The 72,089-nt window shown below is 46.5% G+C and overlaps 1 protein-coding gene and 1 long non-coding RNA gene across 7 annotated transcripts; both read right to left on the bottom strand.

Annotated features, from left to right (window-relative positions):
- Positions 1 to 2,374: 2,374 nt before the first annotated feature.
- LOC139830472 (uncharacterized) lies at positions 2,375 to 2,942 on the bottom strand. Its single transcript, XR_011742472.1, has 4 exons — positions 2,835 to 2,942; positions 2,636 to 2,746; positions 2,478 to 2,547; positions 2,375 to 2,397 (listed from the first exon to the last, which is right to left on the bottom strand). It is a non-coding gene; the product is annotated as an uncharacterized lncRNA (long non-coding RNA).
- Positions 2,943 to 27,466: 24,524 nt separating this feature from the next.
- Positions 27,467 to 61,378, bottom strand: LOC127293758 (protein ALP1-like). 6 transcript variants are annotated; one of them, XM_051323433.1, is made up of 5 exons: positions 60,800 to 61,378; positions 30,094 to 30,427; positions 29,250 to 30,003; positions 29,085 to 29,163; positions 28,777 to 28,912 (listed from the first exon to the last, which is right to left on the bottom strand). In XM_051323433.1, exons 1-4 carry the CDS (start codon positions 60,853 to 60,855, stop codon positions 29,123 to 29,125), a joined length of 1,185 nt encoding a protein of 394 aa, XP_051179393.1. In that variant the 5' UTR covers positions 60,856 to 61,378; the 3' UTR covers positions 28,777 to 28,912; positions 29,085 to 29,122. The 6 variants fall into 6 exon arrangements, with proteins under 6 accessions (XP_051179362.1, XP_051179370.1, XP_051179393.1 ...); XM_051323442.2 differs by having other exon boundaries at positions 28,815 to 28,907; XM_051323418.2 differs by lacking the exon at positions 28,777 to 28,912 and having other exon boundaries at positions 28,919 to 29,163; positions 60,800 to 61,377.
- Between the last annotated feature and the right edge of the window lie 10,711 nt (positions 61,379 to 72,089).

The following is a 72,089-nucleotide window of genomic DNA, read 5'->3' as shown; positions in this document are numbered from 1 at the left end:
GTCATCTGGGACCAAACTACCCCTGAATCGTTGTGTAAAGAGTCGTGCCTCCTCAATGTTTGCATCTGGCGTATCGTCCGTGTTGATTTTTATTAGAGCACTACTCTCATGATATATCCTACTTGCATGCAAAATCGAAATGAGATTTTTTGTTATGCTCTACACAAAACCAACAAAATCTGATATTTTGTGGAGATTCAAAAATATGATACTCAGATCCACATTTTTCCATTTTTGTGTAGTTCAAAATACACATCATTTTCAATAGCTAGTTTCGATGTTTGTGGTATACATCACTGGCTACATCCTGATTTTTTCCAATTTTTTGGAAATGCAGAAATACAATATTTATTTTTTAAAAAGAAGGGGATAACTGGTGCCCATGTATCAAATCTCCACTCTAATTATTCCAAAATATTTATAGTGTTCTTCCAATAAGGTGGACGGACGCGGCAACGCTCACAATTATGGTCTAGTTCCTATTTGATACTACCTCCATTCTAAGGCTTAAGGTCTATTTTTTTAGAAAGTTAAATAAAAGTTTGACGAAAATTTTAGAAGAACTTAGAGCATCTCCAGCCGCGTTTCCCAAAGCGTCCCCCAAACCGCGCCGGATTGAGCGTTTGGGGGACGTGTTTTATTCATGCCGCGTTTGGGGGACGTCGCTCCCCAGCCGCGTCCCCCAAACGCCGCCCCCAAACATTTAAAATACTTTTTTTAAACACAGAACCATTTATCAAATATAGCATATGAATAAAAATGTTTGCGAGGATTGTTTTCAAATTAAATTACAACAAACAATAAAACAAGTAAACACGTATAATAAATAGGGCTAGATGCTAGATCAAGGTGCCACAGTATTTCCTTTGATCCTCCACAAATGCTCAACGAGATCAGCTTGAACTTGTTCATGAACATTGCTGTCACGGATCTCTGCGTGTATGGAGAGAAAATCAGCAAAATCTGTAGGCAACTCATGATCAACCTCCGCAAGAGGGCCCTGACACTCATAGGGACCAACATGTGTCCTGGCATGATTCTTGCGGTCATCCTCGATGATCATGTTGTGCATGATCACACAAGCCTGCATCACCTCACATTTGGTCGTGAGACCAGCTTAGAGCAGGGTACCGGACAATGGCAAATTGTGCCCGCTCGACATCCTTCCTGCAAGCCTCCTGTCGCGTAGCAAAGCGGGAATTCTTCAGACCTGATGGATTCGATATTGTTTTGACAAAAGTGGCCCATGTTGGATATATACCATCGGCTAGATAATAGCCTTTGGTATATTGGTGGCCATTGATCTCATAGTTGCATGGTGGAGAATGCTCTTCCACTAGTCTGCCGAACACCGGAGACTGCTGCAACACGTTGATATCATTGTGTGATCCCGCCATGCCAAAGAAAGAATGCCAAATCCACATGTTATAATCTGCCACAGCTTCAAGCACCACACTGCAATATCCATGACGCCCTTTGTATATACCTTGCCAAGCAAACGGGCAGTTCTTCCATGCCACTAGTAGAAAAACGGTCATCTATACCGGTTCCAGAGGGCCATTCGTACCGGTTTTGCAACCGGTACAAATTATTCGGCACTAAAGCCCCCCCCCCTTTCGTACCGGTTGCTTACGAACCGGTATAAAACGGGCCTCCACGTGGGCCACCAGGAGAGCTCAGGGCTGAGGATCTTTGGTACCGGTTGGTAATACGAACCGGTACCAAAGGTTCCCCCCGCGGCAGGGAATTTTCCCAAATCTCTGCCGCGGCAGAGAATTGGCTTTTTAGGGTTTTGGAGAGGTTTAGGGATATCGGTTTGATTCATATCGCGTCGATGCACCAGAAACGCGTTTGGGTTTAGGTAGTACATGAAGATCAAGATGATGCATAGCAAGTTGGTGCATATAATATAACACACATGTTATTGCATGAGATCGCAAATTAAGTAGCACTATGCATGAAGATCGATCTTCATGCATAGTGGTGCTCTCCGAGGCGTACTCTATATATGTCTATTACATGTAGCATAGTGGTACTCTTCGAGTCAACGATATATGTAACATGTACATCTTCATTCATTGTGGTGCTCTGCGAGTGGTGGTATGACGTCCCGAAGGAAAAATCCCGCCAATTCCTCGCCTATTGCTATGAAGCGGTCATCGATTGAGAGCTTGTTCCGCTTTCTTGCCAACTATAAAAGAATAAGATACAAATGAATACATGAAACAACTATTACTGAAACTCGGCACAACTTATGATAACAAAACAAATTTGTGAAGATTGTTTTTGTACCTCTTTATTTCTCTCATTATTCGTTCTCTCGTTGACAATTCTGCGGATGAACTCGCAAACGAAGAATCCACGAGAGATCGGTCCCGGAGGTTGTTGCGGGCATTTCTTTACAAGAATATAATTCAATCAAACAATAGTCAAGTATGATAATTGAAAGGTGTGTGGACCTAGGTAGTACTACTTACTTTCGCACGCCATCGCAGCTTCGGTGGCCATTCACGGGACGTATCTTCCTTGATGAAAGTTTGCCATACGCTGCTCGACAAAAGAAAATGCATAAAAGAGTCATCAATTAGTTCAAAGCAGGAAATTAACGAAACAAACCGATAAGAATTCAAATTACCTTCTGAGCATTAAAAAACAAGACACGTATAGATCCTTTTCTTTGGTTAGTGAGTCCAAGACTTCAACTTCTCCAATTTCCAAATTGATGACGAGAAGAATAAAGTGAAACCTACGCACGTTTCAATATGTAGTCATTAGTTAAAATTTTGACATACGGTGAGCAAAATATAATGTGTTATAAGACAAGTAAGACTCACTCGAAGTTGTAAGGCCAAAGTATTAGCTTTTTGTCACGTTGTCGCTTCAAAAACCTTAGCAAAGTCTGCGGTGTATCCTTGTTATAGAGGGGATCATCTATGGTTTTGACATGCATTGTGTTCGGGTCAATGAACCCAATGTACGTGATATCGTCCCTTTTGCATTCGAGCATCTTCGATCTGCATAATATAGCGCACAAAAGATTATAATCTGCAGACAATGAACGACTTCTCAAATTAAATAAATAAATCACTTACGAGACAATAGCAAGCGATGATTGATTTGTCGAGGGCCCGGAGATTGTATAAGCTGAAAGAGTTCGGCGAAGTCAACGTTCACACGGTACTCCTGGAAGTAGTGCTCTTCCCTAACTCGCACCATGATAGTCTCGATCCCTTCCTTTGAGGCCTTAAGGTACCACGAATGCAAGTTACGCATACATGTTGGTACCTTCCTGAGATTCTCGACCAAATCTTTCCCTTGAACAAACTGATATGCTCGTTCAGCTAAGGCGTAATCAGTTGCGTCTTGTCGAGAACTTTGAACGGTCTTCCCGTCAAACACCTTGAGAGGGGCGACCGATTGAACGGGTTGTTGTCCGAGCTGGTAGACACTGTGTATCCCTTTTATCTCCCTGATACCCGATTTAACGGGTTTTGTCGCCTCGATCATCTTGTCATACGACCTTTCAATAGAACGCGCATAGTCGGATGGCGGCGATGGTACAGGGTCATATAGATTGTCAACGGTACGCACAACTTTCTCCCGATCTAGTGTCTTCTCGAAAGGTATCTCTCGGCACTTTCGGTGCAAAAATTTCTTCACCTCGGCCTTAACGGCCTCCGCGTTTTCCTGCGGAGTTTTTCCCAAGGTAACTTCTCGGGAGGCGGCAGTTGTTTCTCCTTTCTAGCTTTCTTCCTAGGCGGCGTACCGTTCCGCTTAACGGACGCTGTCTTACGCGGAGGATCTCGAGATGGTGGACTCACGGCGGGGTCCCTCTCGGGTAGGTGTGGACTTGGCTGCTCACCAGGACTGCCACCGGGAGGAGTCGATGGCATTTGCTGCTCATGTGTAGGAGTCGGTGGCCTTTGCAAAAGGACGACGTACTTCTTCGGCCATAGGGCGAAACCGTGCTTGACATCGCCCGGTGTCCTCTCATCTTCACCTCTAGGAATATCAAGCTCCACTTTTTCAAACCCCGAAACAACTTCATCCACCCCGACACGAACACAACCAGGTGGAATGGGCATATGATGGTGCATTGCTCCATCTTCACTTGGGTACACATAGCCGACCGCCACCTTAACGAGACGCGGTCCTGATTAACATATGTAGCTCGCAATCTGTCTTCTCCGTGACATAATCCACGGGGTAGCTTCCTCCACATCCGTCAAGATGCGAGGAACCGACACTGCTTCTTCGCTGAGATGGGGCAGCATCGGCTTGTGGATCCTGTAGAAACAGCGGCTGCTCCGGTGCCCTCTGATTTCTCTCAAGAGCCTCCACCCTAGATAACAACTCCGTTACAATGTCGGCGTCCTTCTTCTTCTTTCGCGAACGGCTTCTATAAGTGTCAGCGCTGTCCGGCCACGCTTCCTTCATGGTGAGACCTGGGCGAGCTCGTACCCGTCCAACATGTTCGGGGTTCCCCGGAGCGAGTGTCGGCTCGTCATTCTCTCGATCGGGAATGTACTCTCCCTTTCGACCTTTTCAATTGCATCTACAAGCTTCGGTACAATTGCCTCAATTTTTTCCTTCCATTTTCCCTTCGCAACGATCAACCCTGTCTTTGGGTCCAACCCTGCCCCATGAGCGAACAACCAGAACTTGGACCGTTCGGGCCAGTCCCATGTCTGTGGAGTGATTCCATGATCCATCAGTTTATTCTCAAACGCTGTCCACTTCGGAATGGCACTCTTGTAGCCACGACCCCAAATGATGCGGAAGTTTCTTCTTTGCAGCATTTTCGGTATTTTTCTTCGATCGGGACACAAACTTAGACGATTTCTTATACTCCTTAAATGCGGCCCGGTGATCTTTTATCTTCACTAGATTATCATCGAATCTTTGGATCTTCATTCTTATATTTGTCCCATAAATTTTTCTTGAAGCTACGGAATTGTATGGCCATCTTCTTCCATGTCCATTCCTTGACTTTATCCTTCGGCCTTCCGTCATGTCTTCCGGTAGGCTGAACTTTGTCGATGGCGTTTCCCAAAGAAATTTTTTCATGCTTTGTCGTTGACATAAGTAGCACCACTCTCCGGGTTCTTCGGCTTATGCCACTCTTGAATGCTGATCGGTACATGGTCCCTAACAATAACTCCGGATTGACTTGTAAATTTGCGGCAAAACTCCTTGGGCTCCACTGGTTCACCATTAGCCTTGAATGCCGTGAGGGCTAACCTGCCCTCGCCCTTTAGCACCAGCGTCGGGCCTCGTTTTGTTCTAACAGACTTGCTCGATGATCCGAAGGCTAAAAGAAAAAATTATTCGTTAATAAGTGCAATACAAATAAATGAATGCATCTAGGGATGAACACAGACTAATTGATACATAGATATACACCTCGCCGGAGTTTGTGATGGACACTTCATTGTCTTTTCTAACTTGTTCAGACTCAAGTCCCTCGCCAAAATCATTCAGAAAGTCGGCGTACTCGTTGTCATCTCCATCGTCGGGTTAGGACCACGGGCACTCTCATAGATCAATCGCTGCACCGCTTCTTCCCCCTCCTCATCTCGGACGAAGGTGCCGTCCTCCATACCTCAATGTCACTGCAAAATTAAGAAAGCAATTGTATTTCATTCATCATGTAATGATCATATAACAGATTGCTAGATGGATAACAATTGAAATGAAGAAAGCAAAAAAACCCTAACCCTAACACTCGGCGCTCCTCCTCTGGCTCTTCTCTCTTTTTCTCGACCCTAACCCTAACACTCGGCGCTCTTCCTCTCGCTCTTCTCTCTTTTCTCGACCCTAACCCTAACACTCGGCGCTCTTCCTCTCGCTCTTCTCTCTTTTCTCGACCCTAACCCTAACACTCGCCGCTCTTCCTCTCGCTCTTCTCTCTTTTTCTCGACCCTAACCCTAACACTCGCGCTCCGCCTCACGCTCTTCTCTCTTTTTCTCGACCCTAACCCTAACACTCGGCGCTCTTCCTCTCGCTCTTCTCTCTATTGATGCATAAAAGGGAAAGCTTCAAAGTTACCCATTGAAAACTTGATTTTTTCTCCGCCTAAAATTTTAAAATATGATTAATAATCAAAATCCCTATTTGAAATTTGAACTTCATCAAAATTGGAAAGTAAGCTGTGTCATTGTGTCATTCTTTCTATGCAAAATTGGAAACAAAATTCGAATGCCTGGCTCTCCTTCACGGCCGGCCCGGCGCCACAGCACACCCTCACCGCCGTCGGCTGCTCGGCACACGGCGCACACCGCGGGCGCCGCGCTCACGGCCATCTTCCGGGGCCGCCATCGGGCCGGACTTGTACTGCCTCGCCTCCAAGGCCGACGCCAAGGCCGTCGCCAAGGCCGTCGCCAAGACCGGGCCGGCTGCGGCTTGGCGACCGGCTCTTGCTGCTGGTCGTCGAGGTGAAGGGCGGGGTGGCCTGGCCGGCGCCTACCCTCCGCACGGCAGCGCGGCATTTCGTCGAACATGCCGCAGGCGTGCGTGAGGAGGCCGGCACGAGCTCACCGCGGCGATCGTCGCGCGTGCGCGGGCTCCTCCCGCGAAGCGCGGCGGCTAGGGAGGCGACGTGAGGAGGCGGGGTGAGGGAGGCAAGGCGAGGAGGGAGAGGGAGGTCCTCACCTCGGTTGCCGGCGCGGGGAAAGGGTGGAGCGGCGGGCGTCGATGCGCGGCGACGACGGCGACCCGGCTGCTGCTGCGGCTTGGCGGACCGGCTGCTGCTGCGGGCTACGGCGGCGACGGCGGCGGCGCGTGGAGCTTCGGGCGATGGCGACGGCGGCGGCGCGTGGAGCTGCGGGCTACGGCGACGGCGGCGGCGCGTGGGCTCCTGTGTGCGCGCGTCGGTGTGTGCTGTTTTTTGGCCAAGTTTGGCCACGCCTAAGTGTTATACGGAGGAGTACCCTTTGGTACCGGTTGGTACCACCCACCGGTATGTAAGTCCTTTCGTACCGGTTGGTGGTACCATCCGGTACCAACGGGGTTTTGTTTTGTTTTCTTTTTGTTTTTCTTGTTTTCTTTTCTTTTCTTTGTTTCTTTTCTATTTCTTTTTATTTTCTGTTTTTCTTTCTTTTCTGTTTCTTTTTCTTTTCTCTTTGTGTTTCTTTTCTTTTCTTTTTATTTTTCTATTTCTTTTCTTTTGTATTTGTTTTCTATTTCTTTTTCTATTTCCGTTTGTTTTATTTTCTATTTCTTTTCTATATCCTTTTTTATATTTCTTTTATATTTCTTTTCTATTTATTTTGTTTTCTGTTTCTTCTTTCTTTTCTTTTCTTTTCTGTTTTTTTCTTTTCTTTTGTGTTTCTTTTCTTTTCTTTTTATTTTCTATTTCTTTTCTTTTCTATTTCTTTTCTATTTCTTTTCTATTTCTTTTTCTATTTCCGTTTGTTTTCTTTTCTATTTGTTTTCTATATCCTTTTTTATATTTTTTTTCTATTTTTTTTCTAATTCTTTTCTATATATTATCTATTTCTATTCTTTACTCTTGCCACGACGCGGTCCGCGCGGGAAACTTTCCCGCCACGTACGACGGAAAAAGGCGGGAAAGAAAGGGCGGGAATAAAATTTTATTACGATTGAACTCGAATTAAAAGTACATAGCTTAACTGAAAATTAAAGATAGATGGCCAAATTCTACTGTTGGAGTCATTCTTCAGTCATACTCCTGCCTAGCCCTGTAGTAGTCGCCACTGTAGTCGTCGTAGTCGCCGTCATCATCGTCGCTGGCATCGGGGTCGCGGTACTCTCCGGTCGGCGGGTGAGCACGCGTGGGCTGGGACGAGGGTAGCGCGAGCGGGGGCCACGGTAGGCCATGACGCCCTGGAGAGTCCGGCCGCGCCACCACGGCCCGACGGCCGGCCTCGTTGAAGTTCGAAGGAGGCGGACCGCCCTCCTCATGCCTGGAAAGCGCCCTCTCACGCCGATTGATGAAGAAGCTTTCCCAAGTCGGGCTGTAGTCGGGATGCCACTGGGGATGTTTTCTTTTTTCTTTTACTGTTTTCTTTTCTTTTGCTGTTTCTTTTTTCTTTTACTATTTTCTTCTTTCTTTTCTGTTTCTTTTTCCTTTTATTTTGTGTTTCTTTTCTTTTCTTCTCATTTTCTATTTCTTTTCATTTTCATTTTCTATTTCTTTTCTTTTCATTTTCTATTTCTTTTCATTTTCTATTTCTTTTCTTTTCATTTTCGTTCCCCTTTCTTTTGTGTTTCTTTTCTTTTATATTTCTTTTCTATTTATTTTGTTTTCTGTTTCTTCTTTCTTTTCTTTTATGTTTTTTTTCTTTTCTTTTGTGTTTCTTTTCTTTTCTTTTTATTTTCTGTTTCTTTTCTTCTCTATTTCTTTTCTATTTCTTTTTCTATTTCCGTTTGTTTTCTTTTCTATTTGTTTTCTATATCCTTTTTTATATTTCTTTTCTATATATTTTCTAATTCTTTTCTATATATTATCTATTTCTATTCTTTACTCTTGCCACGACGCCGTCCGCGCGGGAAACTTTCCCGCCACGTACGACGGAAAAAGGCGGGAAAGAAAGGGCGGGAATGAAATTTTATTACGATTGAACTCGAATTAAAAGTACATAGCTTAACTGAAAATTAAAGATACATGACCAAATTCTACTGGGGAGTCATTCAGTCATACTCCTGCCTAGCCCTGTAGTACTCGCCACTGTAGTCGTCGTAGTCGCCGTCATCATCGTCGCTGGCATCGGGGTCGCGGTACTCGAACGTCGGCGGGTGAGCACGCGTGGGCTGGGACTGAGGGTAGCGCAGGCGGGGGCCACGGTAGGCCATGACGCCCTGGAGAGTCCGGCCGCGCCACCACAGCCGACGGCCGGCCTCGTTGAAGTTCGGAGGAGGCGGGCCGCCCTCCTCGTGCACAGCAGCGCCCTCTCACGCCGATTGATGAAGAAGCTTTCCCAAGTCGGGCTGTAGTCGGGATGCCACCGGGGATTCCTCCGCTGCTCGGCGTGAGCTCGAAGTAGTAGTGGATCGTGATGGCCAACACGCGCGCCACACCTATAGGGACAGGAGCGACCGCTACGCCTCCGACGCTTAGAAACCAGCCGGTCGGGACGCGGTAGCCCGGCGGGCGAGGGGTAGTTCGAGGCGCAAAGCGCCTCCGCCTCCCGGGGGTTAGAGATGCGATGGAAGCCATGGGAGAGAATGATGAGGTTTGCAGATATGAGTCTAGATGTGATATGTAAATGGTGGCCAAGCCTACATATATATAGTGAAAAAATGGCGGGAAGACAGAGGCGGGAACCGGTGGAAAGCGCGGGAAGAAAATAGGCGGGAAGACAGATCGAGGCAAACCTTTAGTACCGGTTGGTGGGTGCAACCGGTACTAAAGCTGTCGGCGGGATAAGGACGCCCTGCTCGATGAGATAAAGTATGTAGCGCACGACGCCCTGTCGGTGGGATAAGGACGCGTGGGTAACCTTTAGTACCGGTTGGTGGGTGCAACCGGTACTAAAGCTGTCGGCAAGATAAGGACGCGTGGGTAACCTTTAGTACCGGTTGGTGGGTGCAACCGGTACTAAAGCTGTCGGCGGGATAAGGACGCCCTGCTCGATGAGATAAAGTATGTAGCGCACGACGCTCTGTCGGTGGGATAAGGACGCGTGGGTAACCTTTAGTACCGGTTCGTGTCTACAACCGGTACTAAAGCTGTCGGCAGGATAAGGACGCTCTGCCTATAAAAGGAGCATCGATACACCATGGGAAGCAGCTCAACAAGCCAACATGGATGGAGAGTTTCATCACCATGGATGGAGGAAAGGGTTGGGAAATCTCCCGTGGCGGAACTTGTCGAAGATGCCCTTGGTGCACACGCCCTATGGCATCTTCGGAAGTTCCGCCTCGGAAAAATTTCCCTGCAAGCCCGTGGAAGACTCCATCTCCTCTAACAAATGTTGGGGAAAGGGTTGGGAAATCTCCCGTGGCGGAACTTGTCGAAGATGCCCTTGGTGCACACGCCCTATGGCATCTTCGGAAGTTCCGCCTCGAATTTTTCCTGCAAGCCCGTGGAAGACTCCATCTCCTCTAACAATGTTGCGGAAAGGGTTGGGAAATCTCCCGTGGCGGAACTTCTCGAATATGCCCTTGGTGCACATGCCCTATATATGGCATATTCGGAAGTTCCGCCTCGGAATTATTTCCCTCTGCAAGCCCGTGGAAGACTCCATCTCCTCTAACAATGTTGCGGAAAGGGTTGGGAAATCTCCCGTGGCGGAACTTCTCGAATATGCCCTTGGTGCACATGCCCTATATATGGCATATTCGGAAGTTCCGCCTCGGAAAAATTTCCCTGCAAGCCCGCGTGACTTAACTAGTAAAACAAGCCAACCATCTCCATTGTTAATATCTTACATACAGTAACATCATTACACAAAAGTGATTTCCATATTGAGATACACAAGTTATGATCCCTATATGTAGCTAGCTAGTCTTCTGAGTTTTCTTCGCTCGTTTCCCTTTCTTCTTACTGCGACGCAACCATGGACAATCTTCATTGTTTAAGATGATGCTTGGGTCAATTTTTACCTTGAAGGGTGGAATATCGTCAAACTTATTATAATCTTCGACATGTCTGTCTTGTCCTCTACTCCCACGATGTTTCTTTTTCTGAAAGAACTATGTGCCGCTTTGGCTCATCGTATGATGTGTCCTCTTGCCTTTCTTTCCTTTTTTTCGGTTTGCTAGACATATCCTTCACATAAAAAACCTGAGCCACTTCACCGGCTAGGACGAATGGTTCGGTGTCGTACCCAAGATTCTTGAAATCCACTTTGTAGTCATTCCGTCTTTGCGGGTCTACCTGTACCCCGTCTTTCAGGTTGAACCATTTACACCGGAACAAAGGGACCTTGAAATTAGGTCCATAGTCAAGTTCCCATATCTCCTCTATGTACCCATAATATGTGACCTTGTTCCCATTGCCATCTTCTGCATCAAAGCGGACACCACTGTTTTGGTTGGTGCTCTTTTTGTCTTGGGCGAAAGTGTAAAATGTGTTCCCATTAATCTCGTACCCTTGAAAAGTCGATATAGTAGAAGATGGTTGCTTGGCCAACAAGTACAGCTGCTCGTCATCGGTGACATTCATGAGACGTGTTTGCAACCAACCGCCGAAAGTCTTCATGTGTTCTCCATCAATCCAATCTTCACGTTGCTCCGGGTATTTAGAGCGTAAGATCTCCTTGTGTTCCTCTTTGTACGGAGCCACCAAGATGGAATTAAGTAGAACTGTGTAGTGTGCTTGAGTGAAAGAATGTCCGTCCATACACGTTGCTGATTTCTTTCCTAGCGTGCCTTTTCCACGCAGTCTCCCCTCATAGCGCGATTCAGGAACACCGATCGGCTTAAGGTCAGGAATAAAGTCAACACAAAACTCAATGACCTCCTCTGTTCCATAGCCCTTGGAGATGCTTCCTTCTGGCCTAGCACGGTTATGAACGTACTTCTTTAAGACTCCCATGAATCTCTCAAAGGGGAACATGTTGTGTAGAAATACAGGACCGAGAACGCCAATCTCTTCGACCGGGTGAACTAGGAGATGTGTCATAATATTGAAGAAGGATGGTGGTAACACAAACTCGAAGATGACTAGACATTGTACCACATCCTTCAGTAAATTTTGTAGAGTAAGTGGATTGATCACCTTCGAGAAATTGCATTGAGGAACGCACATAGCTTCACAATGGGTACTCGAACATTTTCCGGCGAGAAGCCCCCTCAATGCAACCGGAAGTAATTGTGTCATAATCACGTGGCAGTCATGAGACTTTAGGTTTTGAAACTTTTTCTCCGACATGTTTATTATTCCCTTTATATTCGACGAGAAGCCGAGACGGGACCTTGATGCTACTCGGGACTTCAAAAAAGATCTCCTTCTCCTCTTTGGTAAGAGCATAGCTGGCAGGACCTTGATACTTCTCTGGATTCAGGTTGTTTCCTTCGTGGATACTTTGCTGGTCCTGCCGTGCATCCGGTGTATCTTTTGTCTTCCCATACACGCCCAAGAAGTTTAGCGAGTTCACGCAAAGATTTTTCGTCACGTGCATCACGTCGATTGCGAGTGAACCTCTAAGAATTTCCAGTAGGGTAGCTCCCAAAATATCGACTTCTTCTTCCACATGGGTACGTGTCCGTCAACATCATGCGGAGCAGATTGTCCGCCAGGCCCCTGTCCAAAGATCACTTATCAATCCTTGACCATATCAGATATAACTTCCCCCGTAGGGCGGGTAGGCTTGGTTCGGTTATCTGCACTCACCTCCGAAATGCTTTCCTCTCTTTCTTACGTGATGTTGTTTTGGAAGAAATCGACGATGCCCAGTACACATTCTTGTTTCCCAAATAAATACTATCAGTCTCACCTAAACAGTGTGTGCATGCATTGTATCCCTTGTTTGACTGCCCTGAAATGTTACCAAGAGCAGGCCAATCATTGATGGTTACAAATAACAACGCTCGTAGGTTAAATTCCTTTTGTTCGTGCTCATCCCACACAGGTACACCTTCGTCACGCCACAACTCTAAAAGTTCTTCAACCAATGGCCTCGGGTACACATCAATGTCGTTGCCGGGTTGCTTCGGGCCCTGGATGAGCACGGCATCATAATGAACTTCCGCTTCATGCACAACCAAGGAGGAAGGTTATAGATACATAGAGTCACCGGCAGTGCTATGGCTGGAGCTACTGCTCCCGAAAGGATTAAAGCCATCTGTACTTAGACCAAATCTTAAGTTCCTTGCGTCATCTGAAAATGACTTGAACTCTCTGTCGATTTTTCTCCACTGCGACCCGTCAGCGGGGTGTCTCAGCATCACATCTTTCTTACGGTCCTCTTTGTGCCATCGCAACAACTTGGCATGCTCTTTGTTCTGGAACAAACGTTTCAACCGTGGTATTATAGGAGCATACCACATCACCTTCGCAGAACCCTCTTCACAGGGGTGGACTCACCCTCAACATCGCCGGGGTCATCTCGCTTTGATCTTATACCTCAATGCACTACATACCGGGCATGCATTCAAATTCTCGTACTCCCGCGGTAGAGGATGCGGTCATTGATGCATGCATGTATCTTTTGCACCTCTAATCCTAGAGGGCAGACAACCTTCTTTGCTTCGTACGTGCTAGAGGGCAACACGTTCTCCCCTGGAAGCATCTTCTTTATTATTTTCAGCAACTTTTCAAATCCCTTGTCAGAAGTACCATTCTCTGCCTTCCACTGCAGCAATTCCAGCGTGGTACCCAGCTTTTTCTGACCATTTTCGCAATTTGGGTACAACAGTTTGTTGTGATCCTCTAACATTTTCTCCAACTTCAACCTCTCCTTTTCATTTCCGCAGTTCATCTTCGCATCAAGAATGGCCCGACCCAAATCGTCATCCGGGTCATCAAAAATCGGCTCATCGAAAATGAGCTCTTCTTCAGCTTCATCTTCCCCCATTCTACTACCACCGTCTTCAGTGAATAAGCTGGGATAGTTGTCACTATCCTCTTCTTCTTCGTTGTCTTCCAATATAACTCCTCTTTCTCCGTGCTTGGTCCAACAATTATAGCTGGGCATGAAACCATTCTCCAGCAGGTGGACGTGAAGGGTCTTCGAGGTAGAGTAATCCTTCATATTCTTACAGGAACTACATGGACAATACATGAAACCATTCGACTGCCTGTTTGCCTCAGCCACGTTGAGAAAATAATGCATGCCAGTAATGAACTCGGGATGGCACCGGTCACCGTACATCCATTGTCGACTCATCTGCATTTTATATGTATATCAAAAATCATTAAGTACACAACATCATGGATATATGAGTGACCAACTTAATTAATATTCAAGTTCATCACATAAAACTAAGTTATTTTTATAAAAAAGAAGAGGGGCTCACCGAGGTGGTACCGTGCCGGCTAGGGGACGACGCTGGCGATCGACGGCGGTAAGGACGGGGATGATACTAATTAAAACCTACAAAACATACCATAATTTCAGCTCAAATTGCATATAAAAAATAAAATCACTAACTTAGGCATTTCATCGAACACCTTGCTTGCACTAGAAAAATAGTACGAGTTAAAACTACCAAAGAAATGAGCTAAATTAGAAACGCCGGAAGGAAGGATGATATTGCTAACCCTGGATAGATGTATGCCGTTAATCTTGTTAAAATGGTGGAGAAAAATGAAAATTATTGGAGTGTGAGAGGTGCAAAATATTTGGAAATGTGAGAGAGGATGAGAAGGAAATGAGATATGCAGGGAGGTCGGGCGCGCTGCCGCGCGCTGATATAGGGCATGGACCCTTTAGTACCGGTTCCTTACATGAACCGGTACTAAAGGTGCAGCCTTGGCCCCACCACCGCCTGGAAACTGGGCAGAAACCCTTTAATACCGGTTCGTAACACGAACCGGTATTAAAGGTCCGTTACAAACCGGTATAGATGTCCCACCCCTGGAACCGGTATTAATAAAGCCTTTCGTACCGGTTCGTAAGGGAACCGGTACTAAAGGCTTAGACGGATGAGAGGTTTTCTACTAGTGTGCCTAGTGCATGCAATCGATACTTCCAAGCATTCCGGGGAATCCTCTGGCAGCATTTTGTGCCATGATCCTTGCAGTCTCTTCCTCAGTTGGCCGTCTCAAGTAGTATTTGCCAAACTTTCCCACCACAGCTCGGCAAAACTTGTACATGCACTCAATGACAGTAGACTCACTCATGCAAAGGTAGTCGTCCTGTGTATCGGCAGGTGCTCTGTATGCAAGCATCCTTATGGTGGCGGTTCACTTCTGAATGGACGAGAACCCGACAACGCCTACAGCGTCGAGCTTGAGCTTGAAGTAGGGGTCGAACTCTCGAACGCCGTGGAGGATATTCATGAACAGGCCCTTGGTCATCCTCTACCGGCGCCGAAAATTGTCTTCATGTGTTGCACCGTCTGCAAAGTAGTCGTTGTGCAGCATGGTATGCCCCTCCATCCTCTGCCGGGGCTTGGACTTCCTTCTCCCCCGCCTTGATCCTCCGCGACGTGGCCTCTTCATCTTCTCCGCCTCAGCGTCAACCATGTCCTGGAGGGACGCGATGATCAGCAAATGCTCCCGCATGTCGTCGTCAAAGGCTTGCTCGTCCTCCAGCAGCAGGGCAAGCATCTCATCGTCGCTGTCCATGGCTAAAGCAAAATCCATGGTTAAAATTGCGCCGAGGCAGACGACGCAACGAATAGCGGCCAATCGCGCCTACCTGGCAAGTCGTCGAGCACCTTGTGTGCGCGGAGGTGGGGCGGATTTGATGACGCGTTCTGGGACGCGCTGTCGAAGCGGCAGCGGCGGCACGACCGGCGGGAGCCCGAGCCGCGACGACGGTGCCAACTCTCAGCAGAGATTAGACGCCCAAACGGCCGGGAAATCCAGCGGCGGCGGAGGGGTGGGAGGCGCGGGAAGGAAGGAGCGACGAGAAAAGAGGTGCGAACCAACGGTTTATGCAAATAGTCGCCGACATGTGGGAGCCCGCCTCGCTTTTCGTTGTGTCTGGCGTGCCCGGAGCGTCCCCTGTGGGACGGGGACGGGCTCGGGGCGCCGGACACCGTATCGGGCCGCGCCGGAAAAAAATTGGCTTTGGGGTACGCGGCTGGAACGGTTTTTTGGTCCGGCGCGCCCCAAATTGCTTTGGGGGACGCGGTTGGAGATGCTCTTATGAATAAATATGATATTTTGTAGGTACCATATGAAAATATATTTCATTATCTATCTAATGATATTGATTTTGTACTTTTCATGTTAATGATTTTTGATAAAAACTTAGTTAAACTTAACATAGTTTGACTTTCTGAAAAAATATAGGCCTTAAGAGCATCTCCAGTCGCGACCCCCAAAGGGCGCCGGATCGAGCGTTTGGGGGACGTGTTTTGTTCGTGCCGCGTTTGAGGGATGTCGCTCCCCAGCTGCGTCCCCCTAAACGTCGTCCCCAGTCAGAAATTCAAATAGTTTGCATTCAAAAGAGATCGTTCCCGCCGAAGTCGTCGCGATCAGAGTAGCGGCGATCAAAGTACTGGACGCGCGATCATATTACATGCCGATGTAAAAATTAGAAGAAGGGTTTGGGCGATGCCGATGCCAACGGCGCATCCTGAGTCGATGCAGGCCCGTCGATCACGTCGACCTCGTCGTGATCAGTCTGGTGTGCATGCTCGCTCGCCAACACATAGGCCGACGCAGGTGTACTAGCAGATGCTGTCGCAAAGGCGTCTGCCGGCTCTTGCTCTGGGGTTGGGGTTGATGCCACTGCCTGGGCCGCTGCCATTTTGGCTTCGATGTCATCGAGGATCTGACCTTTGAAGAAGTTGTGTGTTGTCCACGTCCGGGGAGACATTCCTTCTATCGGCGCTCTCAGGAGGGACATGTCGTCCTTGCGTTTCTTGAGCTCCATCTTATCCTCTTGCTTCTTGAGCAGCACCGCTCAACTTTCATCGGCCTTTTTGTCGCGGGAGAACAAGGTCGAGGAGACCTCGACGAGGCATTGCGTGATCAACGCCCGCGTCTTCTCGGACGACGCAGCGTCGGCCAAGACGGCCTTGGCAGCCTTGTTGCTAATAGTACGCCCTGCCGATGTTGCTAGCGGCGCATCCAGATCAATGGCGTCTTTCCCCTTCGACAAGGAAATGCGCGTCAACTGCCATTTGTGGTTCTTCTTGAGCTTGCTATAGAATTGCATCAGCGCGAATGACTTATTCCCTTGCGAGAACTTCCGGTACATATCCATGGCCTTGTTGAACTAACCAAAGGAAACACAATCATTTCATCGAACAAAATGTAGGCGCCACAGATTATCTAAGAAGAGTCGTACTATTTGGCTGACGTCGATGCCGCTGTCACCTCTAGTCTCGATCTCGTGATGTAACCCATGGAACATGTTCACCGACGCCTGGATGATGGCCCATCGCGTCGATATTGTCTTTTGGCTCCTCTTCATTGTCACTTTATTTTAGTCGCTGTTGATTAGCTTGCGCTCATCGAACTCGGCCTTGATCCTCTCCCAATACTTCTCGTACTTTTGGTTGGCGCCGATAATGGATTCATTGCTCACTCATGTGCCCGACGCCTTCTTCTTCTTCTTCCCACACCGGCCGCGTCAACCGCCACGAGATCATCGACATCCTCACCGGCACCCTCGTCATCCTCTTTGTCGCTGCCCACTTCGTCCTCGTCGTCTTCCTCGTCCTCCACCCCCTCCCCTCCTCCTCCTCCTCCTCCTCCTCCTCCCCCTCCTCCTCCTCAGCACCGGCGCCGTTGAATTCGAGCGGGCCCCTGCGGCCAGTGAACGGGGCGCCGTTCGCACCGGGTCCTGGCTCGCGCTGGGACGCTTGCTTGTACGCCGGGGAGTAGAAGACGGAGTTGGGGTTGAAGCCGCCATGCGGCAGCGTATCCTGGTAGTGCGGCGACAAGTTTGGCGTCACGCACCCGGGAGTGGCGGAGGGGCCGTCGTTGTAGAACCTGGATATCGACGGAGAGACCACTCCTAGAATGTACACCGGCATCGACGTACTCCATGGGCTCGCGTTGGTGGCAGAGATACACCCGGCCAGTGCGTGCTGGTGCGCGCGCGCGCCGCCAACGCCTTCTTCTCCAGCTGCGCCGCCCTCCGTCCCTTCCACTCCGTCGTCGACATCTTCCGGCGCAGACAGTCTTATTGCCACTGATCATCGGTCCAGCCTTCCGGCTTCTTCTTCGGAGCCGGTGCCTTCCGCGGCTTCGCGAAGGGCGCCTTCGCCCCTTTCGTCTCATTGCCCGACGGCTTCTTGGCCGCTTTCTTGGTCATTTTTTGGGGGCTGTCGGCGGCGTCATGGATGGGGAGAGGGTAGCGGCGATGGGAGGAACAGAGTAGCGACGGCGGGAGGGAGCAATAAATCGGTATGATAGGAGGTCAAATGTATTGGGAGGGCAGAAATGCGCGGCGGGAGAGGCGCGATTTTGTGGGAGAGGGGACAAATTTTTCATGTCCCACTGACGCGTCGGGCTCGCGCCTCCTCGCCTCGCTTTTCGTTGCGTCCGGCGTGCCCGGAGTGTCCCTTGTGTAGCGGTGATGGACTCGAGGCGCCGGACACCGTATTGAGCGACGCAGGATAAAAAGAGGCTTTGGGAAACACAACTGAAAACGTTTTTTGTCCTACGCGCCCAAATCCCTCAGGGGACGGTTTGAGAACCCAACTAAATATGCTCTGAGCCTTGGGATGAAGTAGTAATATACTAGAAGAAGACACGTGGTTTGTTCCGTTGCATCGTCTCAATTATCTTAGCGAGCTAGTTTTATTTTTATCTATCCACTATGAGAAACGATAAGATTTTGGTCAAACCTCATATATGCACGCATCAACGTGCGCTGGATTGCGGGGTCCAAACTGTTGACAATAGCAACATCCTCACATGCGCTTGAAGGTGTGGCAGCGATGAGAAGCTTGCGTGCACACGGCTTTGAATCATGTCCAGGTTGAGTGCCTATAAATAGAAGACACAACAGATTCATCCACACACCCCACATCTTGAAAGCAGGCCAGTGCTTAGAGACGATTAATTACATACAGAAACATCGAGCTGGTGGTAAGTACCATCTCATTCCTTCATCTCAATTCTTTTTGGAAATTCTTGTCAATTTTTTGTTCTTCGGTTTAGCATATCTCATAATTTCATATTGTTCTGTTTTTATGCTATGAGATACATAGGTTACAAATTAAAACTAGAAACCTGAAAATAAGTTACAGAACAGCTGTTGGGTCGACTTCAAGCCTGTGGCTAAAACAGGAGCATGGTCAAATGTTATTACTACTACCTGCAGGTGTTTTTCAAGCATTTCGTCGATATTGACCATGATGCTCTACTGCTACCCTGCAGGTGTTTTTCAAGTCCATTTCCAACATGAGCAAGTCATGCGACGCACCCAAGACGGAGTGGCCTGAGCTAGTAGGGCGTACGATCAAGGAGGCGGAGGAAAAGATCAAAGCGGATCGACCGGACCTCGATGTCCAGGTTGTCACGGTGGGAACAATTGTGCCAGCCGACTTCAATGAGAAGCGCGTCCGCATCTGGGTCGACACGGTGGCAAAAACTCCCAAGATTGGCTAAGCTATAGTCCCTATAATTAGCCAAAGCCCAAAGGCAATAAAGTCCCATGCAAGTCTCCATACTGTTCAGTACAGTCTAAATAATCATGGGTGAAATAAAAATATGTGGATGTCCTATGCCATGTTGTTTTTGTTAAGGCAATATACTTGTTGTATTACCAGGGGGCCAAAGGCCACAATATATAGTACATGTACAGGTGCAAATATGCAGGAAGCCCCCTAACATATGGGGAAACTACAATATACAGATATATACTCTAACACCCCTCCTCAAACTCATGGTGGATCCACAACACTGAGTTTGGAGAGGAAAAAGTCATGCTGCGCTCGAGTTTGTGCCTTTGTAAAGAAATCCGCCAACTGCAAATCTGAAGGCACATAATGAACCGCAACAACCTCATCCTGCACCTGAGCACGTGTATAAAAAGCATCAACACCAATATGTTTGGTCAGCTCATGCTTGACCGGATCACGTGCAATACTGATAGCACCTGTACTGTCAGACAAAAGTGGAGAGGGTGTCGTAACAGAGACCCCAAAATCTGCAAGCAACCACCGTAACCAGGTCACCTCGGCAATCAACAAAGCCATAACCCGCAGCTCAGCCTCAACACTCGAACGAGAAACCGCTACCTGTTTCTTCGTCTTCCAAGCAACAAGCGAACCACCAAGAAACACACAGTAAGCAGAAAGTGAACGACGATCCGTAGGATCACTCGCCCACGTAGCATCCGAGTAACCTTTGGAGCTGGAGAGAGCTAGAACGAGGAAAGAAAAGGCGACGAGTGATCGTGCCACGAAGGTAACGAAGAACACGGAGGAGATGAGCGTAGTGAACAGTGGTAGGAGCTGAGACAAACTGACTCAGAATATGAACAGGATAAGAAATATCAGGACGAGTGACAGCAAGATAAACAAGACTCCCAACAAGATGGCGATAACGTGTGGGATCAGGAAGAGGATCACCATCAGTAGGACGAAGCTTAACATTAAGCTCCATAGGAGTATCAACCGTGCGCTCATCCCCAAGAGCAGCACGAGCAAGAAGATCCTGAATATACTTCTCCTGAGAGATAGAAAAGTCATCAGAAGTGGAGGAAACCTCAATCCCAAGAAAATAGCGAAGAGGACCAAGATCAGTCATGAGAAACTGATCACGAAGACGAGCCTTGACAAAGGCAATATACTCAGGATCATCACCAGTAATGATCATATCATCAACATAGAGAAGGAGAAGGGTGCGTCCACGAGGAGAAGTGTGAACGAAAAGTGCTGGATCATGAAGACTAGGAGAGAAACCAGCAGCAGTCACCACAGAGGCAAAGCGCTCAAACCAGGCACGAGGGGCCTGTTTGAGACCATAGAGAGAACGTCGAAGACGACAAACCATCCCATCGGGAACAGAATACCCAGGAGGAGGCTGCATGTAAACCTCCTCACTCAACTCGCCATTAAGAAAAGCATTACGAACATCAAGGTGGGAGACAGACCAGCGGCGAACGAAGCAACAACAACAAGAAGGGTACGCACAGTAGTCATATGAGCCACAGGGGCAAAAGTCTCATCATAGTCACGGCCGTGCTCCTGCTGAAAACCACGAGCCACAAGACGCGCTTTATAGCGCTCAAGAGATCCATCAGAGCGAGTCTTAATCTTATAGACCCACTTACACGTGATGGGACGAACACCAGAAGGTAGAGAAACAAGATCCCAAGTGCCAGTGCGCTCAAGCGCAGCGATCTCCTCTGCCATGGCAAGCTGCCATTCAGGATGACGCTCGGCATCCCGATAAGAAGTCGGCTCGGAAACGACAGAGAGACCATACTGACTAGGAGAGTAACGAAGTGGAGCACGACGCTGACGAACAGGCCGTGAAGGGGGAGGCTCATCTGCAGAAGACAAGTCATCAGAAGAAGAGGAAGAAGGGACAGCATCGGAAGGAGCCGAGGCCGGAGAACGAGGAGTACTAGGTGGACTAGAGGAACAAGAGGATGGCGCCGAAGGGGGCGCATCAGAAGTAGGAGGGAGGGGAGGAGGGACAGCAGGGGGTGCATCTGGAAAAAGAAGAAAAGAGATATCATCCACCGGGTAGGTACCCGAGGTGGGGCGAGGATAGAAGGGACGCGTCTCATCAAATGTGATGTCACGAGAGATGCGCATCCGACGACGAACGGGGTCCCAACAGCGATAGCCCTTATGCTCATCACTATATCCGAGAAAAACACACTCAACAGACTGAGCGGTCAGTTTGGTGCGTTCGCGAGGAGGCAAAAGGACATAGCAGACGCAACCAAAAGAACGGAGAGTCGAGTAGTCTGGAGAAACACCAGAGAGACGCTCGAGAGGAATGCCACCCTGTAGAGCAGCGGAAGGCTGAATGTTAATGAGGTGGGCCGACGTAGCGACAGCCTCAGCCCAGAAATGTGGCGGAAGAGAAGAGGCAATCATCATAGCACGGGTGGTCTCAAGAAGATGACGATGCTTATGCTCGGCGACGCCATTTTGAGCATGTGCGCCGGGACAAGAAAACTGAGTGAGGGTGCCCTCCTCAGCAAGGACACCACGAAGGTGCTGAGAGATATACTCACCAGCAGAATCAGCACGGAACACACGAATGGGTGAGGAATACTGAGTGCGGACCATGGCCGCAAACCGCTGATAAATAGAGAGCACCTCGCTGCGAGAGCGCATGAAAAACACCCAGGTGTACCGTGAAAAATCATCAATGAATAAGATATAGTATCGATGGCCCCCTTTCGAATCGAAGGGAGCCGGACCCCAAACATCTGAATGGACTAAATCGAACGGTCGCTGAGAGACAGACACACTAGTAGGATAGGGAAGCTGAATCTGTTTGCCTAACCTACAACCCTGACAGTGTAACGACCCATCTCCAGAGACAGACCCCAGAAGGCCACGATGAACCAAAGACGACAGGCGAGAGTCACAAAGGTGACCAAGACGATGATGCCACTGCTGAAAAGAGCCGGTGATAGAGGCAACAACCGGAGGAGAACTGGCAGATGAAGTGGCAGCGGAAGGAACACGAAGCCAGTCTAACTACCAAAGCCCCGGAGACTGACGGCTACGAGGGCCAGCTCCAACCAGGACCTGTGTGCGACGATCCTGAACCGCACAAGACTCAGCGTCAAGAATGACGCGACAACCAGAATCGGTGAGCTGGCTAGCAGAGAAAAGGTTCATCTGAAGGCGAGGAACATGAGAAACATCAGGGACAGAGAAAGAGGGAGTAGAAAGGGTGCCTGTACTAGAAACAGGAATAGAGGTACCATCAGCCGTGACAACACGGACAGGAGAAATAAGAGACCGAAGAGCAGACAGAATAGAAGATGGGCGATCTGGCCGGATCGAAGCAGCAGACGGGCGAGCGATCCGGAGAAGCAGCAGACGGGCGAGCGGGCCAGAGAAGCGGAGGCGATCTCACGCGGGCGAGCGGCCGGATCGAAGCAGACGGGCGGGCGCCTGGAGATCGAACCAGCAGACGGGCGCGTGGAGATCGAGGCGTCGGGGAAGGCGTCGAAGCAGCAGACCAGGCAGATCGAGCGGAGGAAACAGCAGATCAATTACGAGCGACGGACGGGCGACGGAACAAGCAACGTCGGCCGGGGAAATTAGAGGATCGATTTTCGCTCTGATACCATGTTAAGGCAATATACTTGTTGTATTACCAGGGGGCCAAAGGCCACAATATATAGTACATGTACAGGTGCAAATATGCAGGAAGCCCCCTAACATATGGGGAAACTACAATATACAGATATATACTCTAACAGTTTTATTGTACTAAGTACTAGAGAGGTTTTGAGCATCAATAATATCGTCCTACAACTGTCTCTTGTTAAGGAAAAAAACACCCTAGCCACTCTAACATATTTTTTTTGCGAGAAATCCACTGATCTTTTAATAATCATCAACAGTAGTACAAATAACCCAAAAAGTAATTTTTTTTACAAATTAGTACTCGAACCACCTAGCGACGGCTATAAACACTAGCACGAGCCGAAGGCGCGCCGCTGTCCTCGCCCCTCGATCCATCGCCGAAGTCAGGCAAAGCTTGTCGTAGTAGACAGACGGGAAATCGTCGTGCTAAGGTCCCAACGGACCAGCGCACCAGAGCAGCAACCATCGTCCATGATGATAACCGTAGATCGGAAGAGAATATCGTGAACCCACACCAAGAAACACGAAAACCGACCGGATCCCAAGAGATCCGACGGGCTCACAACTCCACGTGCCCTCCGTTAACGCTAGATGCACCACCGGAACGAGGATAGGGCGGGGAGGACCTTATTCTAACTTCAGGATGTAGCCGCCGCCTCATCATTCCAAAAAAAAGACTGAAAAAAAAGAACAGAAACTCCCCGCCGGCGAGGGACCGTGGTCCACCACACTTCCAAGGCCCCAAGGCCACCGAAGGCGGAGCGGACCGACGGTATTGCCGGCTAGGAGGACGGAACCCTAGATGGGTTGTGCCTTTTTTCCGCCGCCTCCTGGGTTGCCTTCGTACGTACTGGTTTGTATAGCTAACCAATCACTCCGACATATTCGGTGGGATCTGATGTACATTACTCTTGCACCGGCTACAAAAGGGTGCAAATATGCCACTTACTAATCAGAAGATACAAGGTTGGATGATAAACCATTGCATAAACCACCTTCGGTTTGGGGCGAAACTATCTATTCATGGATCATTTCATGTTAAGGATCACAGTGCCATCATGAGGATAGACTTGCGGGATGAAGACGGGCCTCCGATCTTAACTACATGTCAAATCAAAGATTTTTTTTGATAAAAGGCATTTCATTACTTAAAATATTTTAATCATTACATCCGGCCAGCATAACTGAGGTGCACACAGTCGTTCCAATCTAAGCATGAACAGGAAAAAAAGGTATCATGCGATCTCAGGAAAAGCATAGCGCCTATGGCTATGAAGCGTCAATCCATAGATTACGCTGCCAACCATGTTAGATAAAAATATCCCTCGCCGTATCCTCCAAACATGTAGACACCTCCATAAACAGGTCGCGATTCTCGACACGTTGTAGAGACGACCACGAACGGAGCATAGCTGTGCACCGGTAGATAACCTGCATAAGGGAAAAAAATTTTATCATAAAAAAACCTTATCATTTCTACATAGCCATAATGTCCAAATAACGGAAAGCGCTCCCACCCTAATAAGTATTTTAAATCTATGATTCACACCATTTAGCCAATTGCCGAATATATTCGCAACGCTACGTGGCGAATATAAAGTAGAACCTATTTGGATGACTAACCATATAGATCTTGCAGATTTGCATCCAAAAGATAAGTGTTTTATAATCTCATCATGATGATAGAAGACACACTTTTTTACTTACATGCTAATTGTATTTTATTGTCTTTAGTAAGCATTAGGGCACATACAATGGGGTGACGTCAGCCTTCCTTAGCGGTGCCACATCAGATTTTTGCTTAGTTAGAGAAGAGAAAATAAATGGAGAGAAGGTTGTCTTCCCTTAGCTAAGAGATGATCTCTTAGAAAATAAGGGAAGACATTTTCTCCATTGTACGATATGTCTTTCCTTAGCAACATAATTTCCTACCAATTTTAATTGATTAACATTAATTGTTAGGGAAGACTATACGAGATAATACATTGTATGACTTGTATCTATTGTTATCTCTAGATGATGTGGCAGTACAAGAGAAGTGCCTTCTCTACCATTGTACATGCCCTTACCCTTTTACGAAGATACCACACAAATACCTCTTAGACTTCAGTGGGATCTTCATTTTCCATTTTTGTTTTTGTTTTTATCAACCGGCATGTCGAATCATAGATGATTAAAAGCACCCATCGAGGTGGAGTTGAATGCGTGCACGGAAGGTAGGAGCGTTAAATCTGGTTTCTGCAATCAGGAATTTATATAATCAAGGTAGAGAAGGCCTTTTTTGTGGAAGTGGAGCGAAAGTTAGGGTTAGTCTTTTTCTTGCAAATTTTACGAGATAGAACCACACGTTGTCAAGCTGTAAGGTTCTGTGGACGTACAACTGTTCTTGGTAGTTTTGCAACCCTTCCCACTGAATAAAGTTCCAGTTTTACCCGCAAAAATAGTAACAAACAATCATTTTCCTTAAAATGAGACATAAAAGCATCTCCAACAGGCGCGCTATGTAGGCCGCGCTGCAAAAAACGGCCGATATACCGCGCGCGGGAGGGAATCAGGCGCTCCAGCAGGCGCGGTAAACGGCGCGGCGCTGTAAATTTTTTAGGGCGCGCGGCGTTTTGCACAAACCGGAGCGGCATATGTGACGCGTCGGCTACAGCGCGCGGCAACGCTCCGTGCCCGCGCCCGCGCGAAAAGCCAACGGCTGGAAATTTCCCCCACCGCGCCCGCACCCTCATTTCCCCCGGCGCGAAATCCAGCCGCCGCCGGTCGACTCCGTCAACGCCCCCGACGCCGCGCGCCGCCACGGCGTAGATCCACCTCGCCCGCACCCCCTCCTGGCAGCGGCGGCCGCTCCGCCGCACTGTGACGCTCGCGCCGCCGCCAGCGACGGGCTGTAGTCGGCGCTCCTCCTCCGCGTCCCCCTTCCTGCCGCTGTCGCGTTCTCCTCCGCGCCGCCGTCGACATGTCGTCGTCATCGAGCTCACTAGCAACATGGCACGCCCATGGTGCTCGCCCATTTGCCCGCAAGGTTGCACCTCCGCCGGCCGGCCTCTATTAGCATGTGATTTGTACTCGCCAATTAGCTACAATAGTTAGTTATAGTTAAGTAATTTCATACATATGTTTGTAGAGTTCATCATACGATTCATCGGATGACGAGTGTGACCAAGAGGAAGAGGAGAACATATCGCTACTATTAGCATACCGCGCCGTTAAGAGGCCAAAATTTGGTGGATCGGTGTTCGGTAGACAGAAGTTGTGGAGAGAAATGATTGAAGGGCATGAGAAGTTGATGCGGTCGTATTTCAATGAGAATCCGATATTCCCCGAAAGCTATTTTCGTCGGCGTTTCCGGATGAGTCTCAACTTGTTTAAGCACATTGCAACGGAGGTCACCAAATATGATCGCTTCTTTGAGCAAAGGAGGAATGCCGCCGGAGAACTTGGTCATAGCACATATCAAAAGATGACCGCCGCCTTGCGTATGTTGGCATATGGTATACCGGTGGATCTTATTGATGATCATTTGGCCATGGGAGAGAGCACTTCTATCTTGTGTGTGAAGTGCTTTGTCGTTGCAATTGTCAATGTCTTTGGCTCCACATATTTGAGAGCCCCCAATGCTCAAGACACGGCAAGGATTTTGGAGATCAACGCCAACCGGGGGTTTCCCGGTATGCTTGGTTCCATTGATTGTATGCATTGGAGTTGGAAGAATTGTCCAGCGGCATGGCATGGACAATTCAAAGGCTACAAGAAGGATGCCACCATAGTACTTGAAGTGGTGGCCGACCAAGAGTCTTGGATATGGCATGCTTTCTTTGGAATGCCCGGATCTTGCAATGACATCAATGTTCTTCAACGGTCACCACTAATGACAAGACTTGCAATGCGGGAAGGTCCATTGGTGGAGTTTGAAGCAAATGGCCACAAGTACAACTATGGCTACTTCCTCGCCGATGGCATATATCCAAGGTGGCAAACATTTGTGAAGCCGATTATTCAACCAAAAGGTAAGAAGCAAACTCAATTCCACAATGCACAAGCGGTGGCTACGAAAGACGTAGAGAGATCATTTGGGATTTTGCAAGCCCAATTTACCATTGTTAGAGGACCGGCTAGATTTTGGGATCAAGAATGCCTTTGGTATATCATGACCGCGTGTGTCATCATGCATAACATGATTATAGAGGATGATCGCGGAAAAGATGTGGATCATACCCACTACGACTTGATGGGGGTTCCCGTGCAAGTGAGGAGGTCCGCACATAGGATTGCCCGGTTCATTGCCTCATACCATGCCATTCGGTGCAACGACACACATGATGAGCTTCAAAAAGATCTGATGGAAGAATGGTGGAATTGGAATGGACAACAATAGTTGCATACTGGTTGTATTTGTTTGAAAACTATGTGTTGTATTGTCTCAGGCTGTTCATAGTGGATAGTAACTAAGACAAGTAACATTGTGTATGTTACTACTCTTAGTTACTACCTCCATAGTGGGTGGTGTCATAGATGTAGTAACATGCAAAGGCTTATTTATTACCATGTAGGATCTATAGTACTCACAAACATTGTGATCTATTTGTGGCATGTATCAATCTAAAATTTGTTTGTTAGTACACACAAACTAATAAATGAACTAAAAAAAAGTTCCAATATAATAATATTAAATATATAAATAATATTTAGCATTACACGGATAAAGACAAAGACATGAAAATGATCTATCGTGGCCTAAATTTTTTCCAAATATGCTCTATCAAATCATTTTTTAGGGCTTTATGCGTTGGACGATCCCGAATTCTAGCATCTCTTTCAAGCACCTCGGCAAATACAGGCATGTCACCATGGGTAAATACCGATGGAAAGGCAGTAGATGAGCCCGCTTCATGGTTCAAATCCAGAACATTGCTTGCCTCTTCTTTTTCATCCTCAACTATCATGTTATGTAGAATTATGCAAGCTATCATAATATTGTGGATGTCTCCACGGTCATATAAACGTGCCGGACCACGCAAAATGGACCATCGTGCCTGGAGAACACCAAAAGCACGCTCAACATCCTTCCTTGCTCCTTCTTGAAATGCGGCAAATAACTTGTGCTTTTCAGTTTGTGCCATCGGTATTGACTTCACAAATGCAGCCACAAGGTAATATCCATGCTCATAATCCCTATCATTTACACGGTAACTCACTATAGGAGCTTGCCCTTTTAGTTCCTCAACGAACAACTTTGACTGATTAAGCACGTTGATATCGTTGTTTGATCCAGCAAGACCAAAGAAGGCATGCCATATCCAAAGATCTTGTGAAGCGACTGCCTCCAAAATAAGAGTAGGGGCGCCTTTATACCCGCTCGTGAATTGACCCCTCCAAGACATGGGACATTTCTCCCATCGCCAGTGCATACAGTCAAGGCTTCCTAACATGCCAGGAAACCCACGACTCTCACCAATATCGAGTAAGCGTTGCACATCGTCGACGTTGGGCCTTCGCATATAATAGTCACCGAATATGTGAATCACCCCTTCCGTAAACAACTTCAAGCACTTAACTGAAGTGCACTCCGCAATCTTTAGGTACTCATCGAGAGCATCCGCCGGAGTACCATACGCCAATTGACGAATAGCAGACGTACATTTCTGCAATGGAGATAGCCCTTCACGGTCAAGAGCATCTCTCCTTTGTGTGAACTCTGGAGACCACTCGCCTAGTGCGTGGACGATACGCTCGAAGAGAGCTCTTCTCATCCAGAATCTCCTGCGAAATACTTTCTCGGGGTAGATAGGATTTTCACAAAAGTAGTCACGTACTAACCGATCAGCAGCTTCTTCGCGTGGTCTGTTCACATACGCGCTCGGAGCACTTCTGGCGAGAGATCTTGCGTCATGAGATTCAAGGATTTCCGTCACCTCTGTGGCTATCTCCTTGGCAAACGAGTGTATGATGTCTTGCTCGGCTAGGAGGTCATCTAATGTGTACAAGGTGGAAGCATCTATGATCTCTTCCATGGCGTCTGCTTCATCAGCCGAAGTATCAGGCAGTTGATCGGACATCTTGTGAGGTGGAGCTAGCACTGTACTGGAATGAGAGGAGGGGAAACCGATCCATCAGGTTCATACAATAATTGAGTAGAAACCGATCCCAGGTTCACACATTAAAAGGTTCTAGAAAAAAAGTTCACCAACGCCTAGTGCATGGAGTAGCCCAACCAGTTCAGGTTCACACAACAAAAACTGAAGCGATTGATCACCTAGTCAAGTAGTCATGAAAAACTAAAATGATCCATCTTCATGCAGTAGCAGCAGAACCATCAGTTTCCCCTTGATCACCTAGTCAAATAGTCATCAAATACCCATTATAAGAGGACTCAAATAATACGACTGTAAGTTACCAATTACACAGGCAAGAAAAATACCTGAATCTCCAGGAAACAACATGGCTTCCATTCGACTCAAAGCCTTAGAACGTTGGGCTTTTTCACCATCATCCATCTTAGATGTGTCGGCTAAGAGCATTTTGCTGTAAACATCCAACATTTTGGTCTTGTTGTTGATCTTTGCGGTTTCAAGCTGTTGATTTGATAGAAGCACCTGGCTATCTATCACCTTTTGGCGGTCCTCCATCGATTGATTGTTAACCTCAATGAATTTGTCCAATCTTTCTCCAAGCTCCTGTGAGAGCCCTCCCGACTTGCCTTTACCAGCACGTTCAGCCTTAGCCTTATCACGGCCAGCAGATGGGCGCTTCTCAACCTCCAAGTTAAGTTCATTTGATGTGAGATTGGTCTCCACAGATGGACTCTTCTCTGCTTTTTTCATCATGTCGTTGTAAGAGGCTAGCCACTTCCCATCATCCTTAAGTTTTGCCCACATAGTTAAATGTTGGAAAGGCTGGTGATAATTGCCTTCATACTTCTCCAAGGCCATTTTTTCCAAGTCATTAGTGTTGTGACCACTATGATATATGCCAATTATAGCAAGCCACTCACCATGGAAAGCAGCGAGCCTTTTCTTAGTGCGTTGCCACTCCATTTTCAACTGATTCCGATCTCTCTTCCGGTTACTTGCTGTGGTACTACTGTATAGAGCAGCTATGTCATCCCAGAACTGCTCACCCTTCTTTCCGTTCCCTTCGATAGGATCAAGTGAGCACTCCAACCAAGCAGATGCCTACATTGTTAAAAATTAATTTAGTTGAGCCCAACAAGCAACAATAATTTACATGAAGATAACAAGGATTTGAGCAAAGATTCTCATTACCAATCTGACATGTTCGTCGGGTGTATATGTCAGACGATATGCGGTCCTTTCTCCTAATTCATCATCATCTACAGTAATGGCCTTCCTTTTCCTTTTGGAAGAAGTTGAACCAACTTGAGCAGGAGCTGACCGCGATGCAGCTTTAGGGTGCGGTGGTGGTGGTGGTGTTGAAAAGGAATCATGTGGGGAAGCACCAACAAAGTGCAAATTCTCCATGTTCTGGTATCCTTCTTCACGATGGTGCATTGGCGGAGGTCGGAAATTATAAGGATGCATTGCTGGCAACTGTCCAAAATTTATCAAGCCATCGGGTGCAGGGGTATACATTGGCATCCTATTATAAATATCAAAATTCATGAGCATAGTGTATGCAAATGCCTCAATCTGTAGTGTATATATTCAGTTGGGGAAAACAGGGAAGCTTTTGTTCCTTTTTCTTCATGCTACTTATTTACACTACACTCGCTAGATAGATACACTTGCACACATACTGATTCATCTTCTAGTCAATTTTCAGTTTCAGGTTATCTTAGCAAATTCAGTAATATAATTGTACTTGTTATTCACTGAAGTAGTACACTACTGCGGAATATTTCAGATGCACAAGAACGCAATATGCAAATTACCTAATGATGTACCATCACAACTAATGAATGGAGAAACACAAGAACACAAGATGCAAAATACCATTGATTCTACGAGCTGTTGGTGGAGGAGCTATCCATGCCATGAGGGTACATGTGCGGGGGTGTCGATGGGTTGGAGGAGGAGCTTGTGGGGGCCCCGGGGTAGAAGTACGGCGGTGGATTGTGGTTGGCGGAGCTCGTCGGGGCGCCGGAGTTGAAGTGCTGCGTCTGCGTTGGCGAGGTTGCCGACGGCCGGGAGGGCGCCGTCTCCTTGCGTCGACCGGATTTGGCCATGATTCAGATGGTTTCTTGGGTGCTGCCGCCGGCCAGCGCCGCCGCCGGCCAGCGCCACCGCTGCAGGTGAGATGGGGAGCAGGGCAATGGAGATTGAGCTGGGGCAGATAGATGGATTGAGAGCTGCGACCAGGAAGAAGAGAAGTAGTACTACTACTAGTACTAGCTATTTTTTAGGAAACCCAACGTATCGATAATTTCTTATGTTCCATGCTACTTTATTGATAATACCTACATGTTTTATACATACTTTATGGCATATTTATGCATTTTCCGGCACTAACCTATTAACGAGATGCTGAAGAGCCAGTTGCTGTTTTCTGCTGTTTTTGGTTTCAGAAATCCTAGTAAGGAAATATTCTCGGAATTGGACGGAATCAACGTCCAGGATCTTATTTTTCCATGAAGCTTCCACAACACCGGGGGAGATACGAAGTGGGGCGACGAGGCGGCCACACAACAGGGCGGCGCGGCCCAGGCCCTGGCCGCGCCGGCCTAGCGTGTGGGCCCCTCGCGTCGCCCCTAAACCTACCTCTTCGCCTATAAGAAGCCTTCGTCGATAATAGTTCCAGTACCGAGAGCCACGATACGGAAAACCTTCCAGAGATGCCGCCGCCGCCAATCCCATCTCGGGGGATTCAGGAGATCGCCTCCGGCACCCTGCCGGAGAGGGGAATCATCTCCCGGAGGACTCTACACCGCCATGGTCGCCTCCGGAGTGATGTGTGAGTAGTTCACCCCTGGACTATGGGTCCATAGCAGTAGCTAGATGGTCGTCTTCTCCTAATTGTGCTATCATTGTTGGATCTTGTGAGCTGCCTAACATGATCAAGATCATCTATCTGTAATGCTACATGTTGCGTTTGTTGGGATCCAATGAATAGTGAATGTTATGTTATGTTGATTATCAATCTATCATCTATGTGTTGTTTATGATCTTGCATGCTCTCCGTTGCTAGTAGAGGCTCTGGCCAAGTTTTTGCTTGTAACTCCAAGATGGAGTATTTATGCTCGATAGTGGGTTCATGCCTCCATTAAATCTGGGACAGTGACAGAAAGTTCTAAGGTTGTGGATGTGCTGTTGCCACTAGGGATAAAACATCAATGCTATGTCTAAGGATATATTTATTGATTACATTACGCACCATACTTAATGCAATTGTCTGTTGTTTGCAACTTAATACTGGAAGGGGTTCGGATGATAACCTGAAGGTGGACTTTTTAGGCATAGATGCATGCTGGATAGCGGTCTATGTACTTTGTCGTAATGCCCAATTAAATCTCACACTACTCATCATAACATGTATGTGCATGGTCATGTCCGCTTTATTTGTCAATTGCCCAACTGTAATTTGTTCATCCAACATGCTTATTCTTATGGGAGAGACACCTCTAGTGAACTGTGGACCCCGGTCCATTCTTTTACATCGAATACAATCTACTGCAATACTCGTTCTACTATTCTCTGCAAACATCATCATCCACACTATACATCTAATCCTTTGTTACAACAAGTCGGTGAGATTGACAACCTCACTGTTACATTGGGACAAAGTACTTTGGTTGTGTTGTGCAGGTTCCACGTTGGCACCGGAATCCCTGGTGTTGCGCCGCACTACACTCCACCGCCATCAACCTTCAACGTGCTTCTTGGGTCCTACTGGTTCGATAAACCTTGGTTTCTTACTGAGGGAAAACTTGCCGCTGTACGCATCATACCTTCCTCTTGGGGTTCCCAACGGGCACGTAAGTTGCGCGCCAGCATCAAGATAATTTTCTGGTGCCGTTGCCGGGGAGATCAAGACACGCTGCAAGGGGAGTCTCCACTTCCAATCTCTTTACTTTGTTTTTGTCTTGCTTTATTTTATTTACTACTTTGTTTGCTGCATTATATCAAAACACAAAAAAAATTAGTTGCTAGCTTTACTTTATTTACTGTCTTGTTTGCAATCTCCATATTAAAAACACAAAAAATTAGTTATTAGCATTTACCTTATTTTTGTTACCATGACTAGTCCTGTAGTTGTTACTCTATCACCCGAGGAATCGATCTTCACTTTTAAACAAAGGGCTGAAGAGGGTTTTAAAGAAGCTTGGTCTAGAATTTTTGATTCTTATAATAAAACTGAACCTAAAATGACACTAAGTTTGCTTCTTAGTAATTTTTATTTTGGGCTTATACTTCGCTATAGATATGCCTTAGATGCTGTAGTGGGAGGAGATTTCCTTCACTGTGATGGGGATCAAGCTTTTAATGCCATAAAAAAAATGGTTGCATCATCTAGCTCCACTAATAATTATGATCCATCCCTTGTTAGTGTCTATAATAATTGAATACTCTTGAGACACATGTATCTTGCTTGAAAGAAGGGTATGGTCGGATTCGTGAGCATTTTGATTATATTCCTATAAACTCTGAACCATCAATGTGGGACCCCACTATTAAAGTTACTATTGATGGTAAATTTTTTGATGCTCTTTGTGATATTATGACTGAATTTTGCCTTATGCCTGAAAATATTTATAAATCTTTGACACTCTGGGGACTTACTGAAGGAGGAGAAGGAATAACTCTCATTGATAACTCTGTTATAATTCCTAAGGGAATAGCTGAAGGAGTATTCACAAACCTTCTTGGAAAAACGGTATCCACTGATTATCTCGTGATTGAATGTGTAGGTACAGGACAAATCACACTTGGAAGATCCCTGCTAAAGCTCTTCGGAGTAACCATAGATGTGGAAAAAGGCACTCTAGGTTCCTCCATACCTGGATGCCATCATATATTCCCTAAGCCAAAGAGTAAGAAGGGTAAGAGTAGAGCCTCTGGTAAGAATGCCAATGCTTCATCTCTTGATAATACTTGATACACACTTTCTGCGCCTAGCTGAAAGACGTTAAAGAAAAGCGCTTATGGGAGACAACCCATGATTTTACTACAGCACTTTTGTTTTACATTTGAGTCTTGGAAGTTGTTACTACTGTATCAACCTCTCCTTATCTTAATTTTGTTGCATTGTTGTGTCAAGTAAAGTCTTTGATAGTAAGGTTCATACTAGTTTTGGATTACTGCGCAGAAACAGATTTCTTGCTGTCACGAATCTGGGTCGAATTCTCTGCAGGTAACTCAGAAAATTCTGCCAATTTACGTGAGTGATCCTCAGATACGTACGCAACTTTCATTCAATTTGAGCATTTTCATTTGAGTAAGTATGGTGCCTCTTAGAAATTCGTCTTTACGGACTGTTCTGTTTTGACAGATTCTGCCTTTTATTTCACATTGCCTGTTTTGCTATGCTTGATGGATTTCTTTGTTCCATTAACTTTCAGTAGCTTTGTGAAATATCCAGAAGTGTTAAGAATGATTATGTCACCTCTGAACATGTGAATTTTGATTATGCACTAACCCTCTAATGAGTTGTTTTGAGTTTGGTGTGGAGGAAGTTTTCAAGGATCAAGAGAGGAGGATGATACAATATGATCAAAGAGAGTGAAAGCTCTAAGCTTGGGGATGCCCCGGTGGTTCATCCCTGCATATTTCAAGAATACTCAATCATCTAAGCTTGGGGATGCCTTGGGCATCCCCTTCTTCATCGACAACATTATCAGGTTCCTCTAGTGAAACTATATTTTTATTCCGTCACATCTTATGTACTTTACTTGGAGCGTCTGTATGTTTTTGTTTTTGTTTTGTTTGAATAAAGTTGGATCCTATCATTCATTGTGTGGGAGAGAGACACGCTCCGCTGTTGCATATGGACAAATATGTCCTTAGGCTTTACTCATAATGTTCATGGCGAAGGTTGAAACTGCTTCGTTAATTGTTATATGGTTGGAAACGGGAAATGCTACATGTGGTAATTGGTAGAATATCTTGAATAATTTGATACTTGGCAATTGTTATGCTCATAAGGATCATGTTTAAGCTCTTGCATCATATACTTTGCACCTATTAGTGAAGAAATACATAGAGCTTGTTGAAATTTGGTTTGCATGATTGGTCTCTCTAAAGTCTAGATATTTTCTAGTAAGGGTTTGAGCAACAAGGATAACAGTGTAGAGTCTTATAATGCTTGCAATATGTTTTTATGTGAGTTTTGCTGTACCGGTTCATACTTGTGTTTGCTTCAAATAACCTTGCTAGCCTAAGCCTTGTATTGAGAGGGATTACTTCTCGTGCATCCAAATCCTTGAGCCAATAACTATGCCATTTGTGTCCACCATACCTACCTACTACATGGTATTTCTCCGCCATTCCAAAGTAAATTGCTTGAGTGCTACCTTTAAATTTCTATCATTTATCTTTGCAATATATAGCTCATGGGACAAATAGCCTAAAAACTATTGTGGTATTGAATATGTACTTATGTATCTTATTTCTTATTAAGTTGCTTGTTGTGCGATAACCATGTTCCTGGGGACGCCATCAACTACCTTTGTTGAATATCTGTTATCACCAGAATTCGACCAAGTTGGAGGTGGGCCACGATCAAGATAAGCTTGAAGGTTATGTATGGAGAGAATACGAAGATCGGCCTTATATGCGAAGTTGGGCTAGATTGCCCATTTATCTGTAATTTATTAGATCGTATCTTAAGTTAGAAGTTAGAGTTTTACTCGTGCACGGTTAGTTGCACGTCTGAATTAGAAAGTCCCCTGGACTATAAATATGTATCTAAGGTTTATGGAATAAACAACAACACAACGTTCACCCCAAAACAAACCAATCTCGGCGCATCGCCAACTCCTTCGTCTCGAGGGTTTCAATCAGGTAAGCGACATGCTGCCTAGATCGCATCTTGCGATCTAGGCAGCACAAGCTCCACGTTGTTCATGCGTTGCCCGTACTGAAGCGTCTTTGATGGCGGGCAACGTAGTTATCATAGATGTGTTAGGGTTAGCATAGTTCTCCGTATAACATGCTTACGTAGTGCAACCCTTGCATGTCTAGCCGCCCTCACACCTATCTCAGGTGTGGGGGCGGCACCCTGCTTGTTCATTATTTAGTAGATCTGATCCGTTACGATTGCTCCTTGCTCTGCAAGGATTAGTTTAATATCTGCAATAGTTAGGCCTTACAAAGGGGGGGAGGATCCAGCGGCACGTAGGGTGGCGTTCGCAAGTCCTAAACAGGATGTTCCGAGGATCAACGCCATGTTGGTTTTTTGGCCTTGTTTAGGATCGGCTTACGAGCACCGTGCGTGGCCGCGAGGCCCAACCTGGAGTAGGATGATCCGATTATGCGGTGAAAACCCTAAATCGTCGTAGATCTCATTAGCTTTATCTTGATCAAGCAGGATCACCAAGTATTCGTGCACCCCGTACGAATCATGGGTGGATCGGCTCTTTGAGCCGATTCACAGGATAACCTGAGAGCCGATCGAGGCTCTTATTTAATGTTTACGTGTATGCCATGCAGGAACTAAGCGAGGCATCCCCATCACCTTCCTGACCAGGTATAGGTCAGGTGGCACGCCCTTGCACTTCGCATCGCCGCGTGTGACCAGAAGAGCATTGCGGGCCGTCGCTCGGAGGGGTCTCAGCCAGCCGCAGCTCTAGGCTCTTCCCGGCTCTACCTGTGTTGACAGGCCGCTGCCCGCCGGTGGGTTTTGGTAGTCAACACATTCTGGCACGCCCGGTGGGACAATCGTCTACATCAACCGCATCGCCATCTACATCTGAGATGGCGGAAAGCGCTCCGGTCAAGTACGAGGATCTGCCCGATGAGCTCAAGGAGAAACATGACGAGATCAAGGCAGCCCTCGAAGCCGAACTCATCGGCTCCTTTGAGAAGACCCGTGCGCACGGTATCGAGCTCAATGAAAACACACGTCCGTTGCCTGGCGACAACATGGTGGATCTCAGCCACTCCATATGCAAGCCAGAGTTCCCCTTTGGTGTCAGCATGGCGGGGCTTGCAAGCCGCCATGGCGAAGATGAAGCAGAAAGCAGCCACTCCCGTGGCAAGGATAAAGAGGAGGCCAATCCGCGCGACCGGCCCCGAGATGATGACAGACGGTACCTGACAGAGGAGGAAGTGAGAAGCGTGCGGTATCAACATCCACTTTCCGAGCATCTCCTCGACAAATATGAGCAACGGTACGACCGACGTCGGCGCTACGACGTAGATGATGAGAGAAATTGTCGGTCTGATGCAGAGGACAGGAGGTACCGTCAGCATGATAGAAACAACGACGGGTACAATCATCACGCTGGAGGAAGGTCAAAGGGGCAAGATGACATGGATAGGCACTGGGACTGCCCTTTCTTCAAACATTGCTGGGACTCAGGAGTGAGCCGATTGCCAACAATCGAGAACTGCCCAGAATGCAAACAAAGGAAGAAGTATGCAGCTAACGTGTCCGTGTTCAAGCGTCTAGGGCCTCTCCCGCCTCGGGACAAGCGTGCTGAATCCACTCGGATGGAAGATCTCGAGGAACTAGAGGACGATGGTGAAGAAGATAAGTATCATCGGCCCAGGTGGTGCCCTGATGGGCTCAGCCGTTCCCAAAAACGAAGGGTTCAGCGTCTGCGTGGGCTGGAAGAAGCTGAAAGATTGTACCTGCACACGTTGAGGAAGGCACGACCTGATCTGGCCGCCAGGATTGAGCGAACCCTGGACGAAGAAGGTCGGCCGCAAAGAAAAGAGTGGCGCCCCAAGCAAAAGAAAGCCGATGAAGATACATCGGCTGGCACAAACATGGTCTTCATCCTTCCAACGGAGTTTAGTGCTCCAAGGTTATATGAGGCACCTGTGGCACAATCGGATCGCGCCCACGGCCGGTCATCTTTGAAAAGCCACGAGAAAGAAGCTACGTACATCTGAAGGCCCTGTACTTGCGAGGTTACATCGATGGGAGGCTGTAAATAAGATGTGGTGGACACCGGAGCGGCAGTCAACATCATGCCATACTCTATGCTACGTCGGCTGGGACGCTCCAGCTCAGATCTAATCAAGACCAATGTGACATTGAGCGATTTCAACGGCCAAGCATCTGACGCACAAGGTGTTCTGAACGTGGATCTGACCGTAGGAAGGAAAACTATCCCTACAATGTTCTTCATCGTCGATAGCACGAGCACTTATGCTGTTCTGCTAGGGAGAGATTGGATCCATGCCAACTGCTGCATTCCCTCCACGATGCACCAATGCATAATACAATGGGATGGAGATGAGGTAGAGGTCGTCCAGGCCGATGACTCAGCCGAAATTTCAACGGCTGGCATGAACGCATGGGAAGCAGCAGGCCAAGAACCCCTCTCGTATCAATTTGGACGATCGCGAGCGCATCGACGTGACGAAGGGAAGAGTTAAGCTGGTTTTATCCACCGGCACTGACCATGTAGCTGAGGCAAAGCGATGAGCAAACGCGATGAGGCTGATCCTTGTGATCGGCCCCAAAAGTCTATGAAGGGACGTTACAGAACCTTCAGTCAGCGCTTCAATCGATATGGAGGCCGATTCCAGCAATCGGCCAGAGTTATCTTTACCACATGTTCTGCTTGTGCTCAATATCGATCTACTGGGCAGCGGCTACATCGGCGGGTGAAAGCCAGCACGAATCCTTGCGGAGCCGACGTGCAAGTGCAAAGGCCCTAGCTAATCATAAAGCCGACATCCGCACACACCGCAGATTCGGCTCGGGGGGCATATAGTCAGATGAGCATGTGCAGCAAACATGTGTACAATGAAACACTAGGGGCCGATTAGAGGAAAATCGGCCGGTAAAAACTTTTTTTTTACCGAAAAGCCGATGCATGGCCATCGACTCAAGAAGTATGACTGTGATAATTAGAGGATCAATGGAGCAGGAAGTGGATCTTCTCTTCAAAGGATCTCCGGGTTCTCTTTGCGAGTATTCGTGCCTGCAGTATCGGCCGGGGCAGTTTGAGGGTCATGACCCTGACCAACGACGAGAGCAAGTTAGGGTAAGGATGAGCCTAACGAAGGGAGCATATCTCTTCTAGGACCAGGAGAACAGCCGATGACGAAGCAATCGGCTGTAACGTTTTTTGCCTAAGGCTTGGCCAAGGCCGTGACTTGGTATTTGTCACTTCCAGGGGTTGTTACGTCCGGAGTTTTGGAGGGCATCAGAAATTCAAAGGCATCCTCGCCAGAAGTTACTTCGGCCTGCCAAAGATGACGAGCCGATCTGATCAGCCAGGCACAAGATGTAAGCTGGAGAAGCTCGGGGGGCAGCTCGCATGGAAATTGCTTCACTCTGAAGAACCGATTTTGTTGGAATCGGCGGATACTGCATCACGAGTTGGAGACCGAGGATGGCCGACTTGGTCGGCTCACTGCTATTCTCGCCCCGACCGAGGCTCGGGGGGCAGCTTGCCCCGAAAGGTCCTTTGCTATAAGAAGCCGATTTTGCTGAAATCGGTTAGCTCTGCATCTCGATTTGACTTCGAGAAATGGTTGCTGTAAGAAAACAGAGCAGGATTGTAAAACGTCACTGCATACCATCACGAGGGAATTTGTGGACAAGTAATGCCTGTTCTGCAGAAGTGGCAGCTTCGGCGTTTGAATTGATCCAGCAATAGTCCTAGGACTCTCCTGAAGGCAAAGAGGATCTGGAAGAGAAGGATGCGGCGGAAGAATGTCTGAAATTTATGGTTAATGAGGAGGCTGGGCATTATTTCAGGAGTTTTGGCCGCTAAGTTTAATATGGTTATGGCTTGGCCCTGTTTGACCGGGAGTTTGAGTCCGGATGGATCTATCTTGAAATTTATTGTGAGAGACCGATGCGTTGCCATCGGCTCATCGAGCATTGACCGAATTGACAAGCTAATTCGGCTGCACCCAGAGCTATTGTCGTCGGCAGGGCTAGCTAACTTGGAAGTTAACTTGGAAGGATGATTGAATTAGCTTGTCTCGCTGGTCATTAAGCATTGGTTAGCAACCATCAAGGTCAGATGAGGAAAATCGGCTGAGTCGACATAAAGAACATTGGAAAAATCAAAAGAAATTTTTCATTAATAATGAGATTTCTTATAAAGAGGAGCCGATTGTTCAGCAAAGGGGACAGATTGCTACTGCTAATCTTATGCTAGTAGGTCCCTATTCTAAGGACTGTTGCCGTCTTCGCCGTCGCTGAGGTAGCTGCCTTCATTGCTGCTGTCGACGAATCCCTCGGTGCTGCTACTGTAACCTTCAGCGGAGGCTTCTTCCTCATCATCATCATCGTCCTCGTCTGACCAAGCCCAGCCCCGGATGCGTTTCGCCGGCGGTTCGTCGGAGGAGGTGTCGTCCTCCTGTCCCTTCTTCATGTCAGAGGAGATGTCTTCGTCTTCGACATCCTCTTCTTCTCTTTTGGTGACAGATGTGAATTTACCCCGAAAGGGAGGGTCGTCGTCGCCGCTCTCCATTGCTCCGTCAACCAGGTACCGTAGGTCATCTTCCCCGTCTGTTAGGGGCATGGCCCCATCTGACCAGACGAGGTCCTCACCCTCCGGCACGAAGTCGAAGTCCCACTCCTGCTTGTCCCAATGTTTGGGAGCCCGGCGGTTGTACGCCTCCATCTTGTCGTGCTCTGGGACCAACTCGCTTGAGGAAGAGGATTGGAGAGACGGAAGACGAGGAAGAAGACGACATGGCTGAGGGAGAAGAGAGGTTTTTGGTGCCGATGGCCGAGGCGAGCAGGATGATGAAGTGGCGAACTGCTCGTGAGCGATTAAATAAAAGGGGGCTATGGTGAAAAAATTCAATGCCACAGCAGTTTTCGAGGAGGCAGCGCCCAAAGACAACGGTCAAATCACGCGGAACAGTTGAGAAGTCAGGACCTTCCTGACGAAAAATGCTGCAATGGTTCTGCTCTGCTACGACATGACCCGACGAAAGATAATGATTTTGGAATTACCAATTCCAAAACCAGGGGGGCATGTGTTATCACCAGAATTCGACCAAGTTGGAGGTGGGCCACGATCAAGATAAGCTTGAAGGTTATGTATGGAGAGAATACGAAGATCGGCCTTATATGCGAAGTTGGGCTAGATTGCCCATTTATCTGTAATTTATTAGATCGTATCTTAAGTTAGAAGTTAGAGTTTTACTCGTGCACGGTTAGTTGCACGTCTGAATTAGAAAGTCCCCTGGACTATAAATATGTATCTAAGGTTTATGGAATAAACAACAACACAACGTTCACCCCAAAACAAACCAATCTCGGCGCATCGCCAACTCCTTCGTCTCGAGGGTTTCAATCAGGTAAGCGACATGCTGCTTAGATCGCATCTTGCGATCTAGGCAGCACAAGCTCCACGTTGTTCATGCGTTGCTCGTACTGAAGCGTCTTTGATGGCGGGCAACGTAGTTATCATAGATGTGTTAGGGTTAGCATAGTTCTCCGTATAACATGCTTACGTAGTGCAACCCTTGCATGTCTAGCCGCCCTCACACCTATCTCAGGTGTGGGGGCGGCACCCTGCTTGTTCATTATTTAGTAGATCTGATCCGTTACGATTGCTCCTTGCTCTGCAAGGATTAGTTTAATATCTGCAATAGTTAGGCCTTACAAAGGGGGGGAGGATCCAGCGGCACGTAGGGTGGCGTTCGCAAGTCCTAAACAGGATGTTCCGAGGATCAACGCCATGTTGGTTTTTTGGCCTTGTTTAGGATCGGCTTACGAGCACCGTGCGTGGCCGCGAGGCCCAACCTGGAGTAGGATGATCCGATTATGCGGTGAAAACCCTAAATCGTCGTAGATCTCATTAGCTTTATCTTGATCAAGCAGGATCACCAAGTATTCGTGCACCCCGTACGAATCATGGGTGGATCGGCTCTTTGAGCCGATTCACAGGATAACCTGAGAGCCGATCGAGGCTCTTATTTAATGTTTACGTGTATGCCATGCAGGAACTAAGCGAGGCATCCCCATCACCTTCCTGACCAGGTATAGGTCAGGTGGCACGCCCTTGCACTTCGCATCGCCGCGTGTGACCAGAAGAGCATTGCGGGCCGTCGCTCGGAGGGGTCTCAGCCAGCCGCAGCTCTAGGCTCTTCCCGGCTCTACCTGTGTTGACAGGCCGCTGCCCGCCGGTGGGTTTTGGCAGTCAACAATATCATGTGAGTTGCTATGCATGTTCGTCTTGTCTGAAGTAAGGGCGATTTACCTTGAGTTGAATGGTTTGAGCATGCATATTGTTAGAGAAGAACATTGCGCCGCTAACTAAAGCCATGATCCATGGTGGAAGTTTCATTTTTGGACAACAATCCTCAATCTCTTATGAGAATATTAATTATTGTTGAATGCTTAAGCATTAAAGATGAGTCCATTATCTGTTGTCTATGTTGTCCCGGTATGGATGTCTAAGTTGAGAATAATCAAAAGCGAGAAATCCAATGCGAGCTTTCTCCTTAGACCTTTGTACAGGCGGCATAGAGGTACCCCTTTGTGATACTTGGTTAAAACATATGTATTGCGGTGATAATCCAGGTAATCCGAGCTAATTAGGATAAGGTGCGGGCACTATTGGTATACTATGCATGAGGCTTGCAACTTGTAGGATATAATTTACATAACACATATGCTTTATTACTACCGTTGACAAAATTGTTTCTTGTTTTCAAAATAAAATCTCTAGCACAAATATAGCAATCGATGACAAGGTATCGACTTGTCAATGCCTATGAATTGTAGGCTAGGGTTTAGTTAGAAGTAGAGGGCAAGTAGATCTCGAAGGTTCAGGCGAAAAGTACTCGACGATTATGAAAATTAGGGTTGTGTTGACAGTAGTTTCGATTGATTCTTCGTCCCTCGACTCCCCCTTTATATAGGAGGTGGAGCCGAGGGATTCGTGCTATACAAGTTTACAGAGTCCGGGACGGTTTCTAACTCGTCCCGCCAGATTACAAACAACACTTCCTATTACAACTCTATCTTTCCTTAATAAATCTTGGGCTCCCGAATCTTCTTATTCTTCGGGTAGTGGGCCTCCAGTAAACCCCGGGTACTATATTCGGCAGGCCCATTTGGGATGCCTATGTCAGTAGCCCCCGAGATTTTGCTTGAATCATAGAGTCAGGGAAAATCTCCATTGTTTATTTTTTACTCGAAAGCTTTAACTTTTTATATTTCTTCACATAAAATTCTATATTGTACAGGGATACTGGTAGTTGGGGCTAGTTCATCTGACGGATCAGGTACTAGTTAACTGCTCTAGTGGCAATCCGCAAAAACCTACTTCAAAATCACGTCCCTGGACATGATCTCGGTATACTGGTGTAAACGTCGACAGGTGCCGCTTAAGGTCTTACCATTCTGTCGAGTCCCAGTCAAGTTTATCGGGTACCTAACGCGTCCGTTAGGATTTTTCTTCGTATCTGTTGATACGGAAAAAAGTAGCAGAGCGCAGTCTTTGGCGATGCCACGCCCAGCAGAACGGATCTGGGGTCTTACCTTCGCAAATTTGCGGCATTCAGAAATTAATCGCAACTTCGGCGTTCTGAGAATATATTGTCGAGTGCTTTTCCGGCTGTTGGAATGGCACATTTTATCGAGTCAAGTATGACTTATATTGCTCTCCCGATGGGAGTATATGTAGAGTTAATTATAACTCGAAATATACTCTCTTACTTTTCTACTTTTATTTGATAATTTCATCGGGCACGCGAACAGCGTTCCCGATGGGAGTATCCCCCGAGGCTACAACCAAGAACTTGTGCTTGGTTGTAGGCTCAACATTTTAGTCCACCTTGTCACTATATTGCCATTACTTCCCAATATGATATCTTTCTTCTTTCTCTTTTTTTTTTTTTTTTTTTTTTTTTTTATCTCTCGGGTGCGCGACCAGCGCTCCCGATGGGAATAGCCCCCGAGGCTATGAACAAATGCTTGTATTTGATCATAGGCTCTCGCCATTTCTATATTGTCACACTCGAAATTTTCTATTTCTTCAAAGTAGCCCCCGAGCGTTTGGGCAGAAACTTGTTTTTGATCAAAAGCTCCCGAAGTATTGAATAATTCTTGCTGTCGCCATTCTTCTTTTTATTTTTCTTGTCGACATTCTTCCCTTAATCAAATTTACTTCATCCTTGACGAGTAGTCGTGATTTTTCTGCCCTGTGGGTCCATTGCTCCCACCACGTTGACACGTCGTGCAAGTGGGGGACACACGTCCTCCACTTTTTCTGGCGCACGTACGGTAACGCCTATCTCAGTAAAAATACCTTTTTACCCTTGTTTCTAGAAGATCTATTCTCACCACACGATTTCTCCATCCAACGGCACGCTGCTTCACCCGATTCTTATATAAACCTTTCTTCAACCTCCGTTCATCCCCTCGCTTGCGCCGCTCATCTGTTCCCCTTCGCAAAACTTCTCCTGCGCCCGAATCTCTCCAAGCTTCCGCACTCACAGACCTTACTCTGCCCATTGCCGTTGATGCCACCGCGCACGCGACTCACTCGCCACAGCACTCCGGAATCCAAGATGGCTGCCGAGGATCTTGAGTGGGAGAGATCCAAAATCTCCAACCAAGACACCAACATGCTGAAGAGGCTTGGCCTCATGAAGAAGGAGGACGCCATCCGCTTCCCCAGCGAAGAAAGCTACCCCAAGCCTCCAATGGAGTACCGGGTTAGTTTTGTTGATCATCTAATCCGCGGCCTTTCGACCCCAATCCATGATTTCCTCCGCGGCCTTCTTTTCATTTATGGGATTCAACTACACCAGTTGACTCCCAATTCCATCCTTCACATTTCTATTTTCATCACGCTTTGTGAGTGCTTCCTTGGAATCACTCCTAATTGGATTCTTTGGAAACGAATTTTCTGCCTCCGCCGCAATGGCTCCCACAACGTCACTTATAACATAGGTGGTGTTGTAATCTGTGTTCGTACTGATGTCGACTATTTCGACGTCAAATTTCCTGACTCTGTCCAAGGATGGCGCAAAAAGTGGCTCTACATTCACGAAGAAAGCGCCAATTCTGTGGAGCACAACATAGTTCCTTTTGACGGAAGTGCCAGGATTCAGCGTCGCCGTTCCTGGGATGCCGAAGCTTCTGAAGAAGAGAAAAAGGCGACAGAGGCGCTCATGGCTCGTATCCATCATCTTCAAAACACTCGAGGCAAAGAGCTATCTGGTGTTCAAATTACTGCCTACTTCCTTAGGATTAGAGTGCAGCCTCTTCAGGCTCGCAAAAATCCCCTTTGGACGTATTCTGGTGAAAATGACGCCAACAGAGTTTCCAGTGATCTTTCTGTAAAGGACCTGGAAAAATTGGTTCGAAGAATTTCTCGATTAGGCAAGAAGGATCCTATTCCCTCCTCCTGTCGAGTGGAACCATACAGTGCTTCCAATCCTCTTCCCGAGGTATTTTATCTTCTCGAATTTCTATCTTGTTCTGAACTGTTCCTTGTATCTTATTGCAGTGGTATCTCACTTATTCTCTTTTGTCACTATTTCCTTGTAGAATCATCCTACTATGGCTTCCCTTCCTCCTCTTCCTGAGGATGGAGAGGTCGAAGAAAGAGCCGTTGTCGATGATGACAACCAGGAGACCCCCTCTTTTGTTAATGAACCCGCAGATTCTCGAAAATCTGCGGGATCTACTGAGAAGGATGCTGCCTCTGAAGGTACAACATCAGCACAATCTCCTCCTCCTGCTGTTTCTCCGAAGAGCAAAAGGAAAAGGAGCAATGCCGAAGATTCCGGGACCTCGAAACCCGAAGAAACTGCTCCTTTACCTCGAAAAGCAGCTTATGATCCATACATCGAGAGTATCATCAGCTCGTAGGTTCCTTGCTCTTTTCCTTTTCTATTTGAAGAATTTTATTTTGCCTTGCTTTTTATGCTGCCACTATTTTGTCACAGTGATGATGAAGAAACACCAACTTTAGATGTGGCTGCTCGAACGAGCACGTCACATACTTTAGTTATTTCAGAAAAACCAGTTGAAGGGGAGGAATCGTCGCCTCCTCAACAAAATGTTGATACATCTACTCCTCCTTCGAGCCCCCGTGCCCCTTCACCAAAAAGGGCACGGGTTGAAAAGATTGTTGATCCTGCCCCTCAGTTGGGCAGTTCGTCGACTCTGCTCTTAGATGATGTAAGTTTGTCGGCATCTATATTTTCCTTATTTTGTTTTTTCACACCTTTTCTCTTTTTCATGCCGACGTTTCTTTTGATGTACTTACCTTTGAACAGCCAATGATCAAAGAGCTTCTTCGGATCGGGTCCCAATTTGTTGGGTACCGTGAATATGCCGCCAGAGCCGAAGGTAACGACTTTTATACTTGCTATTTTTCTTTGACTTTCTATTCCTGTTGCTTGTCGCTATTTTTTGATCTTTCTTTTCTTTCTTTTTCATATCTCGACAGAAAAACTTTCATAGGCCAACGAACGTGTCGACGCACTTGCTCAAAAACTCGAGCAAAGTGAGGCGGCTCGCAAGAAAGCTGAACTTGCTGCTAGCAAAGCCAAGGCCGAGGTTGATGAAGCCAAGGTGAAAGCTGCTAGTGTCGAGGAGCTGCAGAGAAGGCTCAAAGATGCCGAATCTGCCTTAGATGAGCAGAAAACTGCACAAACTGTGCGTGAACAAGAGATCATCAAGCGTCTGAAGTCGCAAAGTCGACGTACGCTGAGTAATATCATCAACCCCTTCTATTGTACTTCCTGTTTCTTGGTTTTGACTAATGGTTTGTCTCGTGTGGCAGCCCAAACAAACCAAGATTTTGATCTGGAGAATCCCGTCAATGACCCTCTCCTTGATGCACTTTCTCTTACGGAGTTCCATGGGCGCGAAATTCGTGAAGGCGTGGCCAATGCCAGTGCAAGTTTGTCGGCGTTGTTCCCCTACTTCTTCCCGAAGAAAGAGGAACCTTCGACTTTCCTTGCCCTTGCCAAGCTTTTCAATTCGTCGGAAGACCTGGGATTGAAAATGCGTCGGAGAATATGAAGGTTCTTTGTCGAGAGTCTTGTTGCCCTGGTTGCGACAGCCAACGGACGCTTGATTGGATGAAGGTTGGCGACACCAGCCGGATAGAGCATTCGAGATGGAGGTCGCTGATCAAGGCAGCCAAGCCCAACACTAAGAAGATCTTGGCGTATCTGGGGATCAAGCCGGCTTCGACTCCTAGCTCCTCGAGGCCGGAGGTCTAGTTGCATGCCTCCTTGTTTCTTTTTAGTTTCTTTTGCTTTTGTTGCCAAAGTAGTTGTTTTGGCGACACTCATTTCTTTAGCTCTACTGTAGTGCCCTTGTAATGATTCCAAGAAATTAATGAAAAACTCTATCTGTCATTTGATGTTGTCTTGTCTAAATTTCAGTTGATATTTGATAACTATACTCCAACTTCCGCTCCTTCCAATGTATCGCCTTCTTCTCGTGCGAGGAGAGCTTTTGCCGATACCGCACTGTCGACGATACCTTGTCGCAAGAACTGGATGAACTTCAGCAACTTCGGTATGCGAAGAAGCAAACACTTGTGATGATGGAGCAATCTCGTAAGTCATCTGAAGCCGAAAAAATTGCTCTTCAACAAGCTCACGAAGCCGTGGCTGCTAAGGAAATTGCTGCTTCCGAGGCTGAAAAGGCAACTACTCGAGAAAATTTCATGCTCGAATTAATGAATGAAGCCAGTGCAGATATGTCGGGTATGCCTGTTTCGTCCGCTGATATTCTTTATCTTCATGCTATTGTTTCTTAGAGGTTTCCACTTCTTTGTTTTGATAGGTGCCTTTGTTGATGCTGCTGCCGAGGAAGAGAGGGTAAATGCTAGGACAACCCTCCTTGTTAATCTTTCCCTGGACCATGGTTCGTTGTTTTGGGCTACCCCAGAGAGGACCCGCCAAATTGTCAGATTTCAAGATCGCGCCTCTCAAACTCGCGATTTCCTTGACTTCTGTACCAAGACCTTGTCCATGGTTTACAACTCCATGTTTCCTCGGAACGTCCAACCAAAAACTCTTCCTGAATTGATGGAAAGGTTCAAGGATGCTCGCAGTATCCATGATTTTGTCAAAGCTCAATTAGTAGCTGGCGCCAGATTTGCTCTTATCATGCTCCAGATCTGCCACTCGAAGCTTGACCTTACCCAGGTTGTCGAGAAGGTTCACCAGAAGGTAAAACGTCGGAGAGTTGGTGTTGACAGGATTAACACGAAGGTTACGCCTATAGCCGAAGAAATGATTGAGGATCTGCTTCGGATGGATGCCGACTTTTTTGCCGATGGCCATTATGCTGATTTTCTTGGCGCTGCTCCTGAAGAAAACAGAATTACTCTTGATGACATATTGAATCAAGACTAGTTATTTTCTTCTTGTAGACATTTCTTCTTTGTGATCCATGACTATATTGTAAAGCAATCATTATATTTCTCTGTTTGTCTAGCCCCCGAGTATTTCGGTGTCTCTTTACTATATTTGTATATTTGCGAGGTTTTGAACCAAGGCATGTATATATTTAAGGCGAATATGAGCCCCCGAGCTTTTTATTGAGTACTGTTTTGTATTGACTCACGAGATATCTGAATACCAAGGCAAGGTTTTTCTTTTGTCGATGAACTATATTGAAATTCGTCGGAGCGAAGACTTTGGTCATGTCGATAAAGAAGAAAAGTTATATTGTCACTATCTTTATTATATTGCAGCACCGCGAGCCCGCCTCATTAAAAACCTTCTCCGGCCCCACTCGGTGCCCCGAAAAAGGAAAAGAGTGCGTCTGAAAACTCGCGGGCGTTTCAGTACATTGAAGTTTTACAAGGACTATATTTCGACTCTAGGCGTAGAACCGCCTAAGTTGCGCCACGTTCCAGGGGTTTGGCTCCTCCACCCCTGTCTTCTTGTCCTTTATCCTGTATGCTCCTCCTCCGATTACTTCCGTGACGATGTAAGGGCCAAGCCACGGTGACTCAAGTTTTTCATGACTTTTTTGCGTTAGCCGAAGGACTAGGTCTCCCTCCTGAAAAGATCTTGGCCGCAATCGTCGACTATGGTAATTTTTCAAGTCCTGCTGATATTTGGTTACCCGAGATAATACTTCATCTCGAGCTTCATCAAGTGCGTCGACGTCATCTTCTAGCGCTCTTCTCGACGTTTCTTCATCATATTCGGCGATACGTGGAGAGTTGTGCTCTATCTCGATTGGTAGTACTGCCTCTGCTCCATGAACCAGAAAAAACGGAGTTTCCTGTGTTGCTGTGTTTGGTGTTGTTCGAATGCTCCACAACACGCTTGGTAGTTCTTCTGGCCAGGTATGTCGAGCTTTTTCCAGTGGTCCTAACAAGCGCTTCTTGATGCCATTGCAAATGATACCATTGGCTTTCTCGACTTGCCCATTGGTTTGAGGATGTGCAACTGACGCAAAGTTCAACTTGATACCCACCTCTTCGCAATAATCTTTGAATTCATGGGATGTGAAGTTACTGCCGTTGTCTGTGACGATGCTGTGGGGCACTCCAAATCTGAAGACGAGGCCTTTTACGAATTTTACTGCGGATGCTCCATCTGGTGAATTTATCGGCTTCGCTTCTATCCACTTTGTAAATTTATCGACAGCTACTAGCATGTACTCCTTTCCTCCTGGCCAGGATTTGTGTAACTTGCCCACCATATCAAGTCCCCATTGAGCGAAGGGCCATGACAATGGTATTGGTGCTAGCTCTGCTGCTGGAGAATGAGGTTTTGCGGCAAACCTTTGACATGCGTCGCAAGTTCTTACTATGTCCTTGGCGTCCTCGATTGCTGTCAACCAGTAGAATCCTGCCCGAAAAACCTTGGCTGCGATAGCTCGACTACTTGCGTGGTGGCCACATATTCCTTCGTGTACATCCTTCAGAATTATTCTTCCTTCTTCGGGTGTAACGCACCTTTGCAGGACGCCTGAAATACTTCGTTTATACAATTCTCCTTTGACCACCGTGAAAGCTTTGGAGCGTCGAATTACTCGCCTTGCCTCAACTGGATCATCGGGTATTTCTTTTCTGAGGATGTATGATATGTATGGTTGCATCCACGGTATCTGTATCACCATGACCAGGTCCTGATCTTCTTCTTCGTCCTCTTGCTTTTCCATGGTAGCCCCCGAGGGTTTCTTCTCCTTCTTTTTTGATTTTGTCGACTTGGTGGATCTCTCTGTTATCTCTTCCCAGAATACACCTGGCGGTACTGCCAAGCACTGCGACCCGATGTTTGCAAGAACGTCGGCTTCGTCGTTGCTCAATCTGCTAATATGATTTACTTCGCATCCATCGAACAACTTCTCGAGCTCGTTGTACACCTCCTTGTATGCCATCATGCTATCATTGACTGCGTCACATTGGTTCATAACTTGCTGTGCCACCAACTGTGAATCGCCAAAGATTTTTAGTCGAGTTGCACCGCAGGCTTTCGCCATCTTCATCCCGTGTATGAGAGCCTCATATTCTGCTTCGTTGTTAGATGCGTTAAGAAACGTCATCCGAAGGATGTACTTCAACTTGTCGCCTTCAGGTGATATGAGTACTACTCCTGCGCCAGCTCCTTCTAATCTTTTGGACCCGTCAAAGTTCATGGTCCAGGTTCTCGACAAATCTGGAGGTCCTGTATTTTGCAACTCCATCCACTCTGCGATGAAGTCTGGCAGTATTTGCGACTTTATTGCTTTTCTTTTTTCATACGTGATGTCCCGAGGGGAAAGTTCTATTCCCCAAAGGGAGACACGACCCGTAGCTTCTGGGTTATTCAGTATATTTGACAAGGGAGCTTCATTGACCACTATGATCGGGTGTGCCGAAAAATAGTGGCGCAATTTTCGTGCTGTCGTGAACACTCCATATGCTAGCTTCTGGTACTGAGGGTACCTTTGTTTTGAGGGCGACAGAACTTCGCTCACGAAGTACACTGGCCTCTGTACTCCATGGATTTTGCCTTCTTCTTCTCTTTCGACTACTAGGACTGTGCTGACCACTTGAGGTGTGGCTGCAATATACAGCAGGAGAGGTTCCTTTTCCTTTGGCGCCACCAAAATTGGTGGTGTCGAAATTTTGCGTTTCAAATCCTCGAAAGCTCTGTCGGCTTCTTCATTCCATTGGAATTTATCTCCTTGCTTTATCAGGGCGTAAAATGGTAGCGCTTTTTCTCCTAGCCTGGCGACGAATCTGCTCAGTGCTGCGACTCGCCCAGTTAGCTGCTGTATCTCCTTCAGCTTTGTTGGCTTTCTCATTGTTACTATAGCTTGTATTTTGTCGGGATTTGCTTCGATCCCTCTTGCTGAAACTAGGAAGCCCAGAAGTTCTCCTGCTGGGACGCCAAAAGAGCACTTCGTCGGGTTCAACTTCAGGCAGAATTTGTCGAGGTTGTCAAAAGTTTCTTGGAGATCCTCGATCAGCGTTGCCCCCTTTTTTGATGTTATAACGACATCATCGATGTATACTTGCACGTTTTTCCCGATCTGTGTCGCTAAACACTTCTGCATCATTCTCTGATATGTTGCTCCCGCGTTTTTTAAACCAAAGGGCATTGTCTTGTAGCAGAACACGCCGTAAGGTGTAATAAACGCTGTTTTGGCTTCATCATCTTCTTTTAATCTGATCTGGTTGTAACCAGAGTATGCGTCCAAAAAGGAAAGACGTTCACAGCCTGCCGTGGAGTCGATGATTTGATCGATCCTTGGGAGGGGAAAGTGATCCTTAGGACAATGTTTGTTGAGGCACGTAAAGTCGACGCACATGCGAAGGACTGTCGTGTGTTTCTTCGGCACCATCACTGGGTTAGCTACCCATGTGGCTTCTGTAGATATTTCTCTGATAAAACCAGCTTCCTCCAGTCGATTTATTTCTGATAGCATGGCCTTGCGGTTTGGTTCCGAAAAACGCCGCAAAGGTTGTTTGATTGGTTTTGCTAGTGGATCCAAGTTTAAGTGGTGCTCGGCAAGTTCCCTGGGCACTCCTGGCATGTCAGCTGGACACCATGCGAAGATTTTCCAGTTCTCACGGAGGAACTTGACGAGCGCGCTTTCCTATGCGATATCCATATTTGTTGCAATGGATGTCGTCTTTTTCGGGTCTGTCGGGTGAATCTGCACCTCCTTAGAATTTTTCTCTGTATTGAAAGTAGACTCCTTATTTGGCCTTCCAACGTCTGGCAGCACGTCGTGGTCGGTCATGCTTTTTGACGCCAAATACTCAGCTTGCATCCCGAAAGTTTCTGACAGTCGATGAAAATCCTTGTCGCACTTATCGGCTAGGGCAAAACTTCCTTTGACTGTGATTGGTCCCTTCGGTCCGGGCAATCTCCACAACAGGTATGTGTAATGTGGTACTGCCATAAATCTAGCATATGCTGGTCGTCCTAACAATGCGTGGTACTGCGACGGAAAATCCACGACTTCAAATTCCAGCCTCTCGATTCTATAATTCTCTCGGGTTCCAAACTGAACGTCGTGGTTGATTTTTCCCAATGGATAATTTGGCTTCTCCGGTGTGATGCCGTGGAACCTTGTGTCTGTTGGTTTCAAGTTTGCCAAGGATATGTTCATCTTCCTCAATGTGTCTGCATACATGAGGTTTAAGCTGCTGCCGCCATCTATGAACACTCGAGAGACATCAAACCCTGCAATAACTGCTGGTAGTATAAGTGCTGACTGCCCTGGTCGAGGAACTTGTTGCGGATGATCTGCTATGGTGAACCCAATATCTTGCCCTGACCAATTAAGGTATTCGACAGTTGGTGGAGGCATTTTCTCTGCCATGAACACTTGTCGTGAAATTACTTTCTGGGCTCTATTTGACGGTCTTGCCTTCTGAATCATCGACACTGCCCCATGTGAGTTGGGGTCAACGTAAGTTGGTGGTGGTGGTGCTGCCGCTATTCTGAGCTGTTGACGATTGTCGTCTGTAATCGCGGGAGGTGGTGGTAGGTGAACCTCGCTTCTGGGTTCTCGAGGATTTCTCTGTGCTGCTCGAGCATTAACGTTTTCTGCATGCCTTAGCATTGCTTGGAAATTTCGACAGTCTTTCTGCAAGTGCCCTGACTGTCTTTTACCGTTGTTGTCGATGAAAAAATGCATCTGACACGGCCCGTTCATCATCTCTTCAGGGGACATGAAAGGCCTTGGGAACCTAGGCCCGCTATTTTGTCTGTTGTTGCGAGAATCATCCCTATTGTCACTTCGCTGTTCACTGCTTCTCTGGTAATCATCTCTGTTGCTTCCTCCTGTATTTGTCCGAAAACCTGCCGAAATTTGTCCTGGAGCGTCGTAGTTCTGGTACTGCCGAGGAAATCTTCGCCTCGGTTGATAGTTTCGACCGCGGTCCTCTTACGCGACTGTGTCGTTTGTTGTGGACAGCGTCTTCTCCATCTGCCCATTTATTTGCTATCTCCATTAACGCGGATACTGTCTTTGGATTGGTCCTTCCCAAGTCCTCGACAAAATCTCCACGCCTGACTCCTGCGACAAACGCATCTATTGCTCTCTCGTCAGATATATTTTCTGCCGAGTTTTTGATGATATTCCACCTCTGGATATATTTTCTCATTGACTCATCTGGCTTTTGTCGACACGCTCTCAACTCCTCTAACGACGCGGGTTTTTTGCATGTGGATCTGAAGTTCTTGATGAACACGTCCTCGAAGCTTTCCCAGCTGTCGATGGATCCTGGAGCGAGTTTCTTTATCCACGATCGTGCGGCTCCACTCAAGTGTACCTGGATGCTTTGCATGGCTGTTGCCCTAGTTCCTCCTGTCAGCTTCACCGTCTCCAGATAGTCGACTAGCCAATCCTCTGGATCTTGAAGGCCGTCGAACTTCTTGAAGTTATCGGGTAACTTGAATCCTGAGGGGACTCGAGTTTTTCGGACTCTCCTTGTGAAGCATGGTAAGCCACACATATCTTCGTCGTTAAGTTCTGGGGATTGCCGATGATCCCTTCTGCTCTGCCGCGCTCTATCGACTCTTGCTTGTGCTGCTATGTCTCTTGCTCCACTTGGCCCTTCAGGTACTGCCGCTGTTGCTGTTGCGGGTCGTGGACTATTTTGCCTTGCCGCTCCTTCGGGAGGCGTTGATACAAACGCTGTCCCCATAGCTCCAACTCCTGCGACCGCCATATTGTACAATGTTTCCCTTGGATCACCTGGAGGTGGTTTGGATGCAAGGATAAAAGCATGTGTCGCCATATACCCAGCCTCTGGTGTCTTAGGGATGATGTTTCCTCTTGTATCTATCGACATAAAGGACATGTCGAGGTTTTGGACCAAGTGTTCTCTTTCTGCTTCGGGTATGTGTTGCAGCCTTGATCTTGCTCTGTTCCGCGCCTCCCGATGGCTATCACCCGTAGTTCTAGATTGTCGACTTAGATCTGCCCTTCTCCTGCTGGATGCAGAAGCTGCCTCCTTTCTCCTGTTCAACTCAGCTGTCTGTTTTTCCAATTCCCTGGCAGCTCGTGCGAGCCTATATTGATATGCTTGCAATTCTTCTGGTGTGGCTGTGGTAGCCATTGGTTCTGTGCCGTTCATGGCTCTCGCAGCTCTGTCCCACGCTGCTTGTGAAAGTTGAACTCTATCTCGCGGCTCTGGCCCGACGTATTTGTTGCCCAGGCCTTGTCGCAGATTGGAGGGATCGACGTATGGATTTCCCAGACTGTCGAAAGCCTCAGATGTTTCCTCCTGATCTTCGATGGCGTAAATCTGATGATACTTTGTACTCAGATCTACGTTGGGTTTGGTGACATCATCGTTGAGATTGATGAAGACCTTGCCCACTGTGAGAGATTTGTCGATGAAGTAATTGTCGACATCGCTTGAGCCATCGCTTATATATGAATCCGCGGATGACTCAAACGACATGTCGTCGAAGATCTTGGCGAGTTTCTCTCTTGCTCTGGTGCTGATGTAGCGTGTCGCCGAGATTTCTTCTTCTCCTGACTCGGTTGACGATGCGTAGCTTGAAAAATCGGAATCGGCCACCGACGATCCCGACGAAATCGGAATCTCGACACGATACGATCCTTCCTTCTCGACGCGAAAGTGAAACCTTCCGAACGTCATCTCCATGGGCTCCGCCAGATACGCATATGCATCCAAACGGGAGGGTGGGTGAGGAACAAAATCGACAAGACCAGCAGCGATCTGTTTACCTCGATCCATTGTGTTGCTTGCGGTTGACGATGTCGAAGATCTTGAGCGTGCCATCGAGATCAGCTCCTTACGCCTCTAATTCCCACAGACGGCGCCAATTGACAAGGTATCGACTTGTCAATGCCTATGAATTGTAGGCTAGGGTTTAGTTAGAAGTAGAGGGCAAGTAGATCTCGAAGGTTCAGGCGAAAAGTACTCGACGATTATGAAAATTAGGGTTGTGTTGACAGTAGTTTCGATTGATTCTTCGTCCCTCGACTCCCCCTTTATATAGGAGGTGGAGCCGAGGGATTCGTGCTATACAAGTTTACAGAGTCCGGGACGGTTTCTAACTCGTCCCGCCAGATTACAAACAACACTTCCTATTACAACTCTATCTTTCCTTAATAAATCTTGGGCTCCCGAATCTTCTTATTCTTCGGGTAGTGGGCCTCCAGTAAACCCCGGGTACTATATTCGGCAGGCCCATTTGGGATGCCTATGTCAATCGATGCTTCCCTCTTTGAAGGGCCTTTCTTCTACTTTTATGTTGAGTCAGTTTACCTATTTCCTCCCATCTCAAGAAGCAAACACTTGTGTTAACTGTGCATTGATTCTTACATACTTACATATTTGTATTCATCATATTACTTTATGTTGACAACTATCCATGAGATATACATGTTACAAGTTGAAAGCAACCGCTGAAACTTAATCTTCATTTGTGTTGCTTCAATGCTTTTACTATGAATTTATTGCTTTATGAGTTAACTCTTATGCAAGACTTATTGATGCTTGTCTTGAAAGTACTATTCATGAAAAGTCTTTGCTATATGATTCAGTTGTTTACTCATTGTCTTTACCATTGCTTTGGATCGCTGCATTCATTACATGTGCTTACAATAGTATTGATCAAGATTATGATGGCATGTCACTTCAGAAATTATCTTTGTTATCGTTTACCTACTCGGGACGAGTAGGAACTAAGCTTGGGGATGCTGATACGTCTCCAACGTATCGATAATTTTTTTTGTTCCATGCTACTTTATTGATGATACCTACATGTTTTATACATACTTTATGTCATATTTATGCATTTTCCGGCACTAACCTATTAACGAGATGCCGAAGAGCCAGTTGCTATTTTCTGCTGTTTTTGGTTTCAGAAATCCTAGTAAGGAAATATTCTCAGAATTGGACGAAATCAACGCCCATGATCTTATTTTTCCACGAAGCTTCCAGAACACCGGGGGAGATACGAAGTGGGGCGACGAGGCGGCCACACAACAGGGCGGCGCGGCCCAGGCCCTGGCCGCGCCGGCCTAGCGTGTGGGCCCCTCGCGTCGCCCCTAAACCTACCTCTTCGCCTATAAGAAGCCTTCGTCGATAATAGTTCCAGTACTGAGAGCCACGATACGGAAAACCTTCCAGAGACGCCGCCGCCGCCAATCCCATCTCGGGGGATTCAGGAGATCGCCTCCGGCACCCTGCCGGAGAGGGGAATCATCTCCCGGAGGACTCTACACCGCCATGGTCGCCTCCGGAGTGATGTGTGAGTAGTTCACCCCTGGACTATGGGTCCATAGCAGTAGCTAGATGGTCGTCTTTTCCTAATTGTGCTATCATTGTTGGATCTTGTGAGCTGTCTAACATGATCAAGATCATCTATCTGTAATGCTACATGTTGCGTTTGTTGGGATCCGATGAATAGTAAATGCTATGTTATGTTGATTATCAATCTATCATCTATGTGTTGTTTATGATCTTGCATGCTCTCCGTTGCTAGTAGAGGCTCTGGCCAAGTTTTTGCTTGTAACTCCAAGAGGGAGTATTTATGCTCGATAGTGGGTTCATGCCTCCATTAAATCTGGGACAGTGACAGAAAGTTCTAAGGTTGTGGATGTGCTGTTGCCATTAGGGATAAAACATCAATGCTATGTCTAAGGATATATTTATTGATTACATTACGCACCATACTTAATGCAATTGTCTATTGTTTGCAACTTAATACTGGAAGGGGTTCGGATGATAACTTGAAGGTGGACTTTTTAGGCATAGATGCATGCTAGATAGCGGTCTATGTACTTTGTCGTAATGCCCAATTAAATCTCACACTACTCATCATAACATGTATGTGCATGGTCATGCTCTCTTTATTTGTCAATTGCCCAACTGTAATTTGTTCACCCAACATGCTTATTCTTATGGGAGAGACACCTCTAGTGAACTGTGGACCCCGGTCCATTCTTTTACATCGAATACAATCTACTGCAATACTCGTTCTACTGTTCTCTGCAAACATCATCATGCACACTATACATCTAATCCTTTGTTACAGCAAGCCGGTGAGATTGACAACCTCACTGTTACGTTGGGACAAAGTACTTTGGTTGTGTTGTGCCGGTTCCACGTTGGCGCCGGAATCCCTGGTGTTGCGCCGCACTACACTGTGGGGCCCCGGACTAGCTGTCCGAAAGACCCGTTATGCATACACATTCACGATCCCATGATCAGTGTGTCGTGAAAGCATAACCGAACTGGTATCAATTACATCATCCATTACAGTACCGAATAAAAAGGATTACAAAAGGTCACATGACCAAAACTTACATAAGAGACGCAATGGCAGGAGATCAACAATCACACAGCGAAAGTACTTCAGATGAAAGCGTTAGCATGGCCCAAGTCATGCCATAACCCTACAGGCAACTGACTGGAAAGGCGTTCCTAGCTCGCATAGACGTTGTCGACTCCTTCTTCATCTGTTGGATTCCACCAAGTCTGGCCAAGTAAATAGCCAGGGACAAAGCCATGAGTACATTATGAATTGTACCCGCAAACCACCTTAGAGAGAAGTAAAGGATATGCAATTTGGCAGTAGCAAGGAACATGCACTATACTAGGGTGACAAGGAGCGAGAGGTGGTTCCTCTGGAGAGTATGACATCTCTATATTTTTGTTGAAAACCTTTTTGTAAATCATTTTGTTTGCAGACTAATAGGTAAGGGCAACCCAATTTCTTTTCCGGCCATCTTATATGGCCATTAAAACCTTTTCAACTTTCCACCGTACCTCTCAGGTACATTTCAACCAATCCCATTGACATCATTTTCCCGAAACAACTTTTTTGAGAAAAACACTTTTATAAATCAAAACTCCTTCAATGCCAAGCAGCTTCCATTCCCACGTCCATAACCGCGGACACGGCTATTCGAATAGTTTTACACTCTGCAGAGGTTGTACACTTTCCCCACAAGATCCGAATACTCATCGTGTGGGCAGCATCCCTGCATAAAAACATATGCCACGACAAGTACCCGATCGTAGTTTTTCGCCTGCTCGCCTTAGCCTAAGACATGCCGCCTAGAGTTGTACCTCCCAACACCGGAGTCCGAGGGGTCGTTTTCCCAGGAGTAGCAAATTCCCCGACTAGCTCGACCCTCCGGAATGCCGCGACCAACTGCAGGGCATTATTCAATGGGAGCTCATAGGTTGTACCCCTGCCATCTGTCCGAGACGGAAAGGCGTTCCCAGTTCGTCGGGAAGGCCACGGTCGATAGGTGTCCATGCTCGGACTACCCCTTACATTTGCAGGACCCAAACTAAGGCGAGACAAACTACTACACTACGCCCCATCCCACTAAAGGGTAATGTGTTTGTACTGGCTAGGTCCGGTTAGGTACTTAGTCACCAAAGCTTTTCAAAAACAACTTATCAGCTCCATTTGCCTCCAACAATTTCTTTTATAAACCTTTTTGTCTTTCATAAAACCACACTTGGGCAGGGCTACCCTGTTCCAAGGTTTTCCAGAAAAACATCTTTGCTAGAAAACAATTTTCACAAATATTTTTCCAGGGCTCCCAACCTATAGTCCAATTCTTCTTCGAAAAATGGCGACAAGGATGACAAGGTGATAAGCAACATATCACTATTGGAGGTGGAAATCAGTAGGTACCAACGAGGGCTGCACCCTAAGGGTGGATCAATAAAAACTCCGGGTGGCACTAACCACCGAAATGAAAATAAAAAGACATGCACTTTATAAAACCTGCAATAATGCAAGAGTAAGATATATAGGATCAGAGATGCATCAAGAGGTGGCTTGCCTTGGTTGGCTATTTGTTCCTAGACTTCTTCTCCACGAACCTCTGCTCTTCCTTCCTCTTCGAAATCCTCACCACGATCCTCTCCTTCTCCGATAGTACTCGCATTCTAACGTCGCAAAATAAAAGAGAAGGCAATCAATACCTAGGCATAGCATCAAACCACGTAACAACACACAACAACAAACCACTAAATAAGAGACACTAAACACATCAAATAATAACACCTAGGGCAAAATGATTATTTTGCTAAAAAGGCTCTGCCTCATAACAAATCATAATCTACACAATAAAAGGTGGCTAATGACCTTTGCAAACCACCAGTAGGGGTCTGGTGCCAAGGTTCATTAAAAGCATTTTAAACATAAACAACACTATTTTCCTATGGGTAAAATAAGCAACAACACCACATTAACAAACCACTCTATAAAAAGGCACACAAAAATTTGGTAAAATCACAGAGAGTAAAGCTGACTTTATAAAGCTACAGAAATTGGATTCACTAAATTTAGATTTTTAAAACAAAAGATATGATTTTTATAAAATCAGAAATGGCTTAGGAACTAAATAAATGACCTAAATCTTTCTGTTTCTCACAAAAATACAAATATGATATCTACTGGAAGCTAATAACAATAAGAATTCACATCCATTGGAAGTTTTCAAAAATAAGTTTTTAATTAATTTTAAACAATTTAGCAAGGAAGAAAATAAAGGAAACCATTTCCAAGGCACAGATGTATCGGATTAGAAACAAATAGAAACAATCATACCACTTGATAGGTACAAAAAAAATGAGACCCAACAAAATATGTTTGGCATTTTTCTGAGCTATAAAATAATTATCACAATTTTTATACTAAAAAGGAATCTGTTTTTCTTTCAAAAAAAAAAATCCTAGAAATAATCTAGAGTTCACAAAAATATTCCCTCTGGCACATAGCAAGTCCAATGTGATACTAATCACCGGGAGTTGGTTTTGATTCAAAAAATAATTTTATTTTTCAAATTAAAAATCACACACGGCCATACTGGCTAGATCTAACTTTCTAAGAAACACAAAATCCAGGAAGCTCCTGCATGCACCACCTATGCCAACACAAATCTACTAATATTTACTTTACCACAAAATTTACCCCACTGCAAAAAAAAAACAAGCACATCTATCTCAATTAATTAAATACTACAACAACACTATATTAGCAGATTAAATACTGATAAATATTTCTAGCAGAAAAACACATGCATGCTAGTCTAGGTGATCTGGAATTTGTTTATCAACACAAATAAATTTAAATCACTCAATTTGGAGCATTACACGATTTTTGGTGGATTTAAAACTAGACTAGATCTGTTCGACGAGTCCGGGCGAGACATAGTGGAATGGCCCAGTTCAGGTCTGAAGAGTAGATGGAAAAAAGTAATATTAAAAGCCTGACTATGGACCCTGTACGTCATTCTCTTACTTAAACTGATGGAGTTTGGGTCCGTTAGATTAAGATCTAATGGCTAAGATTTACCATGCTAACTTAAAGGGGTATGAATGCTTTAAGAAACGTGCAACCAGCTAGCGAGTTCACGTTCTGATAAACATACAATGCAAATCACGTCCAGGTCCAGAACGACGACGGAAACAGCCGGGAAGCTCACCGTGGCGCTTGGATGCCAGGAGGACGACGCGGGAGTGCGAAGGAGAGGCTCGGCATCGTCTTCTCGTATGCGTAGGCGGGCTCGCGGTGGGCAACGTCGCAGGAGAGCTTAGCGCCGGGCCGGAGCTGCGTGGCCGCCCTCGACGACGGCGACTACCGGGGCCTGGGGCGACGGAGGTGGCCAGGGGGAGGTCGCGGCGTCGTGCGTCAGTCCTTCCTGGTCGCCACGGCCGTGCAGGCTCGAACCAGCACGACGGTGAGGTCGAGGGAGAGAGCGACGCCGCGGACAGAACCGCACGGGCACGCTCGACGACGGCGGCCTGCCGACCAGCCCCTGACAAAAAAAGGCAGGTTTAGGACGAACTCAACCAGGGAGACGAGAATAGAACACAGAGAGAGGGCAGAGGATGCTGAGGCCGAGCTCCAGCTCGATCGTCGCTCGCACGGACGCCGGGACGGACAACTCGTCTCTCTGACCGAGAACGAGGAAGAAAGAGGAGGGAAAGGCCTCTCGGCGTTCTGGGAGTTCTGAGAGATGGAAAGGATGAGGGTGACCAGCAGGGGACCCGTGCAGCGGTTGGGTCGAGTTATAAAGGCGAGAGGCGGTGCACCGTGGACGCGGTGCATGTCAGTCATGGGCGACGAGGCCGCGGCTAGACTGGACGAGAGAGGCGACGTCGCTGCGATCGTCTTGGAGCGATGCCACCCGTCGGGGATACAAGGGAATCGGAAGGCAGGGAGAGGTCGCGTCCGCCTGCATGCCGCTCGATGATATGACAGCGGCAAGGTGCGGTCGCGCAGGGCTGCGGCTGTCCGTGCGTGGGTGAGAGGGTGGCAGGAAGTGATAGGGAGAGGGAGGCGGTGGCGCGACGTGTCTGAGACCTGGGGATGGCGTTTGGAGCGGAGCTGGCGTCGGGAGTGCGAGGGGAGCGTCCAGCTCTGAGGTGTCGCGTCCTCCTGCCATGCGTTCGACGAGATGCCAGTGGCGAGACGACGCCTTGCGCGGGCAGGGGAGAGGGCACGGCTGCAGCTGTCCGTCCGGCCGTGGCGGAGGGTTTGGAGCCTTGCGGGCGTCGGTGGTGTGGCGTGACAGGGGCGCGGCGTGACATGCCGGCCAGGCGGCCAGCTGTTCGACTACGCGACGGCGCAGGGCATGCTAGCTAGACGGCGTGCTGGGTGTCCATTTGTTTGGCCAGATGTGTGAGTGGGAGATGCACTCGGGGATTGCATGCACATGCATGGCGTGATCAGCCTCCTCCCGAGCAAACCAAAAGAGCACAGGCCAAAATGTTTGCATGCTTTGTCCAAGGATGGAGAGAGAGATGCAAGAGAGGTCCTGGTGCAGGCAGGGGTGCTAAGTGACGAGACTAAATAGGAGAGCAGGGACGAGTGAGATGGTTCTCATTCCCATGGTCGACAACTTGACATGGCCGGCTCCTCCCTTGAGCCTGCCGAGGTGGGCAACGATACGGGCAATACATGCTAGCTAGATGATAGTGAAAAAGATTATTAGCTTCCTGGTGGAGTTTAAGAGAGAAAAAAAATTGATTGATTTATATGAGATAGAGATGGAGATGAAAATTAATTATTTAGAGGATCAAATAAGCATTTGATGAAACCAAGATGTTGATAGATGGCTAAGAGTGGAGCCTTTGATGATCAAGATCTTTCCACTTAAAGTTATATCCAAAGGTATTTGTTTGGATCACTTTATAAGATATGGTCAAATTGAGGATTTTAATACGAATAGCTTGTTGAAGAAATAAAAGTAATAAGATACAAATTTTTGGGTTAAAAAGGGTTCTGATAGCATAAGCTAGCAGAGAAGAATTTCTCAAAATTAAATAGTATAAGACGTGAAAGAATGGCATAGGTACCATAAACATGCATTTTGGTAAATAGGATAAAGAGATTAAAATTTCTAGAAGTTACGTTTGAATGAAACTGATATGACAAAACATTCCCCTATTTTATTTGAGAAAATGTTTTGTAGAAAGTTGGAAAGAAAACTAGAAATATTTTGGAAATCAGAAATAGGGAGGTTTAAGGTTTTAAGTGGTTAGGTCCAAACGGAGGGAAAATCCAAGTTTTGAAATTTGGCGATGTCATAAGATCACGGGTTAACTTCTGAGTTTAGTTTTATTTCAAGAATGCAAAGCAAGCGTCGGGGTGAGATATGGATGAAATGGATACTATTCATTTGTTGAACAAATGATCATCTACCAAGGTTAAGCCTAGATGGAGTGATGATCTTAAATGATAGATCGATGGGATGTATTAGTGACAAAGATAATGCCATGGATAATTGATCACAGATCGATTAGTCTTAGAATTTAGCTTTGGGTGTCTATGGCCTTTACTTAACTTATAATAAATAAGAAATTTCATTTGAAATTAGTGAAAGTGGGAGAGAGTTTTGGAAAGAGTTGAATGACCCAAGATTTTAGTAAAAATAAAATATGGATCATTCCATTTTATTTTAGGCAATCCAAACTGCATATAAAAGCTTTAATAAAATTTCGAAGGTACACAAAGTAAGGGTAAGACCTTTGGCAAATACTTTATCTCAGAACAAAATAAATTTAGAAACTCTTTTTGTGATACTATGATCTGAGGTGACCATAGCCAATTTAAAATAAAAGGTTTTTGGCAATATCTTTTGAATTCAAAATTTTGAGTCATAAGACAAAACAAAAAAAAATCTGTTATTTGTCATAAGGTACAAATATTTTTGAAGAGACGAGATTAAGGTGATACAAGAGTCGCCATAGCATGAGTGTTTTTCTTGATACTAAAAGATGTGGGTTGAGTTACCTCATTTAGCACCACCAATCATCACTCAACAAGCAAGACTAAACAAGCATTGCAATTAGAACCTGTCAACACTAGAAAAAAAAATTTGTTCCCCCTGATTTTTGCACTTTGGATAAACAAACAAGGTTGCAAAACTTGGGGTGTTACAGATCTTCCACCCTTAAAATAATCTCGTCCCGAGATTACTAAGCGTAGGGCTAGAGAGGTTTTATAGGTTGACTTAAGTTAGCCTCCATCTTCCGGTAGACGTGTCTTTGTCGGAAGATCAGAGCTTTAGCTTCTGAAAGACACGGTAGATTCCCTCCGAGGGAAAGCTTCGTGAAGAGGTCGACTTCTTTATGTTGGTGTTAGATTTGTAGCTTCCCAACAATCTTCGAGGGGTCCATGATTTTTGGAGAGTTAGAGCATCCCAATGGTGCTTCGGAAATGTCGAAAATTTTATAGTTAGCTTAAAAAATTTTAGTGGAAGACAAAGTCTTCCACCCTTAAGATTTTTCCTCGTGGGTTCGGAACAACTCAGAGCTTCAGCCACGGGGTCCTGTCAGGCGCTTTTGAAGGAGTCATCGATCTTTCGCATTCAGTTGAAGAATCTTCAGGCGCTTCACTTGACGCAGACCAGATGCACCATGTAGGATAACTTGGCTTCGACACGATCGCTCACTCAGCTGGTTAGATGGCGCTTCAAAGGGTGGTTTTTAAGAAGGTATACCGAAGGTTGTGTGAATGCTCTAGGGCTAGACAAAATTAGTGCGGCTTTTTCATCTTCTCACATAGTTGCGGTCAATCTTGAAGGCACTGTCTTTTGCTTCCTTGACGTCGCAGGGTATCTTGAGTTGAATGTCGTAATGGAGTTGGGCATTTATGGTAAATAGGTTGGCGTCTAGTTAATACCCAAGTTAGAGTTCGAGTTTCTCGTTAACTATGTAAACTGACGGTTAGAATTTCTACCTGAATTTTGACCGGGTGCGAGGAAAACATCTTAGGGAGGGTTTCCTAGACTGGGTAACCACACAAAAGGGTTTTTTTTAGGCCGAAAGGCTAGAGCAAGCGTATACACAAAAAGAAATCATAAGCACTCAAGCAGCAAATTCACAACACCACAATCATGAAAACCACACGAGGTATTTTAAATACCCAAGGATACCTAATACGCAGGGGTAGCTCAATCGAAGCAATTGAGTTGGTCATATCCATCCTATCGGCTTGGGTTGGTCAGAGATGCAGACGTCTTCATTTTGCTGATATTGACTTCAACATTGATTTGTGTAGCAGTTGGTGGCGAAGTAGACTTGATGTTGAGTTGTCGATGTTGAGGCGGAGGTGAAAACTGCGTAGGATCTTCTAGTCTCAATTTGGAGGGGTAATTGCTGAAGAGTTCCATGGATGACAACTTCTTGTGACTGGCCTAAAAATTTCTAGTCAAGAACTGAGGAATTGATCCTTGACGACTGCAAAAGTGCAAGTCCAAAGAGGAGCAAGGTCAAATCCTTGACAGACTTTGGTGACAACCAAAGACATGATCTTAATCTCTCTGTATGTGTACTGCTAAGTCGGCATCCAATCTTCAGTAGATGCAGTCGGAGATACTTGAGACTTCCTGAAGGATTGATCCATCTTCGACTTTGAGTCTCCGAGTCTGAGTTGTGGACATCGTCCAATATGTTGATTGGGAAGAAGGATGAGATAGTAGAATCAAAAACCTTTCGAAGTATTTGGAAATCGGAGAGCGGGGTAAGAATGAGAAGTTTTGAAGACATAGGAAAATTAGAAGCTATTCTTCCGTTTACTAAACAAAGAATTTGTTTTGTAAATAGTTTTTTTTCCAAAGTACTTGTTTCCTAACTAACGTCCATGCTAACTAAGGTCTCCTACAGTCAGGATGGCTCTGATACCAGCTCTGCGGGGCCCCGGACTAGCTGTCCGAAACACCCGTTATGCTTACACATTCACGATCCCATGATCAGTGTGTCGTGAAAGCATAACTGAACTGGTATCAATTACATCATCCATTACAGTACCGAATAAAAAGGATTACAAAAGGTCACATGACCAAAACTTACATAAGAGACGCAATGGCAGGAGATCAACAATGACACAGCGAAAGTACTTCAGATGAAAGCGTTCGCATGGCCCAAATCATGCCATAACCCTACAGGCAACTGACTAGGAAGACGTTCCTAGCTCGCATAGACGTCATCGACTCCTTCTTCATCTGTCGGATTCCACCAAGTCTGGCCAAGTAAATAGCCAGGGACAAAGCCATGAGTACATTATGAATTGTACTCGCAAACCACCTTAGAGAGAAGTAAAGGATATGCAATTTGGCAGTAGCAAGGAACAGGCACTATACTAGGGTGACAAGGAGCGAGAGGTGGTTCCTCTGGAGAGTATGACATCTCTATATTTTTGTTGAAAACCTTTTTGTAAATCATTTTGTTTGCAGACTAATAGGTAAGGGCAACCCAATTTCTTTTCCGGCCATCTTATATGGCCATTAAAACCTTTCCAACTTTCCACCGTACCTCTCAGGTACATTTCAACCAATCCCATTGACATCATTTTCCCGAAACAATTTTTTGAGAAAAACACTTTTATAAATCAAAACTCCTTCAATGCCAAGCAGCTTCCATTCCCACGTCCATAACCGCGGACACGGCTATTCGAATAGTTTTACACTCTGCAGAGGTTGTACACTTTCCCCACAAGATCCGAATACTCATCGTGTGGGCATCATCCCTGCATAAAAACATATGCCACGACAAGTACCCGATCGTAGTTTTTCGCCTGCTCGCCTTAGCCTAAGACATGCCGCCTAGAGTTGTACCTCCCAACACCGGAGTCCGAGGGGTCGTTTTCCCAGGAGTAGCAAATTCCCCGACCAGCTCGACCCTCCGGAATGCCGCGACCAACTGCGGGGAATTATTCAATGGGAGCTCATAGGTTGTACCCCTGCCATCTGTCCGAGACGGAAAGGCGTTCCCAGTTCGTCGGGAAGGCCACGGTCGATAGGTGTCCATGCTCGGACTACCCCTTACATTTGCAGGACCCAAACTAAAGCGAGACAAACTACTACACTACGCCCCGTCCCACTAAAGGGTAATGTGGTTGTACTGGCTAGGTCCGGTTAGGTACTTAGTCACCAAAGCTTTTCGAAAACAACTTATCAGCTCCATTTGCCTCCAGCAATTTCTTTTATAAACCTTTTTGTCTTTCATAAAACCACACTTGGCAGGGCTACCTTGTTCCAAGGTTTTCCAGAAAAACATCTTTGCTAGAAAACAATTTTCACAAATATTTTTCCAGGACTCCCAACCTATAGTCCAATTCTTCTTCGAAAAATGGCGACAAAGATGACAAGGTGATAAGCACCATATCACTATTGGAGGTGGAAATCAGTAGGTACCAACGAGGGCTGCACCCTAAGGGTGGATCAATAAAAACTCCGGGTGGCACTAACCACCGAAATGAAAATAAAAAGACATGCACTTTATAAAACCTGCAATAATGCAAGAGTAAGATATATAGGATCATAGATGCATCAAGAGGTGGCTTGCCTTGGATGGCTATTTGTCCCTGGACTTCTTCTCCACGAACCTCTGCTCTTCCTTCCTCTTCGAAATCCTCACCACGATCCTCTCCTTCTCCGATAGTACTCGCATTCTAACGTCGCAAAATAAAAGAGAAGGCAATCAATACCTAGGCATAGCATCAAACCACGTAACAACACACAACAACAAACCACTAAATAAGAGACACTAAACACATCAAATAATAACACCTGGGGCAAAATGATTATTTTGCTAAAAAGGCTCTGCCTCACAACAAATCATAATCTACACAATCAAAGGTGGCTAATGACCTTTGCAAACCACCAGTAGGGGTCTAGTGCCAAGGTTCATTAAAAGCATTTTAAACATAAACAACACTATTTTTCTATGGGTAAAATAAGCAACAACACCACATTAACAAACCACTCTATAAAAAGGCACACAAAAATTTGGTAAAATCATAGAGAGTAAAGCTGACTTTATAAAGCTACAGAAATTGGATTCACTAAATTTATATTTTTAAAACAAAAGATATGATTTTTATAAAACCAGAAATGGCTTAGGAACTAAATAAATGACCTAAATCTTTCTGTTTCTCACAAAAATACAAATATGATATCTACTGGAAGCTAATAACAATAAGAATTCACATCCATTGGAAGTTTTAAAAATAAGTTTTTAATTAATTTTAAACAATTTAGCAAGGAAGAAAATAAAGGAAACCATTTCCAAGGCACAGATGTATCAGATTAGAAACAAATAGAAACAATCATACCACTTTATAGGTACAAAAAAATGAGACCCAACAAAATATGTTTGGCATTTTTCTGAGCTATAAAATAATTATCACAATTTTTATACTAAAAAGGAATCTGTTTTTCTTTCAAAAAAAATCCTAGAAATAATCTAGAGTTCACAAAAATATTCCCTCTGGCACATAGCAAGTCCAATGTGATACTAATCACCGGGAGTTGGTTTTGATTCAAAAAATAATTTTATTTTTCAAATTAAAAATCACACACGGCCATACTGGCTAGATCTAACTTTCTAAGAAACACAAAATCCAGGAAGCTCCTGCATGCACCACCTATGCCAACACAAATCTACTAATATTTACTTTACCACAAAATTTACCCCACTGCAAAAAAAAAAAAGCACATCTATCTCAATTAATTAAATACTACAACAACACTATATTAGCAGATTAAATACTGATAAATATTTCTAGCAGAAAAACACATGCATGCTAGTCTAGGTGATCTGGAATTTGTTTATCAACACAAATAAATTTAAATCACTCAATTTGGAGCATTACACGATTTTTGGTGGATTTAAAACTAGACTAGATCTGTTCGACGAGTCCGGGCGAGACATAGTGGAATGGCCCAGTTCAGGTCTGAAGAGTAGATGGAAAAAAGTAATATTAAAAGCCTGACTATGGACCCTGTACGTCATTCTCTTACTTAAACTGATGGAGTTTGGGTCCGTTAGATTAAGATCTAATGGCTAAGATTTACCATGCTAACTTAAAGGGGTATGAATGCTTTAAGAAACGTGCAACCAGCTAGCGAGTTCACGTTCTGATAAACATACAATGCAAATCACGTCCAGGTCCAGAACGACGACGGAAACAGCCGGGAAGCTCACCGTGGCGCTTGGATGCCAGGAGGACGACGCGGGAGTGCGAAGGAGAGGCTCGGCATCGTCTTCTCGTATGCGTAGGCGGGCTCGCGGTGGGCAACGTCGCAGGAGAGCTTAGCGCCGGGCCGGAGCTGCGTGGCCGCCCTCGACGACGGCGACTACCGGGGCCTGGGGCGACGGAGGTGGCCAGGGGGAGGTCGCGGCGTCGTGCGTCAGTCCTTCCTGGTCGCCACGGCCGTGCAGGCTCGAACCAGCACGACGGTGAGGTCGAGGGAGAGAGCGACGCCGCGGACAGAACCGCACGGGCACGCTCGACGACGGCGGCCTGCCGACCAGCCCCTGACAAAAAAAGGCAGGTTTAGGACGAACTCAACCAGGGAGACGAGAATAGAACACAGAGAGAGGGCAGAGGATGCTGAGGCCGAGCTCCAGCTCGATCGTCGCTCGCACGGACGCCGGGACGGACAACTCGTCTCTCTGACCGAGAACGAGGAAGAAAGAGGAGGGAAAGGCCTCTCGGCGTTCTGGGAGTTCTGAGAGATGGAAAGGATGAGGGTGACCAGCAGGGGACCCGTGCAGCGGTTGGGTCGAGTTATAAAGGCGAGAGGCGGTGCACCGTCACTAGTAGAAAACCTCACATCCATCTAAGCCATTGGTACCGGTTCCCTTACGAACCGGTACCAATGGGGCCATTTGTACCGGTTTGAGGGCTCAGGTGGGCGAGGGGCTTTCGTACCGGTTTGGGAGGGGCTTTCGTACCGGTTCGTGTTAGGAACCGGTACGAAAGGTCTTCGGCCAAAATTCAGACGCGTGGTGGGGCCCGGGCTGGACCTTTGGTACCGGTTCGTAACACGAACCGGTACCAAAGGGTACCCAGCCATATCAAAATCGCCCAGCTCGTCCCGAGCCCCCTGCTGGCTCTCATTTTTCTCATCTTCCTCACACTCTAAATTTTTCTCCACCTCTCACACACTCCAATAATCTTTATTTTTCTCCACCATTTTAACAAGATTAACGGCATACATCTATCCAAGGGTTAGCAATATCATCCTTCCTTCCGGCGTTCCTAATTTAGCTCAGTTCTTTGGTAGTTTTAACTCGTACTATTTTTGTAGTGCAATCAAGGTGTTCGATGAAATGCCTAAGTTAGTGATTTTATTTTTTTATATGCAATTTGAGCTGAAATTATGGTATGTTTTGTAGGTTTTAATTAGTATCATCCCCGTCCTCACCGCCGTCGATCGCTAGCGTCGTCCCCTAGCCGGCACGGTACCACCTCGGTGAGCCCCTCTTCTTTTTTATAAAAATAACTTAGTTTTATGTGATGAACTTGAATATTAATTAAGTTGGTCACTCATATATCCATGATGTTGTGTACTTAATGATTTTTGATATACATATAAAATGCAGATGAGTCGACAATGGATGTACGGTGACCGGTGCCATCCCGAGTTCATTACCGGCATGCATTATTTTCTCAACGTGGCTGAGGCAAACAGCAGTCGAATGGTTTCATGTATTGTCCATGTAGTTCCTGTAAGAATATGAAGGATTACTCTACCTCGAAGACCCTTCACGTCCACCTCGGGAGAATGGTTTCATGCCCAGCTATAATTGTTGGACCAAGCACGGAGAAAGAGGAGTTATATTGGAAGACAACGAAGAAGAAGAGGATAGTGACAACTATCCCAGCTTATTCACCGAAGACGGTGGTAGTAGAATGGGGGAAGATGAAGCTGAAGAAGAGCTCATTTTCGATGAGCCGATTTTTGATGACCCGGATGACGATTTGGGTCGGGCCATTCTTGATGCGAAGATGAACTGCGGAAATGAAAAGGAGAGGTTGAAGTTGGAGAAAATGTTAGAGGATCACAACAAACTGTTGTACCCAAATTGCGAAAATGGTCAGAAAAAGCTGGGTACCACGCTGGAATTGCTGCAGTGGAAGGCAGAGAATGGTACTTCTGAGAAGGGCTTTGAAGAGGTGCTGTATATACTCAAGAAGATGCTTCCGGGGGAGACCGTGTTGCCGTCTAGCCCGTACGAGGCTAAGGAGGGTGTCTGCCCTCTAGGATTAGAGGTGCAAAAGATACATGCATGCATCAATGACCGCATCCTCTACCGCGGGAGTACGAGAATTTGAATGCATGCCCGGTATGTAGTGCATTGAGGTATAAGATCAGGCGAGATGACCCCGGCGATGTTGAGGGTGAGTCCACCCCCGTGAAGAGGGTTCCTGCGAAGGTGATGTGGTATGCTCCTATAATACCACGGTTGAAACGTTTGTTCCGTAACAAAGAGCATGCCAAGTTGTTGCGATGGCACAAAGAGGACCGTAAGAAAGATGTGATGCTGAGACACCCCGCCGACGGGTCGCGGTGGAGAAAAATCGACAGAGAGTTCAAGTCATTTTCAGATGACGCAAGGAACTTAAGATTTGGTCTAAGTACGAGATGGCTTTAATCCTTTCGGGAGCAGAGCTCCACTATAGCACCTGGCCGGTGACTCTATGTATCTATAACCTTCCTCCTTGGTTGTGCATGAAGCGGAAGTTCATTATGATGCCGTTGCTCATCCAGGGCCCGAAGCAACCCGGCAACGACATTGATGTGTACCTGAGGCCATTGGTTGAAGAACTTTTAGAGTTGTGGCGTGACGAAGGTGTACCTGTGTGGGATGAGCACGAACAAAAGGAATTTAACCTACGAGCGTTGTTATTTGTAACCATCAATGATTGGCCTGCTCTTGGTAACATTTCAGGGCAGTCAAACAAGGGATACAATGCATGCACACACTGTTTAGGTGAGACTCGATAGTATTTATTTGGGAAACAAGAATGTGTACCGGGGCATCGTCGATTTCTTCCAAAACAACATCACGTAAGAAAGAGAGGAAAGCATTTCGGAGGTGAGGCGGATAACCGAACCAAGCCTACCCGCCCTAATGGGGAAGTTATATATGATATGGTCAAGGATTTAGAAGTGATCTTTGGAAAGGGTCCACGGACAATCTGTTCCGCATGATGTTGACGGACACGTACCCATGTGGAAGAAGAAGTCGATATTTTGGGAGCTACCCTACTGGAAATTCTTAGAGGTTCACTCTGCAATCGACGTGATGCACGTGACGAAAAATCTTTGCGTGAACCTGCTAAACTTCTTGGGCGTGTATGGGAAGACAAAAGATACACCGGATGCACGGCAGGACCAGCAAAGTATCCACGAAGGAAACAACCTGAATCCGAGAGAAGTATCAAGGTCCTGCCGCCTATGCTCTTACCAAAGAGGA

The sequence above is a fragment of the Lolium perenne genome, chromosome 1, assembly GCF_019359855.2.
Source record: "Lolium perenne isolate Kyuss_39 chromosome 1, Kyuss_2.0, whole genome shotgun sequence".
Taxonomy (NCBI): domain Eukaryota; kingdom Viridiplantae; phylum Streptophyta; class Magnoliopsida; order Poales; family Poaceae; genus Lolium; species Lolium perenne.
The sequence above is the reverse complement of the archived record's forward strand: the minus strand, read 5'-3'. Positions and strand labels throughout refer to the sequence as shown.

What these genes read in the sequence shown, in the direction of transcription:
- LOC127293758 (XM_051323402.1), bottom strand. Translation starts at nt 28,887, where the DNA reads ATGTCCGATCAACTGCCTGATACTTCGGCTGATGAAGCAGACGCCATG.